At 42.3% G+C, this 69,715-nt stretch overlaps 11 protein-coding genes and 1 long non-coding RNA gene across 12 annotated transcripts in view; all 12 read left to right on the top strand.

Annotated features, from left to right (window-relative positions):
- Positions 1-3,185: 3,185 nt before the first annotated feature.
- Positions 3,186-4,579, top strand: LOC307168927 (zona pellucida sperm-binding protein 4-like; the record flags this gene model as incomplete). The annotated part of the gene is made up of 7 exons (XM_079889232.1): positions 3,186-3,192; positions 3,361-3,523; positions 3,595-3,752; positions 3,829-4,021; positions 4,091-4,238; positions 4,324-4,396; positions 4,476-4,579. The coding sequence occupies 7 exons, from the start codon at positions 3,186-3,188 to the stop codon at positions 4,550-4,552; spliced, it is 819 nt and encodes a 272-aa protein (XP_079745358.1). The 3' UTR covers positions 4,553-4,579.
- Positions 4,580-7,491: 2,912 nt separating this feature from the next.
- LOC307168928 (zona pellucida sperm-binding protein 4-like) lies at positions 7,492-8,809 on the top strand (the record flags this gene model as incomplete). Its single annotated transcript, XM_079889233.1, has 6 exons — positions 7,492-7,590; positions 7,663-7,857; positions 7,931-8,028; positions 8,100-8,257; positions 8,334-8,526; positions 8,596-8,809. 6 exons carry the CDS (start codon positions 7,492-7,494, stop codon positions 8,807-8,809), a joined length of 957 nt encoding a protein of 318 aa, XP_079745359.1.
- A 3,762-nt stretch (positions 8,810-12,571) lies between these two features.
- On the top strand, positions 12,572-13,325 carry LOC307168929 (zona pellucida sperm-binding protein 4-like; the record flags this gene model as incomplete). The annotated part of the gene is made up of 3 exons (XM_079889234.1): positions 12,572-12,773; positions 12,850-13,042; positions 13,112-13,325. Exons 1-3 carry the CDS (start codon positions 12,587-12,589, stop codon positions 13,323-13,325), a joined length of 594 nt encoding a protein of 197 aa, XP_079745360.1. The 5' UTR covers positions 12,572-12,586.
- A 3,710-nt stretch (positions 13,326-17,035) lies between these two features.
- Positions 17,036-17,789, top strand: LOC307168931 (zona pellucida sperm-binding protein 4-like; the record flags this gene model as incomplete). The annotated part of the gene is made up of 3 exons (XM_079889236.1): positions 17,036-17,237; positions 17,314-17,506; positions 17,576-17,789. The coding sequence occupies exons 1-3, from the start codon at positions 17,051-17,053 to the stop codon at positions 17,787-17,789; spliced, it is 594 nt and encodes a 197-aa protein (XP_079745362.1). The 5' UTR covers positions 17,036-17,050.
- Positions 17,790-21,540: 3,751 nt separating this feature from the next.
- LOC307168932 (zona pellucida sperm-binding protein 4-like) lies at positions 21,541-22,294 on the top strand (the record flags this gene model as incomplete). The annotated part of the gene is made up of 3 exons (XM_079889237.1): positions 21,541-21,742; positions 21,819-22,011; positions 22,081-22,294. The coding sequence occupies exons 1-3, from the start codon at positions 21,556-21,558 to the stop codon at positions 22,292-22,294; spliced, it is 594 nt and encodes a 197-aa protein (XP_079745363.1). The 5' UTR covers positions 21,541-21,555.
- Positions 22,295-26,025: 3,731 nt separating this feature from the next.
- On the top strand, positions 26,026-26,779 carry LOC307168933 (zona pellucida sperm-binding protein 4-like; the record flags this gene model as incomplete). Its single annotated transcript, XM_079889238.1, has 3 exons — positions 26,026-26,227; positions 26,304-26,496; positions 26,566-26,779. Exons 1-3 carry the CDS (start codon positions 26,041-26,043, stop codon positions 26,777-26,779), a joined length of 594 nt encoding a protein of 197 aa, XP_079745364.1. The 5' UTR covers positions 26,026-26,040.
- A 3,740-nt stretch (positions 26,780-30,519) lies between these two features.
- LOC307168934 (zona pellucida sperm-binding protein 4-like) lies at positions 30,520-31,273 on the top strand (the record flags this gene model as incomplete). The annotated part of the gene is made up of 3 exons (XM_079889239.1): positions 30,520-30,721; positions 30,798-30,990; positions 31,060-31,273. Exons 1-3 carry the CDS (start codon positions 30,535-30,537, stop codon positions 31,271-31,273), a joined length of 594 nt encoding a protein of 197 aa, XP_079745365.1. The 5' UTR covers positions 30,520-30,534.
- A 3,731-nt stretch (positions 31,274-35,004) lies between these two features.
- Positions 35,005-35,758, top strand: LOC307168935 (zona pellucida sperm-binding protein 4-like; the record flags this gene model as incomplete). The annotated part of the gene is made up of 3 exons (XM_079889240.1): positions 35,005-35,206; positions 35,283-35,475; positions 35,545-35,758. The coding sequence occupies exons 1-3, from the start codon at positions 35,020-35,022 to the stop codon at positions 35,756-35,758; spliced, it is 594 nt and encodes a 197-aa protein (XP_079745366.1). The 5' UTR covers positions 35,005-35,019.
- A 3,683-nt stretch (positions 35,759-39,441) lies between these two features.
- On the top strand, positions 39,442-40,195 carry LOC307168936 (zona pellucida sperm-binding protein 4-like; the record flags this gene model as incomplete). The annotated part of the gene is made up of 3 exons (XM_079889241.1): positions 39,442-39,643; positions 39,720-39,912; positions 39,982-40,195. The coding sequence occupies exons 1-3, from the start codon at positions 39,457-39,459 to the stop codon at positions 40,193-40,195; spliced, it is 594 nt and encodes a 197-aa protein (XP_079745367.1). The 5' UTR covers positions 39,442-39,456.
- Positions 40,196-43,941: 3,746 nt separating this feature from the next.
- Positions 43,942-44,695, top strand: LOC307168937 (zona pellucida sperm-binding protein 4-like; the record flags this gene model as incomplete). The annotated part of the gene is made up of 3 exons (XM_079889242.1): positions 43,942-44,143; positions 44,220-44,412; positions 44,482-44,695. Exons 1-3 carry the CDS (start codon positions 43,957-43,959, stop codon positions 44,693-44,695), a joined length of 594 nt encoding a protein of 197 aa, XP_079745368.1. The 5' UTR covers positions 43,942-43,956.
- Positions 44,696-56,002: 11,307 nt separating this feature from the next.
- On the top strand, positions 56,003-56,467 carry LOC307168870. The gene is made up of 3 exons (XR_013823003.1): positions 56,003-56,145; positions 56,231-56,303; positions 56,373-56,467. It is a non-coding gene; the product is annotated as an uncharacterized lncRNA (long non-coding RNA).
- Positions 56,468-63,882: 7,415 nt separating this feature from the next.
- The window catches only part of pgfa (placental growth factor a), a 12,500-nt gene continuing 6,667 nt past the window's right edge, over positions 63,883-69,715 (top strand). The window contains exon 1 of the mRNA XM_079889172.1: positions 63,883-64,202. Coding sequence (XP_079745298.1) covers positions 64,080-64,202 — 123 coding nt within the window. The 5' untranslated portion in view covers positions 63,883-64,079. The remainder of the gene's footprint in view (positions 64,203-69,715) is intronic.

Genomic DNA, 69,715 nt, shown 5'->3' on the forward strand with positions numbered 1-69,715 from the left:
TTCATCAGGCTGGAGGTCATCATCAGGCTGGAGGTCATCATCAGGCTGGAGGTCATCATCAGGCTGGAGGTCATCATCAGGCTGGAGGTCTTCATCAGGCTGGAGGTCATCATCAGGCTGCATCTCCACCACACAGGTCCTCTCCTTTCTGATGGTGGCAATGTTGTGGAGTATGCCACATGCAATAATCTCACAGGCCCTGTCAGGTTCAACCCTCAGACCCTTCAGACACTGAAATTTTCCCAGCACCTAATGGAAAAATGCAGTTTTGTTAGGCTAAAATAATAAATAAAAAAAATAAAAATAATAGAATAAATTTATGTAATACAGTGAGCTTGATATTACATTTTTCCTTACCACGTTCAAATAATGTGCATAAATGTGACTCTCTGAAAATCCTGGAGTCATGCACAGAACCAGGCCATTTTGCTTCCACATTTGTGATGTAGGAGATGGAGTCACACACCATCTAAGATATTTTTAGTCAGTCAAATGCATACTTTTTGATTACATTCTTTTTTTTAATTATTTGATATATTACTAATCTGGAATATTAAGAATCGTAACAGTAATTTACCTGCACATTTACACTGTGAAATCCCTTTCGGTTCACAAAATCCCCTTCATTGGGGCCTGGTGCGGCCTTGATGGGGACGTGTGTGCAGTCTATGGTACCAATCACGTTGGGGAAGCCTGAGGAACAAATACTGTAAGTCCTACTTTTTGTCATGGTCATGGTTGCATGATCTTCATTAACAATTATAATGTACCTGCAATAGCAAGAAAATTCTGCTTCACAACCTGTGGTCTTAAGTGGCTTGGAAATACCACAAACCCCCTAAAAACTGCTTGAGTGCCAGATAAACTTTGCGAATGGCACGACAGACGGCACTTTTCCCCAAGTTTTCCTCATCTCCAATAGTGTAAAGGAAAGAGCCACTCGCAAAAAATCTCAATGCAATACAAACAGTTTGTGCCGTTGTTAAAGCCTGAATCCGATGAGTCGAACATTTAACGTGGTTCCAACAAATTAATAATGTATATGACACCCTCACGAGAAAAATGATATCTCTCAATAAGTAGATTATCGCACTGCGCTAAAGGATCCTGTCTATCTCGCAAAACGTGATTAATTCGAAAAGCTCTGCGAATTATTCTTGCACCTTCAGCAACAGGTTCCTGTCGTAAAAACGGACAAGACATGTCTGCGAAAGACTTCTGGTATCACCTCCGCTTATAAAGCCGGGATCTAATCCTGTTAACATGAAATAAGCCTGCTCGCGAGCAGGTTTCAGCTTATGCACCTGTTGCTATGGCAGCAAGTCCAGGATGAGCGTCGAAGAACCAAACAATCCAAGATAATGCCAAATCGCCAACAATCAAATCCAGCTTAGTGAGTTAGCGACGTACGAAGAATGGACCCCTGCTTTCATTTAAGCATTAATCCTTTAACTGTTTAATCCCAGCTGTCCAAGGCCTTGTTTACACCGGGTACTAAGAAGCATTTTTGTAAATTGGATCACAAGTGGACTGAGGTAAATGACAATAAAACACATTCGACCAGATTGCTTTCATAGAGTAGATGCTCATGTGGTTGAATGTGTTTGAACAGCCGCAAAACGGTGTACTCTACTGCCTACTGACCTTGTACGTAAACATTTTAAGAAGTGCGCTAGCAGGTGTGATTTAAACTTTCTTAAAATATACAGGCCTGTTGCCATGAGAAAACTATGATGTGTTTCAAAGAAAAAAAAACAATCCAGAATAGCTAAAACATCTAATATAAAAAAGGCTGAATTCAGAATGGCAGAAATAGTACTAGCATACTATTCTGAATTCAGCTCAATGTGGTTTTATGTATGTTCAAAAGGGGAAAATTGACTTAAGAAACAATAGAATCACCTAGTTGCATAAACTCCCACTCGTGCAAGTCTGGAGAATTATGACTTAATGAAGAGGGTGGGATTATCATTAATTAGCCAAAGTCTGTAGAGTACAAAAAGGACCAAAGGGCAGCACCTCAGCAGTGTGACTAGGTGTTGAACAATGGCAGGAAGTTGGTGGGCTGTTCAGTCTCTGGCACTTTGTGTTTGGTTCTGTGCTTTCAGTCATGCTCTTCTGAAGTGGAGTGATCCGCCCCAGAATCCTCAAGCGCTGATGTTCCAGCAAACTGACAAGCGGTTTCAAAAGCCATTTCAACAGCAAGCTAGTCAACAGTTTCTTCCGTCAGGTCAACAGCAAGCTAGTCAATGGTTTACTCAGCAGGTTCAAAAGCCAGTTCAACAGCAAGCTAGTCAATGGTTTACTCAGCAGGTTCAAAAGCCAGTTCAACAGCAAGCTAGTCAACAGTTTCTTCCGTCAGGTCAACAGCAAGCTAGTCAATGGTTTACTCAGCAGGTTCAAAAGCCAGTTCAACAGCAAGCTAGTCAACGGTTTTCTCAGCAGGTTCAAAAGCCAGTTCAACAGCAAGCTAGTCAACAGTTTCCTCAGTTAGTTCAACAGCAAGCTAGTCAACAGTTTCCTCAGTTAGTTCAACAGCAAGCTAGTCAGTTTCCTCAGTCAGGTCAACAGCAAGCTAGTCAACAGTATCCTCAGTCAGTTCAACAGTTTCCTCAGTTAGTTCAACAGCAAGCTAGTCAACAGTTTCCTCAGTCAGTTCAACAGTTTCCTCAGTTAGTTCAACAGCAAGCTAGTCAACAGTTTCCTCAGTCAGTTCAACAGCAAGCTAGTCAACAGTTTCCTCAGTTAGTTCAACAGCAAGCTAGTCAACAGTTTGCTCAGTCAGGTCAACAGCAAGCTAGTCAACAGTTTCCTCAGTCAGGTCAACAGTTTCCTCAGTCAGGTCAACAGGTTTCTCAGTCAGGTCAACAGTTTCCTCAGTCAGGTCAACAGGTTTCTCAGTCAGGTCAACAGTTTCCTCAGCAGTTTCAGCCTAAGCAGCCAGTGGCACAGGCAGAGCCCCTTGACAAGTGTACTGTAGCTGATTATGAGCAGATTCAATGTGGACCACCTGGTATCAGTGGTGCGGAGTGTGCTGCTATCAACTGCTGCTTTAATGGACAGCAGTGTTACTATGGGAAGGCAGGTAAGAGTGTAGAGTCAATGTAGAGGCATTCATGTTAAACTGATCCTCAGCAATAACCTGCTCTTGTAACTCGTTCCAGTGACTGTCCAGTGTATAAGAGATGGTCAGTTTGTGGTAGTGGTGGCTAGAGATGTTACGCTGCCTCGATATAGCCTGGATTCAGTCCGTCTCCTGGATGGAAGTGATCCAGCTTGCAGTCCTGTGGGATCCACACCTTTCTTTGCTATATACCAGTTCCCTGTCACTGCGTGTGGCACAAGCATGATGGTGAGTAGCTGCTTGTGGTTTTGTTCTGCATGGCTTAGAATGGATTGGATGCCAACAATGTTACTATTTGCAGGAGGACAGTGGGTATGTGGTGTATGAAAACAGAATGACCTCCTCATATGAAGTGGGTATCGGACCACTTGGTTCCATTACAAGGGACAGCCATTTTGAGTAAGTGATGTATGCTTTATCATAAATGTGAATCATTGACAAATGCTACAAGCTCACTGTTTGTTGTCCAGGCTTCTCTTCCAGTGTAGGTACTCTGGTACCTCTGTGGAAGCTCTGGTTGTGGAGGTCAACACCGTTCCTCCACCTCCACCAGTAGCTGCTCCTGGACCCCTCAGGGTGGAGCTTAGACTGGCAAATGGTCAATGTGTCACCAAAGGCTGTGCAGAAGGTAAGTGTTTGTCCCAAGTATGCCTAAAGCCTTTCTAAAGCTCCAGTTTCTAGTTAAACACTGCATTCTTCCTCAGGGGACGAGGCGTACACGTCCTACTACAGTGACGCTGATTATCCAGTTACAAAAGTCCTGCGGGAGCCTGTGTATGTTGAGGTGCACATTTTGGAGAGGACCGACCCCAACATTGTCCTGATGCTGGGACATTGCTGGGCGACATCAACCCCCAGCCCACTCAGTCTACCCCAATGGGATCTTCTGGTTGATGGGTGAGTAAGGCCAGTCTTTTTCCATCTAGTGTGCTGTAAGGCATTTCTGAGTGCCTCTTTGCCTTTCAGATGCCCTTACCAGGATGATCGTTACCTGACCACATTGGTTCCAGTGGTTGGATCATCTGGTCTTCAGTTCCCGACCCACTACAAGCGCTTTGTTGTGAAGATGTTCACATTTGTAGATCCAGCATCACTGGCTCCTCTGCAGGAAACCGTATGCTCTACAGCCTTACCTCAACCCTTAATATTAGTGCTTTTTACAGTGAATTCTATGGCTTAACCCTTTCCCCCTCTGTTAGGTCTTCATCCACTGTAGTACAGCGGTGTGCCATCCCTCCTCTGGCTCCTGTGAGCAAAGCTGCACTAGGAAAAGTGAGTGCTTGCTGTAAGTTGACTTCAGGAACTGAGAATTTGACTGAAATGCCCCTCATGCTTCAACCACTTTTTACAGGAAGAGACACTCACGACAAGACCATCTCTAGTGGGCAAACTGTGGTGTCTAGTGGACAAGTTAACCTGGTCAAGTGAATTTTAGTGTTTTAATAAACTTCATGAAACTCAACCTGTTTCTCTTTGGTATTCATTTCTGTCTGGAGTTGGATGTTTCATGACTGTTCTCAGTTTGACTTCTGCACTACTAAGCCTTTTTCTTGTGCATTGAGATTCTTGACTTGAACTAAACAAGCCAAGTTTCTGCCTAAGCCATGTAACTTTGTAACATTCTGCCTATACAAGGCAGGATACACCACAAAATGTTTTAGACCCTCTATGAAAGCTTTGGATAGAATTGCTCACAATGTAAACAAAAAAGCAAGCTCAAATGACAAACCAAAGTGTATTAAATAGAAAGCACTGAAAATCAATGTATACAAAAATGTAATTGTGTGTTCCAGTCCAATGTTGTGTATGCGTTGAATCGGCCTCACCGGTAAGCTGTTTAAGTCTGTGCACATGATGAACAGTGCTGTCCTGTGAAGTGATCTACAAGGTGAAATAATCCAGCAAGTATATCTCCACAAAGTCTGTCAATGACAGCCAAGCTGTGTATTGCGATCAATCGCTAATCCAAAAGAGCAATAGTAAAGTTGCTCCCTTAACAGAAGTGAAGTTGATCAGCTGAAGTTAAGTGACGGCTAAGTATGATAACCCATACTTGGAATTTGATCTCCAAGTTAGTGCGCACACATTGCAAATGTGGATACACACACCCAGAGCAGCGGGCAGCCTGTGTGGTGCCAGGGGAGTGATTGGGGGTTAGGTGCCTTGCTCAAGGGCACCTCAGTCATTTCCTGCCGGTACTGGAATCAAACTAGCAACCTTTGGCTCACCAGTCCAACTCTGTAACCATTAGGCCATGACTGCCTGCGTATGACGTCACAGGGATTCCCAGGTGTAACGATCAAGACTCTTGCTCAGAAAAAAAACAGTAAGACCAACACTCGACAGGGGCAACAAAAACCCAGGGATTCTTTAATATAAGAACATCTGACATGTATAACTCTTTAATCAGTTTAATAAGCCATCTTATAAATATCCCCTTTATGTGGCCACGCTACAACTTTACTATTTGCCAAGTTCTAGTCGTTAACTTGGGCCCATGTTCACGTTTCACATATCAAATTAAAGTTTTAGCTTCTCTCTGTTTGAGGCTTTACATACGACTTTATGGCTGGACTAGCATAACTGCATATATTGACGCCCAAAACCCTCTGAGGTCACTCGTTGGCTTTTTGTAATGCTTTTTTTACAGTCACGCAAGTATAGAATCATATGTTGGGATAAAGGATTGGTTGATACTGAATTTTGGTAATTTATTTTTTTAAATTTCAGGCTAGTCCCAGTAATGTAGACTGCTTTCATTTAAGCATTAATCCCTTAACTGTTGTATCCCAACTAGGTAGCTGTCCAAGGCCTTGTTTACACCTGGTACTAAGAAGCATTTTTGTAAATCGGATCATAAGTGGACTGAGGTAAATGAAGGTGTAAAAAAGGGGCTAATTATTTTATTTTTTTTGAGCTTGTCTATTTTTGGCCACTTCCAGAGGTAGTCCAACACATTTGACCATTTTGCTTTCACAAAGTAGATGCTCATGTGGTTGAATGTGTTCGAACAGCCGCAAAACGGTGTACTCTACTGCCTACTGACCTTGTACGTAAACATTTTAAGAAGTGCGCTAGCAGGTGTGATTTAAACTTTCTTAAAATATACAGGCCTGTTGCCATGAGAAAACTATGATGTGTTTCAAAAAAAAAAAACAATCCAGAATAGCTAAAACATCTAATATAAAAAAGGCTGAATTCAGAATGGCAGAAATAGTACTAGCATACTATTCTGAATTCAGCTCAATGTGGTTTTATGTATGTTCAAAAGGGGAAAATTGACTTAAGAAACAATAGAATCACCTAGTTGCATAAACTCCCACTCGTGCAAGTCTGGAGAATTATGACTTAATGAAGAGGGAGGGATTATCATTAATTAGCCAAACGTCTGTAGAGTACAAAAAGGACCAAAGGGCAGCACCTCAGCAGTGTGACTAGGTGTTGAACAATGGCAGGAAGTTGGTGGGCTGTTCAGTCTCTGGCACTTTGTGTTTGGTTCTGTGCTTTCAGTCATGCTCTTCCGAAGTGGAGTGATCCGCCCCAGAATCCTCAAGCGCTGATGTTCCAGCAAACTGACAAGCGGTTTCAAAAGCCATTTCAACAGCAAGCTAGTCAACAGTTTCTTCCGTCAGGTCAACAGCAAGCTAGTCAATGGTTTACTCAGCAGGTTCAAAAGCCAGTTCAACAGCAAGCTAGTCAATGGTTTACTCAGCAGGTTCAAAAGCCAGTTCAACAGCAAGCTAGTCAACAGTTTCTTCCGTCAGGTCAACAGCAAGCTAGTCAATGGTTTACTCAGCAGGTTCAAAAGCCAGTTCAACAGCAAGCTAGTCAACGGTTTTCTCAGCAGGTTCAAAAGCCAGTTCAACAGCAAGCTAGTCAACAGTTTCCTCAGTTAGTTCAACAGCAAGCTAGTCAACAGTTTCCTCAGTTAGTTCAACAGCAAGCTAGTCAGTTTCCTCAGTCAGGTCAACAGCAAGCTAGTCAACAGTATCCTCAGTCAGTTCAACAGTTTCCTCAGTTAGTTCAACAGCAAGCTAGTCAACAGTTTCCTCAGTCAGTTCAACAGTTTCCTCAGTTAGTTCAACAGCAAGCTAGTCAACAGTTTCCTCAGTCAGTTCAACAGCAAGCTAGTCAACAGTTTCCTCAGTTAGTTCAACAGCAAGCTAGTCAACAGTTTGCTCAGTCAGGTCAACAGCAAGCTAGTCAACAGTTTCCTCAGTCAGGTCAACAGTTTCCTCAGTCAGGTCAACAGTTTCCTCAGTCAGGTCAACAGTTTCCTCAGTCAGGTCAACAGTTTCCTCAGCAGTTTCAGCCTAAGCAGCCAGTGGCACAGGCAGAGCCCCTTGACAAGTGTACTGTAGCTGATTATGAGCAGATTCAATGTGGACCACCTGGTATCAGTGGTGCGGAGTGTGCTGCTATCAACTGCTGCTTTAATGGACAGCAGTGTTACTATGGGAAGGCAGGTAAGAGTGTAGAGTCAATGTAGAGGCATTCATGTTAAACTGATCCTCAGCAATAACCTGCTCTTGTAACTCGTTCCAGTGACTGTCCAGTGTATAAGAGATGGTCAGTTTGTGGTAGTGGTGGCTAGAGATGTTACGCTGCCTCGATTGAGCCTGGATTCAGTCCGTCTCCTGGATGGAAGTGATCCAGCTTGCAGTCCTGTGGGATCCACACCTTTCTTTGCTATATACCAGTTCCCTGTCACTGCGTGTGGCACAAGCATGATGGTGAGTAGCTGCTTGTGGTTTTGTTCTGCATGGCTTAGAATGGATTGGATGCCAACAATGTTACTATTTGCAGGAGGACAGTGGGTATGTGGTGTATGAAAACAGAATGACCTCCTCATATGAAGTGGGTATCGGACCACTTGGTTCCATTACAAGGGACAGCCATTTTGAGTAAGTGATGTATGCTTTATCATAAATGTGAATCATTGACAAATGCTACAAGCTCACTGTTTGTTGTCCAGGCTTCTCTTCCAGTGTAGGTACTCTGGTACCTCTGTGGAAGCTCTGGTTGTGGAGGTCAACACCGTTCCTCCACCTCCACCAGTAGCTGCTCCTGGACCCCTCAGGGTGGAGCTTAGACTGGCAAATGGTCAATGTGTCACCAAAGGCTGTGCAGAAGGTAAGTGTTTGTCCCAAGTATGCCTAAAGCCTTTCTAAAGCTCCAGTTTCTAGTTAAACACTGCATTCTTCCTCAGGGGACGAGGCGTACACGTCCTACTACAGTGACGCTGATTATCCAGTTACAAAAGTCCTGCGGGAGCCTGTGTATGTTGAGGTGCACATTTTGGAGAGGACCGACCCCAACATTGTCCTGATGCTGGGACATTGCTGGGCGACATCAACCCCCAGCCCACTCAGTCTACCCCAATGGGATCTTCTGGTTGATGGGTGAGTAAGGCCAGTCTTTTTCCATCTAGTGTGCTGTAAGGCATTTCTGAGTGCCTCTTTGCCTTTCAGATGCCCTTACCAGGATGATCGTTACCTGACCACATTGGTTCCAGTGGTTGGATCATCTGGTCTTCAGTTCCCGACCCACTACAAGCGCTTTGTTGTGAAGATGTTCACATTTGTAGATCCAGCATCACTGGCTCCTCTGCAGGAAACCGTATGCTCTACAGCCTTACCTCAACCCTTAATATTAGTGCTTTTTACAGTGAATTCTATGGCTTAACCCTTTCCCCCTCTGTTAGGTCTTCATCCACTGTAGTACAGCGGTGTGCCATCCCTCCTCTGGCTCCTGTGAGCAAAGCTGCACTAGGAAAAGTGAGTGCTTGCTGTAAGTTGACTTCAGGAACTGAGAATTTGACTGAAATGCCCCTCATGCTTCAACCACTTTTTACAGGAAGAGACACTCACGACAAGACCATCTCTAGTGGGCAAACTGTGGTGTCTAGTGGACAAGTTAACCTGGTCAAGTGAATTTTAGTGTTTTAATAAACTTCATGAAACTCAACCTGTTTCTCTTTGGTATTCATTTCTGTCTGGAGTTGGATGTTTCATGACTGTTCTCAGTTTGACTTCTGCACTACTAAGCCTTTTTCTTGTGCATTGAGATTCTTGACTTGAACTAAACAAGCCAAGTTTCTGCCTAAGCCATGTAACTTTGTAACATTCTGCCTATACAAGGCAGGATACACCACAAAATGTTTTAGACCCTCTATGAAAGCTTTGGATAGAATTGCTCACAATGTAAACAAAAAAGCAAGCTCAAATGACAAACCAAAGTGTATTAAATAGAAAGCACTGAAAATCAATGTATACAAAAATGTAATTGTGTGTTCCAGTCCAATGTTGTGTATGCGTTGAATCGGCCTCACCGGTAAGCTGTTTAAGTCTGTGCACATGATGAACAGTGCTGTCCTGTGAAGTGATCTACAAGGTGAAATAATCCAGCAAGTATATCTCCACAAAGTCTGTCAATGACAGCCAAGCTGTGTATTGCGATCAATCGCTAATCCAAAAGAGCAATAGTAAAGTTGCTCCCTTAACAGAAGTGAAGTTGATCAGCTGAAGTTAAGTATGATAACCCATACTTGGAATTTGATCTCCAAGTTAGTGCGCACACATTGCAAATGTGGATACACACACCCAGAGCAGCGGGCAGCCTGTGTGGTGCCAGGGGAGTGATTGGGGGTTAGGTGCCTTGCTCAAGGGCACCTCAGTCATTTCCTGCCGGTACTGGAATCAAACTAGCAACCTTTGGCTCACCAGTCCAACTCTGTAACCATTAGGCCATGACTGCCTGCGTATGACGTCACAGGGATTCCCAGGTGTAACGATCAAGACTCTTGCTCAGAAAAAAAAACAGTAAGACCAACACTCGACAGGGGCAACAAAAACCCAGGGATTCTTTAATATAAGAACATCTGACATGTATAACTCTTTAATCAGTTTAATAAGCCATCTTATAAATATCCCCTTTATGTGGCCACGCTACAACTTTACTATTTGCCAAGTTCTAGTCGTTAACTTGGGCCCATGTTCACGTTTCACATATCAAATTAAAGTTTTAGCTTCTCTCTGTTTGAGGCTTTACATACGACTTTATGGCTGGACTAGCATAACTGCATATATTGACGCCCAAAACCCTCTGAGGTCACTCGTTGGCTTTTTGTAATGCTTTTTTTACAGTCACGCAAGTATAGAATCATATGTTGGGATAAAGGATTGGTTGATACTGAATTTTGGTAATTTATTTTTTTAAATTTCAGGCTAGTCCCAGTAATGTAGACTGCTTTCATTTAAGCATTAATCCCTTAACTGTTGTATCCCAACTAGGTAGCTGTCCAAGGCCTTGTTTACACCTGGTACTAAGAAGCATTTTTGTAAATCGGATCATAAGTGGACTGAGGTAAATGAAGGTGTAAAAAAGGGGCTAATTATTTATTTTTTTTTGAGCTTGTCTATTTTTGGCCACTTCCAGAGGTAGTCCAACACATTTGACCATTTTGCTTTCACAAAGTAGATGCTCATGTGGTTGAATGTGTTCGAACAGCCGCAAAACGGTGTACTCTACTGCCTACTGACCTTGTACGTAAACATTTTAAGAAGTGCGCTAGCAGGTGTGATTTAAACTTTCTTAAAATATACAGGCCTGTTGCCATGAGAAAACTATGATGTGTTTCAAAAAAAAAAAACAATCCAGAATAGCTAAAACATCTAATATAAAAAAGGCTGAATTCAGAATGGCAGAAATAGTACTAGCATACTATTCTGAATTCAGCTCAATGTGGTTTTATGTATGTTCAAAAGGGGAAAATTGACTTAAGAAACAATAGAATCACCTAGTTGCATAAACTCCCACTCGTGCAAGTCTGGAGAATTATGACTTAATGAAGAGGGTGGGATTATCATTAATTAGCCAAACGTCTGTAGAGTACAAAAAGGACCAAAGGGCAGCACCTCAGCAGTGTGACTAGGTGTTGAACAATGGCAGGAAGTTGGTGGGCTGTTCAGTCTCTGGCACTTTGTGTTTGGTTCTGTGCTTTCAGTCATGCTCTTCCGAAGTGGAGTGATCCGCCCCAGAATCCTCAAGCGCTGATGTTCCAGCAAACTGACAAGCGGTTTCAAAAGCCATTTCAACAGCAAGCTAGTCAACAGTTTCTTCCGTCAGGTCAACAGCAAGCTAGTCAATGGTTTACTCAGCAGGTTCAAAAGCCAGTTCAACAGCAAGCTAGTCAATGGTTTACTCAGCAGGTTCAAAAGCCAGTTCAACAGCAAGCTAGTCAACAGTTTCTTCCGTCAGGTCAACAGCAAGCTAGTCAATGGTTTACTCAGCAGGTTCAAAAGCCAGTTCAACAGCAAGCTAGTCAACGGTTTTCTCAGCAGGTTCAAAAGCCAGTTCAACAGCAAGCTAGTCAACAGTTTCCTCAGTTAGTTCAACAGCAAGCTAGTCAACAGTTTCCTCAGTTAGTTCAACAGCAAGCTAGTCAGTTTCCTCAGTCAGGTCAACAGCAAGCTAGTCAACAGTATCCTCAGTCAGTTCAACAGTTTCCTCAGTTAGTTCAACAGCAAGCTAGTCAACAGTTTCCTCAGTCAGTTCAACAGTTTCCTCAGTTAGTTCAACAGCAAGCTAGTCAACAGTTTCCTCAGTCAGTTCAACAGCAAGCTAGTCAACAGTTTCCTCAGTTAGTTCAACAGCAAGCTAGTCAACAGTTTGCTCAGTCAGGTCAACAGCAAGCTAGTCAACAGTTTCCTCAGTCAGGTCAACAGTTTCCTCAGTCAGGTCAACAGTTTCCTCAGTCAGGTCAACAGTTTCCTCAGTCAGGTCAACAGTTTCCTCAGTCAGGTCAACAGTTTCCTCAGCAGTTTCAGCCTAAGCAGCCAGTGGCACAGGCAGAGCCCCTTGACAAGTGTACTGTAGCTGATTATGAGCAGATTCAATGTGGACCACCTGGTATCAGTGGTGCGGAGTGTGCTGCTATCAACTGCTGCTTTAATGGACAGCAGTGTTACTATGGGAAGGCAGGTAAGAGTGTAGAGTCAATGTAGAGGCATTCATGTTAAACTGATCCTCAGCAATAACCTGCTCTTGTAACTCGTTCCAGTGACTGTCCAGTGTATAAGAGATGGTCAGTTTGTGGTAGTGGTGGCTAGAGATGTTACGCTGCCTCGATTGAGCCTGGATTCAGTCCGTCTCCTGGATGGAAGTGATCCAGCTTGCAGTCCTGTGGGATCCACACCTTTCTTTGCTATATACCAGTTCCCTGTCACTGCGTGTGGCACAAGCATGATGGTGAGTAGCTGCTTGTGGTTTTGTTCTGCATGGCTTAGAATGGATTGGATGCCAACAATGTTACTATTTGCAGGAGGACAGTGGGTATGTGGTGTATGAAAACAGAATGACCTCCTCATATGAAGTGGGTATCGGACCACTTGGTTCCATTACAAGGGACAGCCATTTTGAGTAAGTGATGTATGCTTTATCATAAATGTGAATCATTGACAAATGCTACAAGCTCACTGTTTGTTGTCCAGGCTTCTCTTCCAGTGTAGGTACTCTGGTACCTCTGTGGAAGCTCTGGTTGTGGAGGTCAACACCGTTCCTCCACCTCCACCAGTAGCTGCTCCTGGACCCCTCAGGGTGGAGCTTAGACTGGCAAATGGTCAATGTGTCACCAAAGGCTGTGCAGAAGGTAAGTGTTTGTCCCAAGTATGCCTAAAGCCTTTCTAAAGCTCCAGTTTCTAGTTAAACACTGCATTCTTCCTCAGGGGACGAGGCGTACACGTCCTACTACAGTGACGCTGATTATCCAGTTACAAAAGTCCTGCGGGAGCCTGTGTATGTTGAGGTGCACATTTTGGAGAGGACCGACCCCAACATTGTCCTGATGCTGGGACATTGCTGGGCGACATCAACCCCCAGCCCACTCAGTCTACCCCAATGGGATCTTCTGGTTGATGGGTGAGTAAGGCCAGTCTTTTTCCATCTAGTGTGCTGTAAGGCATTTCTGAGTGCCTCTTTGCCTTTCAGATGCCCTTACCAGGATGATCGTTACCTGACCACATTGGTTCCAGTGGTTGGATCATCTGGTCTTCAGTTCCCGACCCACTACAAGCGCTTTGTTGTGAAGATGTTCACATTTGTAGATCCAGCATCACTGGCTCCTCTGCAGGAAACCGTATGCTCTACAGCCTTACCTCAACCCTTAATATTAGTGCTTTTTACAGTGAATTCTATGGCTTAACCCTTTCCCCCTCTGTTAGGTCTTCATCCACTGTAGTACAGCGGTGTGCCATCCCTCCTCTGGCTCCTGTGAGCAAAGCTGCACTAGGAAAAGTGAGTGCTTGCTGTAAGTTGACTTCAGGAACTGAGAATTTGACTGAAATGCCCCTCATGCTTCAACCACTTTTTACAGGAAGAGACACTCACGACAAGACCATCTCTAGTGGGCAAACTGTGGTGTCTAGTGGACAAGTTAACCTGGTCAAGTGAATTTTAGTGTTTTAATAAACTTCATGAAACTCAACCTGTTTCTCTTTGGTATTCATTTCTGTCTGGAGTTGGATGTTTCATGACTGTTCTCAGTTTGACTTCTGCACTACTAAGCCTTTTTCTTGTGCATTGAGATTCTTGACTTGAACTAAACAAGCCAAGTTTCTGCCTAAGCCATGTAACTTTGTAACATTCTGCCTATACAAGGCAGGATACACCACAAAATGTTTTAGACCCTCTATGAAAGCTTTGGATAGAATTGCTCACAATGTAAACAAAAAAGCAAGCTCAAATGACAAACCAAAGTGTATTAAATAGAAAGCACTGAAAATCAATGTATACAAAAATGTAATTGTGTGTTCCAGTCCAATGTTGTGTATGCGTTGAATCGGCCTCACCGGTAAGCTGTTTAAGTCTGTGCACATGATGAACAGTGCTGTCCTGTGAAGTGATCTACAAGGTGAAATAATCCAGCAAGTATATCTCCACAAAGTCTGTCAATGACAGCCAAGCTGTGTATTGCGATCAATCGCTAATCCAAAAGAGCAATAGTAAAGTTGCTCCCTTAACAGAAGTGAAGTTGATCAGCTGAAGTTAAGTGACGGCTAAGTATGATAACCCATACTTGGAATTTGATCTCCAAGTTAGTGCGCACACATTGCAAATGTGGATACACACACCCAGAGCAGCGGGCAGCCTGTGTGGTGCCAGGGGAGTGATTGGGGGTTAGGTGCCTTGCTCAAGGGCACCTCAGTCATTTCCTGCCGGTACTGGAATCAAACTAGCAACCTTTGGCTCACCAGTCCAACTCTGTAACCATTAGGCCATGACTGCCTGCGTATGACGTCACAGGGATTCCCAGGTGTAACGATCAAGACTCTTGCTCAGAAAAAAAAACAGTAAGACCAACACTCGACAGGGGCAACAAAAACCCAGGGATTCTTTAATATAAGAACATCTGACATGTATAACTCTTTAATCAGTTTAATAAGCCATCTTATAAATATCCCCTTTATGTGGCCACGCTACAACTTTACTATTTGCCAAGTTCTAGTCGTTAACTTGGGCCCATGTTCACGTTTCACATATCAAATTAAAGTTTTAGCTTCTCTCTGTTTGAGGCTTTACATACGACTTTATGGCTGGACTAGCATAACTGCATATATTGACGCCCAAAACCCTCTGAGGTCACTCGTTGGCTTTTTGTAATGCTTTTTTTACAGTCACGCAAGTATAGAATCATATGTTGGGATAAAGGATTGGTTGATACTGAATTTTGGTAATTTATTTTTTTAAATTTCAGGCTAGTCCCAGTAATGTAGACTGCTTTCATTTAAGCATTAATCCCTTAACTGTTGTATCCCAACTAGGTAGCTGTCCAAGGCCTTGTTTACACCTGGTACTAAGAAGCATTTTTGTAAATCGGATCATAAGTGGACTGAGGTAAATGAAGGTGTAAAAAAGGGGCTAATTATTTTATTTTTTTTGAGCTTGTCTATTTTTGGCCACTTCCAGAGGTAGTCCAACACATTTGACCATTTTGCTTTCACAAAGTAGATGCTCATGTGGTTGAATGTGTTCGAACAGCCGCAAAACGGTGTACTCTACTGCCTACTGACCTTGTACGTAAACATTTTAAGAAGTGCGCTAGCAGGTGTGATTTAAACTTTCTTAAAATATACAGGCCTGTTGCCATGAGAAAACTATGATGTGTTTCAAAAAAAAAAAACAATCCAGAATAGCTAAAACATCTAATATAAAAAAGGCTGAATTCAGAATGGCAGAAATAGTACTAGCATACTATTCTGAATTCAGCTCAATGTGGTTTTATGTATGTTCAAAAGGGGAAAATTGACTTAAGAAACAATAGAATCACCTAGTTGCATAAACTCCCACTCGTGCAAGTCTGGAGAATTATGACTTAATGAAGAGGGTGGGATTATCATTAATTAGCCAAACGTCTGTAGAGTACAAAAAGGACCAAAGGGCAGCACCTCAGCAGTGTGACTAGGTGTTGAACAATGGCAGGAAGTTGGTGGGCTGTTCAGTCTCTGGCACTTTGTGTTTGGTTCTGTGCTTTCAGTCATGCTCTTCCGAAGTGGAGTGATCCGCCCCAGAATCCTCAAGCGCTGATGTTCCAGCAAACTGACAAGCGGTTTCAAAAGCCATTTCAACAGCAAGCTAGTCAACAGTTTCTTCCGTCAGGTCAACAGCAAGCTAGTCAATGGTTTACTCAGCAGGTTCAAAAGCCAGTTCAACAGCAAGCTAGTCAATGGTTTACTCAGCAGGTTCAAAAGCCAGTTCAACAGCAAGCTAGTCAACAGTTTCTTCCGTCAGGTCAACAGCAAGCTAGTCAATGGTTTACTCAGCAGGTTCAAAAGCCAGTTCAACAGCAAGCTAGTCAACGGTTTTCTCAGCAGGTTCAAAAGCCAGTTCAACAGCAAGCTAGTCAACAGTTTCCTCAGTTAGTTCAACAGCAAGCTAGTCAACAGTTTCCTCAGTTAGTTCAACAGCAAGCTAGTCAGTTTCCTCAGTCAGGTCAACAGCAAGCTAGTCAACAGTATCCTCAGTCAGTTCAACAGTTTCCTCAGTTAGTTCAACAGCAAGCTAGTCAACAGTTTCCTCAGTCAGTTCAACAGTTTCCTCAGTTAGTTCAACAGCAAGCTAGTCAACAGTTTCCTCAGTCAGTTCAACAGCAAGCTAGTCAACAGTTTCCTCAGTTAGTTCAACAGCAAGCTAGTCAACAGTTTGCTCAGTCAGGTCAACAGCAAGCTAGTCAACAGTTTCCTCAGTCAGGTCAACAGTTTCCTCAGTCAGGTCAACAGTTTCCTCAGCAGTTTCAGCCTAAGCAGCCAGTGGCACAGGCAGAGCCCCTTGACAAGTGTACTGTAGCTGATTATGAGCAGATTCAATGTGGACCACCTGGTATCAGTGGTGCGGAGTGTGCTGCTATCAACTGCTGCTTTAATGGACAGCAGTGTTACTATGGGAAGGCAGGTAAGAGTGTAGAGTCAATGTAGAGGCATTCATGTTAAACTGATCCTCAGCAATAACCTGCTCTTGTAACTCGTTCCAGTGACTGTCCAGTGTATAAGAGATGGTCAGTTTGTGGTAGTGGTGGCTAGAGATGTTACGCTGCCTCGATTGAGCCTGGATTCAGTCCGTCTCCTGGATGGAAGTGATCCAGCTTGCAGTCCTGTGGGATCCACACCTTTCTTTGCTATATACCAGTTCCCTGTCACTGCGTGTGGCACAAGCATGATGGTGAGTAGCTGCTTGTGGTTTTGTTCTGCATGGCTTAGAATGGATTGGATGCCAACAATGTTACTATTTGCAGGAGGACAGTGGGTATGTGGTGTATGAAAACAGAATGACCTCCTCATATGAAGTGGGTATCGGACCACTTGGTTCCATTACAAGGGACAGCCATTTTGAGTAAGTGATGTATGCTTTATCATAAATGTGAATCATTGACAAATGCTACAAGCTCACTGTTTGTTGTCCAGGCTTCTCTTCCAGTGTAGGTACTCTGGTACCTCTGTGGAAGCTCTGGTTGTGGAGGTCAACACCGTTCCTCCACCTCCACCAGTAGCTGCTCCTGGACCCCTCAGGGTGGAGCTTAGACTGGCAAATGGTCAATGTGTCACCAAAGGCTGTGCAGAAGGTAAGTGTTTGTCCCAAGTATGCCTAAAGCCTTTCTAAAGCTCCAGTTTCTAGTTAAACACTGCATTCTTCCTCAGGGGACGAGGCGTACACGTCCTACTACAGTGACGCTGATTATCCAGTTACAAAAGTCCTGCGGGAGCCTGTGTATGTTGAGGTGCACATTTTGGAGAGGACCGACCCCAACATTGTCCTGATGCTGGGACATTGCTGGGCGACATCAACCCCCAGCCCACTCAGTCTACCCCAATGGGATCTTCTGGTTGATGGGTGAGTAAGGCCAGTCTTTTTCCATCTAGTGTGCTGTAAGGCATTTCTGAGTGCCTCTTTGCCTTTCAGATGCCCTTACCAGGATGATCGTTACCTGACCACATTGGTTCCAGTGGTTGGATCATCTGGTCTTCAGTTCCCGACCCACTACAAGCGCTTTGTTGTGAAGATGTTCACATTTGTAGATCCAGCATCACTGGCTCCTCTGCAGGAAACCGTATGCTCTACAGCCTTACCTCAACCCTTAATATTAGTGCTTTTTACAGTGAATTCTATGGCTTAACCCTTTCCCCCTCTGTTAGGTCTTCATCCACTGTAGTACAGCGGTGTGCCATCCCTCCTCTGGCTCCTGTGAGCAAAGCTGCACTAGGAAAAGTGAGTGCTTGCTGTAAGTTGACTTCAGGAACTGAGAATTTGACTGAAATGCCCCTCATGCTTCAACCACTTTTTACAGGAAGAGACACTCACGACAAGACCATCTCTAGTGGGCAAACTGTGGTGTCTAGTGGACAAGTTAACCTGGTCAAGTGAATTTTAGTGTTTTAATAAACTTCATGAAACTCAACCTGTTTCTCTTTGGTATTCATTTCTGTCTGGAGTTGGATGTTTCATGACTGTTCTCAGTTTGACTTCTGCACTACTAAGCCTTTTTCTTGTGCATTGAGATTCTTGACTTGAACTAAACAAGCCAAGTTTCTGCCTAAGCCATGTAACTTTGTAACATTCTGCCTATACAAGGCAGGATACACCACAAAATGTTTTAGACCCTCTATGAAAGCTTTGGATAGAATTGCTCACAATGTAAACAAAAAAGCAAGCTCAAATGACAAACCAAAGTGTATTAAATAGAAAGCACTGAAAATCAATGTATACAAAAATGTAATTGTGTGTTCCAGTCCAATGTTGTGTATGCGTTGAATCGGCCTCACCGGTAAGCTGTTTAAGTCTGTGCACATGATGAACAGTGCTGTCCTGTGAAGTGATCTACAAGGTGAAATAATCCAGCAAGTATATCTCCACAAAGTCTGTCAATGACAGCCAAGCTGTGTATTGCGATCAATCGCTAATCCAAAAGAGCAATAGTAAAGTTGCTCCCTTAACAGAAGTGAAGTTGATCAGCTGAAGTTAAGTGACGGCTAAGTATGATAACCCATACTTGGAATTTGATCTCCAAGTTAGTGCGCACACATTGCAAATGTGGATACACACACCCAGAGCAGCGGGCAGCCTGTGTGGTGCCAGGGGAGTGATTGGGGGTTAGGTGCCTTGCTCAAGGGCACCTCAGTCATTTCCTGCCGGTACTGGAATCAAACTAGCAACCTTTGGCTCACCAGTCCAACTCTGTAACCATTAGGCCATGACTGCCTGCGTATGACGTCACAGGGATTCCCAGGTGTAACGATCAAGACTCTTGCTCAGAAAAAAAACAGTAAGACCAACACTCGACAGGGGCAACAAAAACCCAGGGATTCTTTAATATAAGAACATCTGACATGTATAACTCTTTAATCAGTTTAATAAGCCATCTTATAAATATCCCCTTTATGTGGCCACGCTACAACTTTACTATTTGCCAAGTTCTAGTCGTTAACTTGGGCCCATGTTCACGTTTCACATATCAAATTAAAGTTTTAGCTTCTCTCTGTTTGAGGCTTTACATACGACTTTATGGCTGGACTAGCATAACTGCATATATTGACGCCCAAAACCCTCTGAGGTCACTCGTTGGCTTTTTGTAATGCTTTTTTTACAGTCACGCAAGTATAGAATCATATGTTGGGATAAAGGATTGGTTGATACTGAATTTTGGTAATTTATTTTTTTAAATTTCAGGCTAGTCCCAGTAATGTAGACTGCTTTCATTTAAGCATTAATCCCTTAACTGTTGTATCCCAACTAGGTAGCTGTCCAAGGCCTTGTTTACACCTGGTACTAAGAAGCATTTTTGTAAATCGGATCATAAGTGGACTGAGGTAAATGAAGGTGTAAAAAAGGGGCTAATTATTTTATTTTTTTTGAGCTTGTCTATTTTTGGCCACTTCCAGAGGTAGTCCAACACATTTGACCATTTTGCTTTCACAAAGTAGATGCTCATGTGGTTGAATGTGTTCGAACAGCCGCAAAACGGTGTACTCTACTGCCTACTGACCTTGTACGTAAACATTTTAAGAAGTGCGCTAGCAGGTGTGATTTAAACTTTCTTAAAATATACAGGCCTGTTGCCATGAGAAAACTATGATGTGTTTCAAAAAAAAAAAACAATCCAGAATAGCTAAAACATCTAATATAAAAAAGGCTGAATTCAGAATGGCAGAAATAGTACTAGCATACTATTCTGAATTCAGCTCAATGTGGTTTTATGTATGTTCAAAAGGGGAAAATTGACTTAAGAAACAATAGAATCACCTAGTTGCATAAACTCCCACTCGTGCAAGTCTGGAGAATTATGACTTAATGAAGAGGGTGGGATTATCATTAATTAGCCAAACGTCTGTAGAGTACAAAAAGGACCAAAGGGCAGCACCTCAGCAGTGTGACTAGGTGTTGAACAATGGCAGGAAGTTGGTGGGCTGTTCAGTCTCTGGCACTTTGTGTTTGGTTCTGTGCTTTCAGTCATGCTCTTCCGAAGTGGAGTGATCCGCCCCAGAATCCTCAAGCGCTGATGTTCCAGCAAACTGACAAGCGGTTTCAAAAGCCATTTCAACAGCAAGCTAGTCAACAGTTTCTTCCGTCAGGTCAACAGCAAGCTAGTCAATGGTTTACTCAGCAGGTTCAAAAGCCAGTTCAACAGCAAGCTAGTCAATGGTTTACTCAGCAGGTTCAAAAGCCAGTTCAACAGCAAGCTAGTCAACAGTTTCTTCCGTCAGGTCAACAGCAAGCTAGTCAATGGTTTACTCAGCAGGTTCAAAAGCCAGTTCAACAGCAAGCTAGTCAACGGTTTTCTCAGCAGGTTCAAAAGCCAGTTCAACAGCAAGCTAGTCAACAGTTTCCTCAGTTAGTTCAACAGCAAGCTAGTCAACAGTTTCCTCAGTTAGTTCAACAGCAAGCTAGTCAGTTTCCTCAGTCAGGTCAACAGCAAGCTAGTCAACAGTATCCTCAGTCAGTTCAACAGTTTCCTCAGTTAGTTCAACAGCAAGCTAGTCAACAGTTTCCTCAGTCAGTTCAACAGTTTCCTCAGTTAGTTCAACAGCAAGCTAGTCAACAGTTTCCTCAGTCAGTTCAACAGCAAGCTAGTCAACAGTTTCCTCAGTTAGTTCAACAGCAAGCTAGTCAACAGTTTGCTCAGTCAGGTCAACAGCAAGCTAGTCAACAGTTTCCTCAGTCAGGTCAACAGTTTCCTCAGTCAGGTCAACAGTTTCCTCAGTCAGGTCAACAGTTTCCTCAGTCAGGTCAACAGTTTCCTCAGCAGTTTCAGCCTAAGCAGCCAGTGGCACAGGCAGAGCCCCTTGACAAGTGTACTGTAGCTGATTATGAGCAGATTCAATGTGGACCACCTGGTATCAGTGGTGCGGAGTGTGCTGCTATCAACTGCTGCTTTAATGGACAGCAGTGTTACTATGGGAAGGCAGGTAAGAGTGTAGAGTCAATGTAGAGGCATTCATGTTAAACTGATCCTCAGCAATAACCTGCTCTTGTAACTCGTTCCAGTGACTGTCCAGTGTATAAGAGATGGTCAGTTTGTGGTAGTGGTGGCTAGAGATGTTACGCTGCCTCGATTGAGCCTGGATTCAGTCCGTCTCCTGGATGGAAGTGATCCAGCTTGCAGTCCTGTGGGATCCACACCTTTCTTTGCTATATACCAGTTCCCTGTCACTGCGTGTGGCACAAGCATGATGGTGAGTAGCTGCTTGTGGTTTTGTTCTGCATGGCTTAGAATGGATTGGATGCCAACAATGTTACTATTTGCAGGAGGACAGTGGGTATGTGGTGTATGAAAACAGAATGACCTCCTCATATGAAGTGGGTATCGGACCACTTGGTTCCATTACAAGGGACAGCCATTTTGAGTAAGTGATGTATGCTTTATCATAAATGTGAATCATTGACAAATGCTACAAGCTCACTGTTTGTTGTCCAGGCTTCTCTTCCAGTGTAGGTACTCTGGTACCTCTGTGGAAGCTCTGGTTGTGGAGGTCAACACCGTTCCTCCACCTCCACCAGTAGCTGCTCCTGGACCCCTCAGGGTGGAGCTTAGACTGGCAAATGGTCAATGTGTCACCAAAGGCTGTGCAGAAGGTAAGTGTTTGTCCCAAGTATGCCTAAAGCCTTTCTAAAGCTCCAGTTTCTAGTTAAACACTGCATTCTTCCTCAGGGGACGAGGCGTACACGTCCTACTACAGTGACGCTGATTATCCAGTTACAAAAGTCCTGCGGGAGCCTGTGTATGTTGAGGTGCACATTTTGGAGAGGACCGACCCCAACATTGTCCTGATGCTGGGACATTGCTGGGCGACATCAACCCCCAGCCCACTCAGTCTACCCCAATGGGATCTTCTGGTTGATGGGTGAGTAAGGCCAGTCTTTTTCCATCTAGTGTGCTGTAAGGCATTTCTGAGTGCCTCTTTGCCTTTCAGATGCCCTTACCAGGATGATCGTTACCTGACCACATTGGTTCCAGTGGTTGGATCATCTGGTCTTCAGTTCCCGACCCACTACAAGCGCTTTGTTGTGAAGATGTTCACATTTGTAGATCCAGCATCACTGGCTCCTCTGCAGGAAACCGTATGCTCTACAGCCTTACCTCAACCCTTAATATTAGTGCTTTTTACAGTGAATTCTATGGCTTAACCCTTTCCCCCTCTGTTAGGTCTTCATCCACTGTAGTACAGCGGTGTGCCATCCCTCCTCTGGCTCCTGTGAGCAAAGCTGCACTAGGAAAAGTGAGTGCTTGCTGTAAGTTGACTTCAGGAACTGAGAATTTGACTGAAATGCCCCTCATGCTTCAACCACTTTTTACAGGAAGAGACACTCACGACAAGACCATCTCTAGTGGGCAAACTGTGGTGTCTAGTGGACAAGTTAACCTGGTCAAGTGAATTTTAGTGTTTTAATAAACTTCATGAAACTCAACCTGTTTCTCTTTGGTATTCATTTCTGTCTGGAGTTGGATGTTTCATGACTGTTCTCAGTTTGACTTCTGCACTACTAAGCCTTTTTCTTGTGCATTGAGATTCTTGACTTGAACTAAACAAGCCAAGTTTCTGCCTAAGCCATGTAACTTTGTAACATTCTGCCTATACAAGGCAGGATACACCACAAAATGTTTTAGACCCTCTATGAAAGCTTTGGATAGAATTGCTCACAATGTAAACAAAAAAGCAAGCTCAAATGACAAACCAAAGTGTATTAAATAGAAAGCACTGAAAATCAATGTATACAAAAATGTAATTGTGTGTTCCAGTCCAATGTTGTGTATGCGTTGAATCGGCCTCACCGGTAAGCTGTTTAAGTCTGTGCACATGATGAACAGTGCTGTCCTGTGAAGTGATCTACAAGGTGAAATAATCCAGCAAGTATATCTCCACAAAGTCTGTCAATGACAGCCAAGCTGTGTATTGCGATCAATCGCTAATCCAAAAGAGCAATAGTAAAGTTGCTCCCTTAACAGAAGTGAAGTTGATCAGCTGAAGTTAAGTGACGGCTAAGTATGATAACCCATACTTGGAATTTGATCTCCAAGTTAGTGCGCACACATTGCAAATGTGGATACACACACCCAGAGCAGCGGGCAGCCTGTGTGGTGCCAGGGGAGTGATTGGGGGTTAGGTGCCTTGCTCAAGGGCACCTCAGTCATTTCCTGCCGGTACTGGAATCAAACTAGCAACCTTTGGCTCACCAGTCCAACTCTGTAACCATTAGGCCATGACTGCCTGCGTATGACGTCACAGGGATTCCCAGGTGTAACGATCAAGACTCTTGCTCAGAAAAAAAAACAGTAAGACCAACACTCGACAGGGGCAACAAAAACCCAGGGATTCTTTAATATAAGAACATCTGACATGTATAACTCTTTAATCAGTTTAATAAGCCATCTTATAAATATCCCCTTTATGTGGCCACGCTACAACTTTACTATTTGCCAAGTTCTAGTCGTTAACTTGGGCCCATGTTCACGTTTCACATATCAAATTAAAGTTTTAGCTTCTCTCTGTTTGAGGCTTTACATACGACTTTATGGCTGGACTAGCATAACTGCATATATTGACGCCCAAAACCCTCTGAGGTCACTCGTTGGCTTTTTGTAATGCTTTTTTTACAGTCACGCAAGTATAGAATCATATGTTGGGATAAAGGATTGGTTGATACTGAATTTTGGTAATTTATTTTTTTAAATTTCAGGCTAGTCCCAGTAATGTAGACTGCTTTCATTTAAGCATTAATCCCTTAACTGTTGTATCCCAACTAGGTAGCTGTCCAAGGCCTTGTTTACACCTGGTACTAAGAAGCATTTTTGTAAATCGGATCATAAGTGGACTGAGGTAAATGAAGGTGTAAAAAAGGGGCTAATTATTTTATTTTTTTTGAGCTTGTCTATTTTTGGCCACTTCCAGAGGTAGTCCAACACATTTGACCATTTTGCTTTCACAAAGTAGATGCTCATGTGGTTGAATGTGTTCGAACAGCCGCAAAACGGTGTACTCTACTGCCTACTGACCTTGTACGTAAACATTTTAAGAAGTGCGCTAGCAGGTGTGATTTAAACTTTCTTAAAATATACAGGCCTGTTGCCATGAGAAAACTATGATGTGTTTCAAAAAAAAAAAACAATCCAGAATAGCTAAAACATCTAATATAAAAAAGGCTGAATTCAGAATGGCAGAAATAGTACTAGCATACTATTCTGAATTCAGCTCAATGTGGTTTTATGTATGTTCAAAAGGGGAAAATTGACTTAAGAAACAATAGAATCACCTAGTTGCATAAACTCCCACTCGTGCAAGTCTGGAGAATTATGACTTAATGAAGAGGGTGGGATTATCATTAATTAGCCAAACGTCTGTAGAGTACAAAAAGGACCAAAGGGCAGCACCTCAGCAGTGTGACTAGGTGTTGAACAATGGCAGGAAGTTGGTGGGCTGTTCAGTCTCTGGCACTTTGTGTTTGGTTCTGTGCTTTCAGTCATGCTCTTCCGAAGTGGAGTGATCCGCCCCAGAATCCTCAAGCGCTGATGTTCCAGCAAACTGACAAGCGGTTTCAAAAGCCATTTCAACAGCAAGCTAGTCAACAGTTTCTTCCGTCAGGTCAACAGCAAGCTAGTCAATGGTTTACTCAGCAGGTTCAAAAGCCAGTTCAACAGCAAGCTAGTCAATGGTTTACTCAGCAGGTTCAAAAGCCAGTTCAACAGCAAGCTAGTCAACAGTTTCTTCCGTCAGGTCAACAGCAAGCTAGTCAATGGTTTACTCAGCAGGTTCAAAAGCCAGTTCAACAGCAAGCTAGTCAACGGTTTTCTCAGCAGGTTCAAAAGCCAGTTCAACAGCAAGCTAGTCAACAGTTTCCTCAGTTAGTTCAACAGCAAGCTAGTCAACAGTTTCCTCAGTTAGTTCAACAGCAAGCTAGTCAGTTTCCTCAGTCAGGTCAACAGCAAGCTAGTCAACAGTATCCTCAGTCAGTTCAACAGTTTCCTCAGTTAGTTCAACAGCAAGCTAGTCAACAGTTTCCTCAGTCAGTTCAACAGTTTCCTCAGTTAGTTCAACAGCAAGCTAGTCAACAGTTTCCTCAGTCAGTTCAACAGCAAGCTAGTCAACAGTTTCCTCAGTTAGTTCAACAGCAAGCTAGTCAACAGTTTGCTCAGTCAGGTCAACAGCAAGCTAGTCAACAGTTTCCTCAGTCAGGTCAACAGTTTCCTCAGTCAGGTCAACAGTTTCCTCAGTCAGGTCAACAGTTTCCTCAGCAGTTTCAGCCTAAGCAGCCAGTGGCACAGGCAGAGCCCCTTGACAAGTGTACTGTAGCTGATTATGAGCAGATTCAATGTGGACCACCTGGTATCAGTGGTGCGGAGTGTGCTGCTATCAACTGCTGCTTTAATGGACAGCAGTGTTACTATGGGAAGGCAGGTAAGAGTGTAGAGTCAATGTAGAGGCATTCATGTTAAACTGATCCTCAGCAATAACCTGCTCTTGTAACTCGTTCCAGTGACTGTCCAGTGTATAAGAGATGGTCAGTTTGTGGTAGTGGTGGCTAGAGATGTTACGCTGCCTCGATTGAGCCTGGATTCAGTCCGTCTCCTGGATGGAAGTGATCCAGCTTGCAGTCCTGTGGGATCCACACCTTTCTTTGCTATATACCAGTTCCCTGTCACTGCGTGTGGCACAAGCATGATGGTGAGTAGCTGCTTGTGGTTTTGTTCTGCATGGCTTAGAATGGATTGGATGCCAACAATGTTACTATTTGCAGGAGGACAGTGGGTATGTGGTGTATGAAAACAGAATGACCTCCTCATATGAAGTGGGTATCGGACCACTTGGTTCCATTACAAGGGACAGCCATTTTGAGTAAGTGATGTATGCTTTATCATAAATGTGAATCATTGACAAATGCTACAAGCTCACTGTTTGTTGTCCAGGCTTCTCTTCCAGTGTAGGTACTCTGGTACCTCTGTGGAAGCTCTGGTTGTGGAGGTCAACACCGTTCCTCCACCTCCACCAGTAGCTGCTCCTGGACCCCTCAGGGTGGAGCTTAGACTGGCAAATGGTCAATGTGTCACCAAAGGCTGTGCAGAAGGTAAGTGTTTGTCCCAAGTATGCCTAAAGCCTTTCTAAAGCTCCAGTTTCTAGTTAAACACTGCATTCTTCCTCAGGGGACGAGGCGTACACGTCCTACTACAGTGACGCTGATTATCCAGTTACAAAAGTCCTGCGGGAGCCTGTGTATGTTGAGGTGCACATTTTGGAGAGGACCGACCCCAACATTGTCCTGATGCTGGGACATTGCTGGGCGACATCAACCCCCAGCCCACTCAGTCTACCCCAATGGGATCTTCTGGTTGATGGGTGAGTAAGGCCAGTCTTTTTCCATCTAGTGTGCTGTAAGGCATTTCTGAGTGCCTCTTTGCCTTTCAGATGCCCTTACCAGGATGATCGTTACCTGACCACATTGGTTCCAGTGGTTGGATCATCTGGTCTTCAGTTCCCGACCCACTACAAGCGCTTTGTTGTGAAGATGTTCACATTTGTAGATCCAGCATCACTGGCTCCTCTGCAGGAAACCGTATGCTCTACAGCCTTACCTCAACCCTTAATATTAGTGCTTTTTACAGTGAATTCTATGGCTTAACCCTTTCCCCCTCTGTTAGGTCTTCATCCACTGTAGTACAGCGGTGTGCCATCCCTCCTCTGGCTCCTGTGAGCAAAGCTGCACTAGGAAAAGTGAGTGCTTGCTGTAAGTTGACTTCAGGAACTGAGAATTTGACTGAAATGCCCCTCATGCTTCAACCACTTTTTACAGGAAGAGACACTCACGACAAGACCATCTCTAGTGGGCAAACTGTGGTGTCTAGTGGACAAGTTAACCTGGTCAAGTGAATTTTAGTGTTTTAATAAACTTCATGAAACTCAACCTGTTTCTCTTTGGTATTCATTTCTGTCTGGAGTTGGATGTTTCATGACTGTTCTCAGTTTGACTTCTGCACTACTAAGCCTTTTTCTTGTGCATTGAGATTCTTGACTTGAACTAAACAAGCCAAGTTTCTGCCTAAGCCATGTAACTTTGTAACATTCTGCCTATACAAGGCAGGATACACCACAAAATGTTTTAGACCCTCTATGAAAGCTTTGGATAGAATTGCTCACAATGTAAACAAAAAAGCAAGCTCAAATGACAAACCAAAGTGTATTAAATAGAAAGCACTGAAAATCAATGTATACAAAAATGTAATTGTGTGTTCCAGTCCAATGTTGTGTATGCGTTGAATCGGCCTCACCGGTAAGCTGTTTAAGTCTGTGCACATGATGAACAGTGCTGTCCTGTGAAGTGATCTACAAGGTGAAATAATCCAGCAAGTATATCTCCACAAAGTCTGTCAATGACAGCCAAGCTGTGTATTGCGATCAATCGCTAATCCAAAAGAGCAATAGTAAAGTTGCTCCCTTAACAGAAGTGAAGTTGATCAGCTGAAGTTAAGTATGATAACCCATACTTGGAATTTGATCTCCAAGTTAGTGCGCACACATTGCAAATGTGGATACACACACCCAGAGCAGCGGGCAGCCTGTGTGGTGCCAGGGGAGTGATTGGGGGTTAGGTGCCTTGCTCAAGGGCACCTCAGTCATTTCCTGCCGGTACTGGAATCAAACTAGCAACCTTTGGCTCACCAGTCCAACTCTGTAACCATTAGGCCATGACTGCCTGCGTATGACGTCACAGGGATTCCCAGGTGTAACGATCAAGACTCTTGCTCAGAAAAAAAACAGTAAGACCAACACTCGACAGGGGCAACAAAAACCCAGGGATTCTTTAATATAAGAACATCTGACATGTATAACTCTTTAATCAGTTTAATAAGCCATCTTATAAATATCCCCTTTATGTGGCCACGCTACAACTTTACTATTTGCCAAGTTCTAGTCGTTAACTTGGGCCCATGTTCACGTTTCACATATCAAATTAAAGTTTTAGCTTCTCTCTGTTTGAGGCTTTACATACGACTTTATGGCTGGACTAGCATAACTGCATATATTGACGCCCAAAACCCTCTGAGGTCACTCGTTGGCTTTTTGTAATGCTTTTTTTACAGTCACGCAAGTATAGAATCATATGTTGGGATAAAGGATTGGTTGATACTGAATTTTGGTAATTTATTTTTTTAAATTTCAGGCTAGTCCCAGTAATGTAGACTGCTTTCATTTAAGCATTAATCCCTTAACTGTTGTATCCCAACTAGGTAGCTGTCCAAGGCCTTGTTTACACCTGGTACTAAGAAGCATTTTTGTAAATCGGATCATAAGTGGACTGAGGTAAATGAAGGTGTAAAAAAGGGGCTAATTATTTTTTTTTTTTTGAGCTTGTCTATTTTTGGCCACTTCCAGAGGTAGTCCAACACATTTGACCATTTTGCTTTCACAAAGTAGATGCTCATGTGGTTGAATGTGTTCGAACAGCCGCAAAACGGTGTACTCTACTGCCTACTGACCTTGTACGTAAACATTTTAAGAAGTGCGCTAGCAGGTGTGATTTAAACTTTCTTAAAATATACAGGCCTGTTGCCATGAGAAAACTATGATGTGTTTCAAAAAAAAAAAACAATCCAGAATAGCTAAAACATCTAATATAAAAAAGGCTGAATTCAGAATGGCAGAAATAGTACTAGCATACTATTCTGAATTCAGCTCAATGTGGTTTTATGTATGTTCAAAAGGGGAAAATTGACTTAAGAAACAATAGAATCACCTAGTTGCATAAACTCCCACTCGTGCAAGTCTGGAGAATTATGACTTAATGAAGAGGGTGGGATTATCATTAATTAGCCAAACGTCTGTAGAGTACAAAAAGGACCAAAGGGCAGCACCTCAGCAGTGTGACTAGGTGTTGAACAATGGCAGGAAGTTGGTGGGCTGTTCAGTCTCTGGCACTTTGTGTTTGGTTCTGTGCTTTCAGTCATGCTCTTCCGAAGTGGAGTGATCCGCCCCAGAATCCTCAAGCGCTGATGTTCCAGCAAACTGACAAGCGGTTTCAAAAGCCATTTCAACAGCAAGCTAGTCAACAGTTTCTTCCGTCAGGTCAACAGCAAGCTAGTCAATGGTTTACTCAGCAGGTTCAAAAGCCAGTTCAACAGCAAGCTAGTCAATGGTTTACTCAGCAGGTTCAAAAGCCAGTTCAACAGCAAGCTAGTCAACAGTTTCTTCCGTCAGGTCAACAGCAAGCTAGTCAATGGTTTACTCAGCAGGTTCAAAAGCCAGTTCAACAGCAAGCTAGTCAACGGTTTTCTCAGCAGGTTCAAAAGCCAGTTCAACAGCAAGCTAGTCAACAGTTTCCTCAGTTAGTTCAACAGCAAGCTAGTCAACAGTTTCCTCAGTTAGTTCAACAGCAAGCTAGTCAGTTTCCTCAGTCAGGTCAACAGCAAGCTAGTCAACAGTATCCTCAGTCAGTTCAACAGTTTCCTCAGTTAGTTCAACAGCAAGCTAGTCAACAGTTTCCTCAGTCAGTTCAACAGTTTCCTCAGTTAGTTCAACAGCAAGCTAGTCAACAGTTTCCTCAGTCAGTTCAACAGCAAGCTAGTCAACAGTTTCCTCAGTTAGTTCAACAGCAAGCTAGTCAACAGTTTGCTCAGTCAGGTCAACAGCAAGCTAGTCAACAGTTTCCTCAGTCAGGTCAACAGTTTCCTCAGTCAGGTCAACAGTTTCCTCAGTCAGGTCAACAGTTTCCTCAGTCAGGTCAACAGTTTCCTCAGCAGTTTCAGCCTAAGCAGCCAGTGGCACAGGCAGAGCCCCTTGACAAGTGTACTGTAGCTGATTATGAGCAGATTCAATGTGGACCACCTGGTATCAGTGGTGCGGAGTGTGCTGCTATCAACTGCTGCTTTAATGGACAGCAGTGTTACTATGGGAAGGCAGGTAAGAGTGTAGAGTCAATGTAGAGGCATTCATGTTAAACTGATCCTCAGCAATAACCTGCTCTTGTAACTCGTTCCAGTGACTGTCCAGTGTATAAGAGATGGTCAGTTTGTGGTAGTGGTGGCTAGAGATGTTACGCTGCCTCGATTGAGCCTGGATTCAGTCCGTCTCCTGGATGGAAGTGATCCAGCTTGCAGTCCTGTGGGATCCACACCTTTCTTTGCTATATACCAGTTCCCTGTCACTGCGTGTGGCACAAGCATGATGGTGAGTAGCTGCTTGTGGTTTTGTTCTGCATGGCTTAGAATGGATTGGATGCCAACAATGTTACTATTTGCAGGAGGACAGTGGGTATGTGGTGTATGAAAACAGAATGACCTCCTCATATGAAGTGGGTATCGGACCACTTGGTTCCATTACAAGGGACAGCCATTTTGAGTAAGTGATGTATGCTTTATCATAAATGTGAATCATTGACAAATGCTACAAGCTCACTGTTTGTTGTCCAGGCTTCTCTTCCAGTGTAGGTACTCTGGTACCTCTGTGGAAGCTCTGGTTGTGGAGGTCAACACCGTTCCTCCACCTCCACCAGTAGCTGCTCCTGGACCCCTCAGGGTGGAGCTTAGACTGGCAAATGGTCAATGTGTCACCAAAGGCTGTGCAGAAGGTAAGTGTTTGTCCCAAGTATGCCTAAAGCCTTTCTAAAGCTCCAGTTTCTAGTTAAACACTGCATTCTTCCTCAGGGGACGAGGCGTACACGTCCTACTACAGTGACGCTGATTATCCAGTTACAAAAGTCCTGCGGGAGCCTGTGTATGTTGAGGTGCACATTTTGGAGAGGACCGACCCCAACATTGTCCTGATGCTGGGACATTGCTGGGCGACATCAACCCCCAGCCCACTCAGTCTACCCCAATGGGATCTTCTGGTTGATGGGTGAGTAAGGCCAGTCTTTTTCCATCTAGTGTGCTGTAAGGCATTTCTGAGTGCCTCTTTGCCTTTCAGATGCCCTTACCAGGATGATCGTTACCTGACCACATTGGTTCCAGTGGTTGGATCATCTGGTCTTCAGTTCCCGACCCACTACAAGCGCTTTGTTGTGAAGATGTTCACATTTGTAGATCCAGCATCACTGGCTCCTCTGCAGGAAACCGTATGCTCTACAGCCTTACCTCAACCCTTAATATTAGTGCTTTTTACAGTGAATTCTATGGCTTAACCCTTTCCCCCTCTGTTAGGTCTTCATCCACTGTAGTACAGCGGTGTGCCATCCCTCCTCTGGCTCCTGTGAGCAAAGCTGCACTAGGAAAAGTGAGTGCTTGCTGTAAGTTGACTTCAGGAACTGAGAATTTGACTGAAATGCCCCTCATGCTTCAACCACTTTTTACAGGAAGAGACACTCACGACAAGACCATCTCTAGTGGGCAAACTGTGGTGTCTAGTGGACAAGTTAACCTGGTCAAGTGAATTTTAGTGTTTTAATAAACTTCATGAAACTCAACCTGTTTCTCTTTGGTATTCATTTCTGTCTGGAGTTGGATGTTTCATGACTGTTCTCAGTTTGACTTCTGCACTACTAAGCCTTTTTCTTGTGCATTGAGATTCTTGACTTGAACTAAACAAGCCAAGTTTCTGCCTAAGCCATGTAACTTTGTAACATTCTGCCTATACAAGGCAGGATACACCACAAAATGTTTTAGACCCTCTATGAAAGCTTTGGATAGAATTGCTCACAATGTAAACAAAAAAGCAAGCTCAAATGACAAACCAAAGTGTATTAAATAGAAAGCACTGAAAATCAATGTATACAAAAATGTAATTGTGTGTTCCAGTCCAATGTTGTGTATGCGTTGAATCGGCCTCACCGGTAAGCTGTTTAAGTCTGTGCACATGATGAACAGTGCTGTCCTGTGAAGTGATCTACAAGGTGAAATAATCCAGCAAGTATATCTCCACAAAGTCTGTCAATGACAGCCAAGCTGTGTATTGCGATCAATCGCTAATCCAAAAGAGCAATAGTAAAGTTGCTCCCTTAACAGAAGTGAAGTTGATCAGCTGAAGTTAAGTGACGGCTAAGTATGATAACCCATACTTGGAATTTGATCTCCAAGTTAGTGCGCACACATTGCAAATGTGGATACACACACCCAGAGCAGCGGGCAGCCTGTGTGGTGCCAGGGGAGTGATTGGGGGTTAGGTGCCTTGCTCAAGGGCACCTCAGTCATTTCCTGCCGGTACTGGAATCAAACTAGCAACCTTTGGCTCACCAGTCCAACTCTGTAACCATTAGGCCATGACTGCCTGCGTATGACGTCACAGGGATTCCCAGGTGTAACGATCAAGACTCTTGCTCAGAAAAAAAAACAGTAAGACCAACACTCGACAGGGGCAACAAAAACCCAGGGATTCTTTAATATAAGAACATCTGACATGTATAACTCTTTAATCAGTTTAATAAGCCATCTTATAAATATCCCCTTTATGTGGCCACGCTACAACTTTACTATTTGCCAAGTTCTAGTCGTTAACTTGGGCCCATGTTCACGTTTCACATATCAAATTAAAGTTTTAGCTTCTCTCTGTTTGAGGCTTTACATACGACTTTATGGCTGGACTAGCATAACTGCATATATTGACGCCCAAAACCCTCTGAGGTCACTCGTTGGCTTTTTGTAATGCTTTTTTTACAGTCACGCAAGTATAGAATCATATGTTGGGATAAAGGATTGGTTGATACTGAATTTTGGTAATTTATTTTTTTAAATTTCAGGCTAGTCCCAGTAATGTAGACTGCTTTCATTTAAGCATTAATCCCTTAACTGTTGTATCCCAACTAGGTAGCTGTCCAAGGCCTTGTTTACACCTGGTACTAAGAAGCATTTTTGTAAATCGGATCATAAGTGGACTGAGGTAAATGAAGGTGTAAAAAAGGGGCTAATTATTTTATTTTTTTTGAGCTTGTCTATTTTTGGCCACTTCCAGAGGTAGTCCAACACATTTGACCATTTTGCTTTCACAAAGTAGATGCTCATGTGGTTGAATGTGTTCGAACAGCCGCAAAACGGTGTACTCTACTGCCTACTGACCTTGTACGTAAACATTTTAAGAAGTGCGCTAGCAGGTGTGATTTAAACTTTCTTAAAATATACAGGCCTGTTGCCATGAGAAAACTATGATGTGTTTCAAAAAAAAAAAACAATCCAGAATAGCTAAAACATCTAATATAAAAAAGGCTGAATTCAGAATGGCAGAAATAGTACTAGCATACTATTCTGAATTCAGCTCAATGTGGTTTTATGTATGTTCAAAAGGGGAAAATTGACTTAAGAAACAATAGAATCACCTAGTTGCATAAACTCCCACTCGTGCAAGTCTGGAGAATTATGACTTAATGAAGAGGGTGGGATTATCATTAATTAGCCAAACGTCTGTAGAGTACAAAAAGGACCAAAGGGCAGCACCTCAGCAGTGTGACTAGGTGTTGAACAATGGCAGGAAGTTGGTGGGCTGTTCAGTCTCTGGCACTTTGTGTTTGGTTCTGTGCTTTCAGTCATGCTCTTCCGAAGTGGAGTGATCCGCCCCAGAATCCTCAAGCGCTGATGTTCCAGCAAACTGACAAGCGGTTTCAAAAGCCATTTCAACAGCAAGCTAGTCAACAGTTTCTTCCGTCAGGTCAACAGCAAGCTAGTCAATGGTTTACTCAGCAGGTTCAAAAGCCAGTTCAACAGCAAGCTAGTCAATGGTTTACTCAGCAGGTTCAAAAGCCAGTTCAACAGCAAGCTAGTCAACAGTTTCTTCCGTCAGGTCAACAGCAAGCTAGTCAATGGTTTACTCAGCAGGTTCAAAAGCCAGTTCAACAGCAAGCTAGTCAACGGTTTTCTCAGCAGGTTCAAAAGCCAGTTCAACAGCAAGCTAGTCAACAGTTTCCTCAGTTAGTTCAACAGCAAGCTAGTCAACAGTTTCCTCAGTTAGTTCAACAGCAAGCTAGTCAGTTTCCTCAGTCAGGTCAACAGCAAGCTAGTCAACAGTATCCTCAGTCAGTTCAACAGTTTCCTCAGTTAGTTCAACAGCAAGCTAGTCAACAGTTTCCTCAGTCAGTTCAACAGTTTCCTCAGTTAGTTCAACAGCAAGCTAGTCAACAGTTTCCTCAGTCAGTTCAACAGCAAGCTAGTCAACAGTTTCCTCAGTTAGTTCAACAGCAAGCTAGTCAACAGTTTGCTCAGTCAGGTCAACAGCAAGCTAGTCAACAGTTTCCTCAGTCAGGTCAACAGTTTCCTCAGTCAGGTCAACAGTTTCCTCAGTCAGGTCAACAGTTTCCTCAGCAGTTTCAGCCTAAGCAGCCAGTGGCACAGGCAGAGCCCCTTGACAAGTGTACTGTAGCTGATTATGAGCAGATTCAATGTGGACCACCTGGTATCAGTGGTGCGGAGTGTGCTGCTATCAACTGCTGCTTTAATGGACAGCAGTGTTACTATGGGAAGGCAGGTAAGAGTGTAGAGTCAATGTAGAGGCATTCATGTTAAACTGATCCTCAGCAATAACCTGCTCTTGTAACTCGTTCCAGTGACTGTCCAGTGTATAAGAGATGGTCAGTTTGTGGTAGTGGTGGCTAGAGATGTTACGCTGCCTCGATTGAGCCTGGATTCAGTCCGTCTCCTGGATGGAAGTGATCCAGCTTGCAGTCCTGTGGGATCCACACCTTTCTTTGCTATATACCAGTTCCCTGTCACTGCGTGTGGCACAAGCATGATGGTGAGTAGCTGCTTGTGGTTTTGTTCTGCATGGCTTAGAATGGATTGGATGCCAACAATGTTACTATTTGCAGGAGGACAGTGGGTATGTGGTGTATGAAAACAGAATGACCTCCTCATATGAAGTGGGTATCGGACCACTTGGTTCCATTACAAGGGACAGCCATTTTGAGTAAGTGATGTATGCTTTATCATAAATGTGAATCATTGACAAATGCTACAAGCTCACTGTTTGTTGTCCAGGCTTCTCTTCCAGTGTAGGTACTCTGGTACCTCTGTGGAAGCTCTGGTTGTGGAGGTCAACACCGTTCCTCCACCTCCACCAGTAGCTGCTCCTGGACCCCTCAGGGTGGAGCTTAGACTGGCAAATGGTCAATGTGTCACCAAAGGCTGTGCAGAAGGTAAGTGTTTGTCCCAAGTATGCCTAAAGCCTTTCTAAAGCTCCAGTTTCTAGTTAAACACTGCATTCTTCCTCAGGGGACGAGGCGTACACGTCCTACTACAGTGACGCTGATTATCCAGTTACAAAAGTCCTGCGGGAGCCGGTGTATGTTGAGGTGCACATTTTGGAGAGGACCGACCCCAACATTGTCCTGATGCTGGGACATTGCTGGGCGACATCAACCCCCAGCCCACTCAGTCTACCCCAATGGGATCTTCTGGTTGATGGGTGAGTAAGGCCAGTCTTTTTCCATCTAGTGTGCTGTAAGGCATTTCTGAGTGCCTCTTTGCCTTTCAGATGCCCTTACCAGGATGATCGTTACCTGACCACATTGGTTCCAGTGGTTGGATCATCTGGTCTTCAGTTCCCGACCCACTACAAGCGCTTTGTTGTGAAGATGTTCACATTTGTAGATCCAGCATCACTGGCTCCTCTGCAGGAAACCGTATGCTCTACAGCCTTACCTCAACCCTTAATATTAGTGCTTTTTACAGTGAATTCTATGGCTTAACCCTTTCCCCCTCTGTTAGGTCTTCATCCACTGTAGTACAGCGGTGTGCCATCCCTCCTCTGGCTCCTGTGAGCAAAGCTGCACTAGGAAAAGTGAGTGCTTGCTGTAAGTTGACTTCAGGAACTGAGAATTTGACTGAAATGCCCCTCATGCTTCAACCACTTTTTACAGGAAGAGACACTCACGACAAGACCATCTCTAGTGGGCAAACTGTGGTGTCTAGTGGACAAGTTAACCTGGTCAAGTGAATTTTAGTGTTTTAATAAACTTCATGAAACTCAACCTGTTTCTCTTTGGTATTCATTTCTGTCTGGAGTTGGATGTTTCATGACTGTTCTCAGTTTGACTTCTGCACTACTAAGCCTTTTTCTTGTGCATTGAGATTCTTGACTTGAACTAAACAAGCCAAGTTTCTGCCTAAGCCATGTAACTTTGTAACATTCTGCCTATACAAGGCAGGATACACCACAAAATGTTTTAGACCCTCTATGAAAGCTTTGGATAGAATTGCTCACAATGTAAACAAAAAAGCAAGCTCAAATGACAAACCAAAGTGTATTAAATAGAAAGCACTGAAAATCAATGTATACAAAAATGTAATTGTGTGTTCCAGTCCAATGTTGTGTATGCGTTGAATCGGCCTCACCGGTAAGCTGTTTAAGTCTGTGCACATGATGAACAGTGCTGTCCTGTGAAGTGATCTACAAGGTGAAATAATCCAGCAAGTATATCTCCACAAAGTCTGTCAATGACAGCCAAGCTGTGTATTGCGATCAATCGCTAATCCAAAAGAGCAATAGTAAAGTTGCTCCCTTAACAGAAGTGAAGTTGATCAGCTGAAGTTAAGTATGATAACCCATACTTGGAATTTGATCTCCAAGTTAGTGCGCACACATTGCAAATGTGGATACACACACCCAGAGCAGCGGGCAGCCTGTGTGGTGCCAGGGGAGTGATTGGGGGTTAGGTGCCTTGCTCAAGGGCACCTCAGTCATTTCCTGCCGGTACTGGAATCAAACTAGCAACCTTTGGCTCACCAGTCCAACTCTGTAACCATTAGGCCATGACTGCCTGCGTATGACGTCACAGGGATTCCCAGGTGTAACGATCAAGACTCTTGCTCAGAAAAAAAACAGTAAGACCAACACTCGACAGGGGCAACAAAAACCCAGGGATTCTTTAATATAAGAACATCTGACATGTATAACTCTTTAATCAGTTTAATAAGCCATCTTATAAATATCCCCTTTATGTGGCCACGCTACAACTTTACTATTTGCCAAGTTCTAGTCGTTAACTTGGGCCCATGTTCACGTTTCACATATCAAATTAAAGTTTTAGCTTCTCTCTGTTTGAGGCTTTACATACGACTTTATGGCTGGACTAGCATAACTGCATATATTGACGCCCAAAACCCTCTGAGGTCACTCGTTGGCTTTTTGTAATGCTTTTTTTACAGTCACGCAAGTATAGAATCATATGTTGGGATAAAGGATTGGTTGATACTGAATTTTGGTAATTTATTTTTTTAAATTTCAGGCTAGTCCCAGTAATGTAGACTGCTTTCATTTAAGCATTAATCCCTTAACTGTTGTATCCCAACTAGGTAGCTGTCCAAGGCCTTGTTTACACCTGGTACTAAGAAGCATTTTTGTAAATCGGATCATAAGTGGACTGAGGTAAATGAAGGTGTAAAAAAGGGGCTAATTATTTTATTTTTTTTGAGCTTGTCTATTTTTGGCCACTTCCAGAGGTAGTCCAACACATTTGACCATTTTGCTTTCACAAAGTAGATGCTCATGTGGTTGAATGTGTTCGAACAGCCGCAAAACGGTGTACTCTACTGCCTACTGACCTTGTACGTAAACATTTTAAGAAGTGCGCTAGCAGGTGTGATTTAAACTTTCTTAAAATATACAGGCCTGTTGCCATGAGAAAACTATGATGTGTTTCAAAAAAAAAAAACAATCCAGAATAGCTAAAACATCTAATATAAAAAAGGCTGAATTCAGAATGGCAGAAATAGTACTAGCATACTATTCTGAATTCAGCTCAATGTGGTTTTATGTATGTTCAAAAGGGGAAAATTGACTTAAGAAACAATAGAATCACCTAGTTGCATAAACTCCCACTCGTGCAAGTCTGGAGAATTATGACTTAATGAAGAGGGTGGGATTATCATTAATTAGCCAAACGTCTGTAGAGTACAAAAAGGACCAAAGGGCAGCACCTCAGCAGTGTGACTAGGTGTTGAACAATGGCAGGAAGTTGGTGGGCTGTTCAGTCTCTGGCACTTTGTGTTTGGTTCTGTGCTTTCAGTCATGCTCTTCCGAAGTGGAGTGATCCGCCCCAGAATCCTCAAGCGCTGATGTTCCAGCAAACTGACAAGCGGTTTCAAAAGCCATTTCAACAGCAAGCTAGTCAACAGTTTCTTCCGTCAGGTCAACAGCAAGCTAGTCAATGGTTTACTCAGCAGGTTCAAAAGCCAGTTCAACAGCAAGCTAGTCAATGGTTTACTCAGCAGGTTCAAAAGCCAGTTCAACAGCAAGCTAGTCAACAGTTTCTTCCGTCAGGTCAACAGCAAGCTAGTCAATGGTTTACTCAGCAGGTTCAAAAGCCAGTTCAACAGCAAGCTAGTCAACGGTTTTCTCAGCAGGTTCAAAAGCCAGTTCAACAGCAAGCTAGTCAACAGTTTCCTCAGTTAGTTCAACAGCAAGCTAGTCAGTTTCCTCAGTCAGGTCAACAGCAAGCTAGTCAACAGTATCCTCAGTCAGTTCAACAGTTTCCTCAGTTAGTTCAACAGCAAGCTAGTCAACAGTTTCCTCAGTCAGTTCAACAGTTTCCTCAGTTAGTTCAACAGCAAGCTAGTCAACAGTTTCCTCAGTCAGTTCAACAGCAAGCTAGTCAACAGTTTCCTCAGTTAGTTCAACAGCAAGCTAGTCAACAGTTTGCTCAGTCAGGTCAACAGCAAGCTAGTCAACAGTTTCCTCAGTCAGGTCAACAGTTTCCTCAGTCAGGTCAACAGTTTCCTCAGTCAGGTCAACAGTTTCCTCAGCAGTTTCAGCCTAAGCAGCCAGTGGCACAGGCAGAGCCCCTTGACAAGTGTACTGTAGCTGATTATGAGCAGATTCAATGTGGACCACCTGGTATCAGTGGTGCGGAGTGTGCTGCTATCAACTGCTGCTTTAATGGACAGCAGTGTTACTATGGGAAGGCAGGTAAGAGTGTAGAGTCAATGTAGAGGCATTCATGTTAAACTGATCCTCAGCAATAACCTGCTCTTGTAACTCGTTCCAGTGACTGTCCAGTGTATAAGAGATGGTCAGTTTGTGGTAGTGGTGGCTAGAGATGTTACGCTGCCTCGATTGAGCCTGGATTCAGTCCGTCTCCTGGATGGAAGTGATCCAGCTTGCAGTCCTGTGGGATCCACACCTTTCTTTGCTATATACCAGTTCCCTGTCACTGCGTGTGGCACAAGCATGATGGTGAGTAGCTGCTTGTGGTTTTGTTCTGCATGGCTTAGAATGGATTGGATGCCAACAATGTTACTATTTGCAGGAGGACAGTGGGTATGTGGTGTATGAAAACAGAATGACCTCCTCATATGAAGTGGGTATCGGACCACTTGGTTCCATTACAAGGGACAGCCATTTTGAGTAAGTGATGTATGCTTTATCATAAATGTGAATCATTGACAAATGCTACAAGCTCACTGTTTGTTGTCCAGGCTTCTCTTCCAGTGTAGGTACTCTGGTACCTCTGTGGAAGCTCTGGTTGTGGAGGTCAACACCGTTCCTCCACCTCCACCAGTAGCTGCTCCTGGACCCCTCAGGGTGGAGCTTAGACTGGCAAATGGTCAATGTGTCACCAAAGGCTGTGCAGAAGGTAAGTGTTTGTCCCAAGTATGCCTAAAGCCTTTCTAAAGCTCCAGTTTCTAGTTAAACACTGCATTCTTCCTCAGGGGACGAGGCGTACACGTCCTACTACAGTGACGCTGATTATCCAGTTACAAAAGTCCTGCGGGAGCCGGTGTATGTTGAGGTGCACATTTTGGAGAGGACCGACCCCAACATTGTCCTGATGCTGGGACATTGCTGGGCGACATCAACCCCCAGCCCACTCAGTCTACCCCAATGGGATCTTCTGGTTGATGGGTGAGTAAGGCCAGTCTTTTTCCATCTAGTGTGCTGTAAGGCATTTCTGAGTGCCTCTTTGCCTTTCAGATGCCCTTACCAGGATGATCGTTACCTGACCACATTGGTTCCAGTGGTTGGATCATCTGGTCTTCAGTTCCCGACCCACTACAAGCGCTTTGTTGTGAAGATGTTCACATTTGTAGATCCAGCATCACTGGCTCCTCTGCAGGAAACCGTATGCTCTACAGCCTTACCTCAACCCTTAATATTAGTGCTTTTTACAGTGAATTCTATGGCTTAACCCTTTCCCCCTCTGTTAGGTCTTCATCCACTGTAGTACAGCGGTGTGCCATCCCTCCTCTGGCTCCTGTGAGCAAAGCTGCACTAGGAAAAGTGAGTGCTTGCTGTAAGTTGACTTCAGGAACTGAGAATTTGACTGAAATGCCCCTCATGCTTCAACCACTTTTTACAGGAAGAGACACTCACGACAAGACCATCTCTAGTGGGCAAACTGTGGTGTCTAGTGGACAAGTTAACCTGGTCAAGTGAATTTTAGTGTTTTAATAAACTTCATGAAACTCAACCTGTTTCTCTTTGGTATTCATTTCTGTCTGGAGTTGGATGTTTCATGACTGTTCTCAGTTTGACTTCTGCACTACTAAGCCTTTTTCTTGTGCATTGAGATTCTTGACTTGAACTAAACAAGCCAAGTTTCTGCCTAAGCCATGTAACTTTGTAACATTCTGCCTATACAAGGCAGGATACACCACAAAATGTTTTAGACCCTCTATGAAAGCTTTGGATAGAATTGCTCACAATGTAAACAAAAAAGCAAGCTCAAATGACAAACCAAAGTGTATTAAATAGAAAGCACTGAAAATCAATGTATACAAAAATGTAATTGTGTGTTCCAGTCCAATGTTGTGTATGCGTTGAATCGGCCTCACCGGTAAGCTGTTTAAGTCTGTGCACATGATGAACAGTGCTGTCCTGTGAAGTGATCTACAAGGTGAAATAATCCAGCAAGTATATCTCCACAAAGTCTGTCAATGACAGCCAAGCTGTGTATTGCGATCAATCGCTAATCCAAAAGAGCAATAGTAAAGTTGCTCCCTTAACAGAAGTGAAGTTGATCAGCTGAAGTTAAGTATGATAACCCATACTTGGAATTTGATCTCCAAGTTAGTGCGCACACATTGCAAATGTGGATACACACACCCAGAGCAGCGGGCAGCCTGTGTGGTGCCAGGGGAGTGATTGGGGGTTAGGTGCCTTGCTCAAGGGCACCTCAGTCATTTCCTGCCGGTACTGGAATCAAACTAGCAACCTTTGGCTCACCAGTCCAACTCTGTAACCATTAGGCCATGACTGCCTGCGTATGACGTCACAGGGATTCCCAGGTGTAACGATCAAGACTCTTGCTCAGAAAAAAAACAGTAAGACCAACACTCGACAGGGGCAACAAAAACCCAGGGATTCTTTAATATAAGAACATCTGACATGTATAACTCTTTAATCAGTTTAATAAGCCATCTTATAAATATCCCCTTTATGTGGCCACGCTACAACTTTACTATTTGCCAAGTTCTAGTCGTTAACTTGGGCCCATGTTCACGTTTCACATATCAAATTAAAGTTTTAGCTTCTCTCTGTTTGAGGCTTTACATACGACTTTATGGCTGGACTAGCATAACTGCATATATTGACGCCCAAAACCCTCTGAGGTCACTCGTTGGCTTTTTGTAATGCTTTTTTTACAGTCACGCAAGTATAGAATCATATGTTGGGATAAAGGATTGGTTGATACTGAATTTTGGTAATTTATTTTTTTAAATTTCAGGCTAGTCCCAGTAATGTAGACTGCTTTCATTTAAGCATTAATCCCTTAACTGTTGTATCCCAACTAGGTAGCTGTCCAAGGCCTTGTTTACACCTGGTACTAAGAAGCATTTTTGTAAATCGGATCATAAGTGGACTGAGGTAAATGAAGGTGTAAAAAAGGGGCTAATTATTTTATTTTTTTTGAGCTTGTCTATTTTTGGCCACTTCCAGAGGTAGTCCAACACATTTGACCATTTTGCTTTCACAAAGTAGATGCTCATGTGGTTGAATGTGTTCGAACAGCCGCAAAACGGTGTACTCTACTGCCTACTGACCTTGTACGTAAACATTTTAAGAAGTGCGCTAGCAGGTGTGATTTAAACTTTCTTAAAATATACAGGCCTGTTGCCATGAGAAAACTATGATGTGTTTAAAAAAAACAAAACAATCCAGAATAGCTAAAACATCTAATATAAAAAAGGCTGAATTCAGAATGGCAGAAATAGTACTAGCATACTATTCTGAATTCAGCTCAATGTGGTTTTATGTATGTTCAAAAGGGGAAAATTGACTTAAGAAACAATAGAATCACCTAGTTGCATAAACTCCCACTCGTGCAAGTCTGGAGAATTATGACTTAATGAAGAGGGTGGGATTATCATTAATTAGCCAAACGTCTGTAGAGTACAAAAAGGACCAAAGGGCAGCACCTCAGCAGTGTGACTAGGTGTTGAACAATGGCAGGAAGTTGGTGGGCTGTTCAGTCTCTGGCACTTTGTGTTTGGTTCTGTGCTTTCAGTCATGCTCTTCCGAAGTGGAGTGATCCGCCCCAGAATCCTCAAGCGCTGATGTTCCAGCAAACTGACAAGCGGTTTCAAAAGCCATTTCAACAGCAAGCTAGTCAACAGTTTCTTCCGTCAGGTCAACAGCAAGCTAGTCAATGGTTTACTCAGCAGGTTCAAAAGCCAGTTCAACAGCAAGCTAGTCAATGGTTTACTCAGCAGGTTCAAAAGCCAGTTCAACAGCAAGCTAGTCAACAGTTTCTTCCGTCAGGTCAACAGCAAGCTAGTCAATGGTTTACTCAGCAGGTTCAAAAGCCAGTTCAACAGCAAGCTAGTCAACGGTTTTCTCAGCAGGTTCAAAAGCCAGTTCAACAGCAAGCTAGTCAACAGTTTCCTCAGTTAGTTCAACAGCAAGCTAGTCAGTTTCCTCAGTCAGGTCAACAGCAAGCTAGTCAACAGTATCCTCAGTCAGTTCAACAGTTTCCTCAGTTAGTTCAACAGCAAGCTAGTCAACAGTTTCCTCAGTCAGTTCAACAGTTTCCTCAGTTAGTTCAACAGCAAGCTAGTCAACAGTTTCCTCAGTCAGTTCAACAGCAAGCTAGTCAACAGTTTCCTCAGTTAGTTCAACAGCAAGCTAGTCAACAGTTTGCTCAGTCAGGTCAACAGCAAGCTAGTCAACAGTTTCCTCAGTCAGGTCAACAGTTTCCTCAGTCAGGTCAACAGTTTCCTCAGTCAGGTCAACAGTTTCCTCAGTCAGGTCAACAGTTTCCTCAGTCAGGTCAACAGTTTCCTCAGTCAGGTCAACAGTTTCCTCAGCAGTTTCAGCCTAAGCAGCCAGTGGCACAGGCAGAGCCCCTTGACAAGTGTACTGTAGCTGATTATGAGCAGATTCAATGTGGACCACCTGGTATCAGTGGTGCTGAGTGTGCTGCTATCAACTGCTGCTTTAATGGACAGCAGTGTTACTATGGGAAGGCAGGTAAGAGTGTAGAGTCAATGTAGAGGCATTCATGTTAAACTGATCCTCAGCAATAACCTGCTCTTGTAACTCGTTCCAGTGACTGTCCAGTGTATAAGAGATGGTCAGTTTGTGGTAGTGGTGGCTAGAGATGTTACGCTGCCTCGATTGAGCCTGGATTCAGTCCGTCTCCTGGATGGAAGTGATCCAGCTTGCAGTCCTGTGGGATCCACACCTTTCTTTGCTATATACCAGTTCCCTGTCACTGCGTGTGGCACGAGCATGATGGTGAGTAGCTGCTTGTGGTTTTGTTCTGCATGGCTTAGAATGGATTGGATGCCAACAATGTTACTATTTGCAGGAGGACAGTGGGTATGTGGTGTATGAAAACAGAATGACCTCCTCATATGAAGTGGGTATCGGACCACTTGGTTCCATTACAAGGGACAGCCATTTTGAGTAAGTGATGAATGCTTTATCATAAATGTGAATCATTGACAAATGCTACAAGCTCACTGTTTGTTGTCCAGGCTTCTCTTCCAGTGTAGGTACTCTGGTACCTCTGTGGAAGCTCTGGTTGTGGAGGTCAACACCGTTCCTCCACCTCCACCAGTAGCTGCTCCTGGACCCCTCAGGGTGGAGCTTAGACTGGCAAATGGTCAATGTGTCACCAAAGGCTGTGCAGAAGGTAAGTGTTTGTCCCAAGTATGCCTAAAGCCTTTCTAAAGCTCCAGTTTCTAGTTAAACACTGCATTCTTCCTCAGGGGACGAGGCGTACACGTCCTACTACAGTGACGCTGATTATCCAGTTACAAAAGTCCTGCGGGAGCCGGTGTATGTTGAGGTGCACATTTTGGAGAGGACCGACCCCAACATTGTCCTGATGCTGGGACATTGCTGGGCGACATCAACCCCCAGCCCACTCAGTCTACCCCAATGGGATCTTCTGGTTGATGGGTGAGTAAGGCCAGTCTTTTTCCATCTAGTGTGCTGTAAGGCATTTCTGAGTGCCTCTTTGCCTTTCAGATGCCCTTACCAGGATGATCGTTACCTGACCACATTGGTTCCAGTGGTTGGATCATCTGGTCTTCAGTTCCCGACCCACTACAAGCGCTTTGTTGTGAAGATGTTCACATTTGTAGATCCAGCATCACTGGCTCCTCTGCAGGAAACCGTATGCTCTACAGCCTTACCTCAACCCTTAATATTAGTGCTTTTTACAGTGAATTCTATGGCTTAACCCTTTCCCCCTCTGTTAGGTCTTCATCCACTGTAGTACAGCGGTGTGCCATCCCTCCTCTGGCTCCTGTGAGCAAAGCTGCACTAGGAAAAGTGAGTGCTTGCTGTAAGTTGACTTCAGGAACTGAGAATTTTACTGAAATGCCCCTCATGCTTCAACCACTTTTTACAGGAAGAGACACTCACGACAAGACCATCTCTAGTGGGCAAACTGTGGTGTCTAGTGGACAAGTTAACCTGGTCAAGTGAATTTTAGTGTTTTAATAAACTTCATGAAACTCAACCTGTTTCTCTTTGGTATTCATTTCTGTCTGGAATTGGATGTTTCATGACTGTTCTCAGTTTGACTTCTGCACTACTAAGCCTTTTTCTTGTGCATTGAGATTCTTGACTTGAACTAAACAAGCCAAGTTTCTGCCTAAGCCATCTAACTTTGTAACGTTCTCCCTATACAAGGCAGGATACACCACAAAATGTTTTAGACCCTCTATGAAAGCGTTGGATAGAATTGCTCACAATGTAAACAAAAGCAAGCTCAAATGACAAACCAAAGTGTATTAAATAGAAAGCACTGAAAATCAATGTATACAAATGTAATTGTGTGTTCCAGTCCAATGTTGTGTATGTGTCACGGGTGACAGAATGCTTGGAAAAGCGGAACCCTTTTTCCATGTTCCCCGAGGGGATTATTTTGGTGTAACGCCTCACTCCGGTTCCGGGTGTAGCAGGGGCATTGTCTAACCTAATTACCGCTGATGCACGGCAGGTGTGAGAGGAGCGGCGTTTGCACAGGCTTTTTGCTTCACAAGAGGAGGATAAAGGAGCCGTTCAGGGGAGAAGAAGGGAGTCGGTCGAGACAGTGGCTGGTGGTGCAGTTGCTGGTCGATGTTCAATTGATCAGTTGTTCGGCTGGGTCTCTGTCATCGTGTCTTGGGGTAGAAGATCTCCTGTTAGGGTGCTTACATTGGACGCTGTAATCCTGGAAATTCGTGTAAGTGAAGAACTGCCATTGGAGTCTGTCGTTTGGAGCTGTTTGTGGAATACTACTGGATTGAACTGCTGCTTGGATCTGTGCTGGAAGAGGAAGAGAGAAAGATAAGTGAATTAATTACATCATTGAATCAAATGTAAAGCTTGAAGAAAAGATTGTGAATGTGAAATTTACTATTGAGGAGGACATCTGTTTCAGATATACTGGAGAAGAACAGAGTTGAATATTCCTAATGAAATGCTTGGATGAAGTGAGGCTTTTGATCAGCCCTACTGTGTGAGTGATTTGCAGTTGTTTGCCTTACCTGATGCACGCCGAATTAATGCTGTGGATTTGTGGTGAACACGAGTGCTGTGTGCTATGCTGAGAAAAGTCTCCCAACGCCTGCTTTCATTTTTGTGAAGTGATCTACTTGTCCCCATCTCAATTCCAGAACGATACAACTGAACTGGTGAAGTAATGCTTTGTATTATCCTCTCTTCCACTGAGTATTGTTGTGAAGTAATTCCTCATTGAAGGCTCCTGTTGACCCTCTCTTTCTCTGAAATTACAAGTCTCGGGAAAAACCGTATGGCGGTGAAAAGTCCGAACCATTATACTTACTGACTGGGCTCTGAAGAAGTACAACATCGCTGGTAAAGCTGCCTATTGAGTCTCTCGCGAATGTCTGAGGAAAGTGTTTGATGCTGAGAGAAGAAACATTACCTGTTACTTACCGTCTGGGTCCTGCAGATGTGCAGCAACGCTGTGAAGTGAGTTTTAAGGTCACAATATCCCTTTCATGTCTTGCTAAGAGAATCTGCTGTTGAGAGAAGAAACATACCCTGTTACTTACCGTTTGAGTCCTGCAGATGTGCAGCAACGCTGTGAACCTGCAGATGTGCAGCAACGCTGTGGAATAAGGCCCTCCCCCCAGCCACTATCGCACCCTTGTGTTCCGAAGACAGTGAAGAATCGATCCAGCGGCTACTCCGGTCAAATAGCCCTAGAAGAAAAGAGTTGCTTATTCTTTCCTCAAGTTGATTGTTATTCAATAAAGATTGTTACTTTTGAACTCAATTACTTGCCTCCTCCTTTGTCCATCTGTTGCGTGCCTGTGGTGTCGGCTCCTCACGGTGGTGTCTGGAGTCAGGGGCGGCTGGTCATCCGAGTCCGCCCCGGCCTGCACCGGTGACATATGCGTTGAATCGGCCTCACCGGTAAGCTGTTTAAGTCTGTGCACATGATGAGGAACAGTGCTGTCCTGTGAAGTGAAATAATCCAGCAAGTATATCTCCACAAAGTCTCAGTCAATGACAGCCAAGCTGTGTATTGCGATCAATCGTTAATCCAAAAGAGCAATAGTAAAGTTGCTCCCTTAACAGAAGTGAAGTTGATCAGCTGAAGTTGAGTGACGGCTAAGTATGATAACCCATACTTGGAATTTGACCAAGTTAGTGCGCACACATTAGGAGCAGAGTAGTGAACACACACTGCAAATGTGGATACACACACCCAGAGCAGCGGGCAGCCTGTGTGGTGCCAGGGGAGTGATTGGGGGTTAGGTGCCTTGCTCAAGGGCACCTCAGACATTTCCTGCCGGTACTGGAATCAAACTAGCAACCTTTGGCTCACCAGTCCAACTCTGTAACCATTAGGCCATGACTGCCTGCGTATGACGTCACGGGGATTCCCAGGTGTAACGATCAAGACTCTCGCTCAGAAAAAAAACAGTAAGACCAACACTCGACAGGGGCAACAAAAACCCAGGGATTCTTTAATATAAGAACATCTGACATGTATAACTCTTTAATCAGTTTAATAAGCCATCTTATAAATATCCCCTTTATGTGGCCACGCTACAACTTTACTATTTGCCAAGTTCTAGTCGTTAACTTGGGCCCATGTTCACCTTTCACATATCAAATTAAGGTTTTAGCTTCTCTCTGTTTGAGGCTTTACATATGACTTTATGGCTGGACTAGCATAACTGCATATATTGACGCCCAAACCCCTCTGTCACTCGTTGGCTTTTTGTAATGCTTTTTTTTACAGTCACACAAGTATAGAATCATGTCTTGGGATAAAGGATTGGTTGATACTGAATTTTGTTAATTTATTTTTTATAAATAAGCATTAATCCCTTAACTGTTGTATCCCAACTAGGTAGCTGTCCAAGGCCTTGTTTACAACTGGTACTAAGAAGCATTTTTGTAAATCGGATCACAAGTGGACTGAGGTAAATGAAGGTGTAAAAAAGGGGCTAATTATTATTATTATTTTTTAGCTTGTCTATTTGTGGCCACTTCCAGAGGTAGTCCAACACATTCGACCAGATTGCTTTCATAGAGTAGATGCTCATGTGGTTGAATGTGTTCGAACAGCCGCAAAACGGTGTACTCTACTGCCTACTGACCTTGTACGTAAACATTTTAAGAAGTGCGCTAGCAGGTGTGATTTAAACTTTCTTAAAATATACAGGCCTGTTGCCATGAGGAAACTATGATGTGTTTCAAAGAAAAAAAAAAAAACAATCCAGAATAGCTAAAACATCTAATATAAAAAAGGCTGAATTCAGAATGGCAGAAATAGTACTAGCATACTATTCTGAATTCAGCTCAATGTGGTTTTATGTATGTTCAAAAGGGGAAAATTGGACTTCCTGTGACGTCATGGTTGTGGCGGCAGCCTGATTTTTAAGCTCCCTGAGGAGAATTTGTAAAAACTAGCCAAACCTTAATTATAAACCTTATTTTTTGCAAAAAACACTCACAATAATCAATCGAAATGGCCTGCAATCGAAAAGATACGGATAAGAAGGGTAAAGCGTCGAAAAAAGATGAACAACCGAACCAAAAGGACGAGGGAGGAGAAGAGCACATGGCGGCAGTGCTAGCCGAGCTGCGAATACTAAGAAAGGAGCACGCTGAAGCCTCTAAAGACACTAAAGACTCCTTAGCAAGAGTAGAAGCCGCACTGGCCGAAGTAGACGAAAGGATGACGAAATTAGAACAGCGTGTGACTGAATACGAACAGAGGCTGAGTGATGAAGAAGATAAATCGCAAAGAAACGAGCGAGCCCTTCATTACTTGCTACAAAGAGATGCCAGCTTGTCTGCAAAATGTGAAGACCTTGAGTCCAGAGCAAGACGGAATAACGTCCGCATATACGGCGTGAAAGAAGACGAGGAAACCAACAAAGATATGCTGAGTTTCGTAAATGATCTCATCCGAACCTCACTGACATTACCAGAAGAGCTCAACTTAAATGTAGAGAGAGCACACCGCTCACTGACTATGAAACCGAAAGACGCAGCGAGCCCCCCGAGATCCATTATCGTTAGATTTCTGGACTACAGAATCAAAGAAACGGTAATCCAAGAAGCATGGAAACACCGCGGAGGAGTGCCATATAACGGACAGAGGATTTTCTTTGACCAGGACTACACGTCAGACATCCAGAAGAAACGCAAGCAAGTAAGAGACGTGATGAAATTGCTTAAGGAGAAGAACATCAAAGCTCAATCGCCATTTCCTGCCAAGCTGAAAATTCACCTGAAATCTGGAACGAAGACCTTCACGACCCTCGCAGACGCGGCCGCAACGCTCGGAGAGTTGGGTATCCAGGTTCAATTGAACGAACGTGAGACACTACAGGCGGAACTTTTGAAAAACAAATGGACCGAGACTTCAACGTCAAACAGAGCGAATTCAATGACCACCGCGGACTTGAAGAGCATTCTCCATGGTGGCCATCGATGAACAAATGAAACATTACTGAACTGTGAGTAAGTGATTTAAAAAAAAAAAAAAAAAAACGATTTACCCTGTAACACATGTTTGGCTAGTTTTATTATTTAAAGATAGCTAGCTAGAAAGGAAGGGTTCTCCTCAGTTGAGCGGTTTTTATTTATTTTTTCTCTCTCTTCTATTCTTTATTTTACTTTTTTATTTTTTCCGTCGGAGTTTACATTAGGCCATATTACAGGCAACTTATCGTGTAAGCTATACGTTAGTTGCAACAGCACTGTGTGCACATCCCCAGAGAGACCGGTCACAACTCTCTGTCCTTGTTGAGACTGTGTTTATGCTTGTTAGAACAGTCGGGTTTTTGGAAGTTTTTTTTTTCTTTCTTCTTGTTGTATTTGTGAGTTCTTGTTCTCCACAATGGTGGAAGTTATATGTTATTTTTACAATTAAGCAGTCACATAAGATGCTTTGTAAACACGGGTATGGGTCTACATTTGGAAATTTAATGTCTACTATAAAGGTAAAAATCATGGGATACTGTTATCCACATGGATAAACTGATTGTAGTAAGCTATAATGTCCATGGATTAAACCATCCTATCAAAAGGAAGAAAATATTCAATCAGCTCAAAAAAATTCAATGCTCAATTGCATTATTACAAGAAACCCACTTATCAGAGAGTGAGCATATAAAATTAAGAAGAGAATGGGTTAATTTAGTATATAGTGCCTCAAATGGGAAAAAAAGAGGGGTGGCTATTTTAATCAACAGAAACTTGGCCTTTAATGCAGAGAAGGTGATACAGGATAAATCAGGTCGTTATGTCATGGTGGTTGGGACTGCTGGAGGAAACGAGGTATCCATACTAAATGTATATGCCCCGAACGAGTATGATCCAATGTTCTTTAGAGAGATCGCTAACATCATTGCAGGCAATGCAAAAGGGGTATTAATAATAGGAGGGGACTTCAATGCAGTGCAGGATGGGAAACTGGATAGGATGCCCACTGAGAAGGGATCTCAGTGCTCCAAAACAAAAAACTTAAATAACTTTATGTCTGAATTGGGTCTTACCGACCCATGGAGAGCTAAAAACCCAAAAGGGAAAGATTTCAGTTTCTTCTCTAATGTCCACAATAGTTACTCAAGGATTGATTTTTTCTGTCTCCCCCAACAATACATGCATAAAGTAACAGACTGTTTCATTGAACCTATAACTCTGAGTGATCATGCACCTATTGTGCTGAAAGTAGATCTAGGCATGCACTCTTTTTTCAGATATTGGAGGTTAAACGTATCACTGCTGAATAAGTCTGAAATAGTAGAAGAGTTAAGCAAAACCATAAAAGAATATTTTGAGATCAATGATAATGGTGAAGTTAATCCTTCAATTCTGTGGGAGGGAGCAAAAGCAGTTATGAGAGGAAAAATAATACAGATATCATCAAAAATAAAAAGACAGCGACTTAAGGAACAACTAAATTTGGAAAATAAAATAAAGCTTTTAGAGATACAACACAAAACCACAAGATTGAGCAACATTGCTACAGAACTTAAGGAGACAAGAAAAGCCTTAGACAAACTCCTGTCATATAAAGCGGAAGGGGCTTTAAGATTTTCTAAACAGAGATATTACGAGATGGGGAATAAAGCTAGCCGCCTTCTAGCATTTCAACTCCGTAAAGCTCAAGCTAATCGTACTGTATGCAAGGTTTGTCATCCTACACTGAGTAGAACGGTATCTCAACCCAAAGAGGTAGCAGATGCCTTTGCATCATTCTACCAAAACTTATACAAAGAACCAAGATTACAAACATCAGGAAAGGATACTGATACTTTCCTCACTGGTTTAAATCTCCCCACATTATCAGAAGAAACATCTAAACAGATGATAACACCAATTACAGAAACAGAAATAAGAGAGGCTATAAAAAGATTGAAAAGCAACAAATCTCCAGGAGTCGATGGGCTTCCTGGAGAATTTTACAAATGCTTCATAAATGACCTTGCGCCCATACTAACCAAGGTGTTTAGATACTCCCTCTCTAAGAACAACCCTCCGGAGACATGGTCACAGGCTATTATATCTGTGATTCATAAAGAAGGGAAAGACCCAACACTCTGTGAAGGATATAGACCCATAAGCCTGATATGCAATGATCAGAAAATACTGACAAGTATTTTAGCACATAGAGTTCAAAAACATATTACTACTCTGATTAAGCCAGATCAAACAGGATTTATTCCTAACAGACAGGGTGCCAACAATATAAGAAGAACCCTAAACATAATTACTTGTGCTAAAAGAGACAAACAAACATCAATGTTAATAAGCTTTGATGCACAGAAAGCATTCGACACTGTAAATTGGGACTTTTTATACAAAACGCTATCAGTAATGGGATTCCACCCAAAATTTGTTGATTGGGTCAGAGTTATTTACAGAAATCCAAAATCTCGTGTCAGGGTAAACGGATGCTGTTCTGAGTTCTTTGATCTACAGAGGGGGGTGAGGCAAGGGGACTGTCTTAGCCCTCTGCTCTTTGCTATAAATATTGAACCCTTGGCAGCATCTATAAGACAGAATGAGGAAATAAAAGGCATAAAAGACATGGGAAATAAGGAGCACAAGGTATCTCTTTATGCAGACGATATCCTGACCTATATAAGGGATCCAGTGCTTTCTGTCCCTGCACTGCTAGACACCTTAAAAAAATATGGAGAACTCTCTGGTTATCAAATCAACCAATCGAAGTCTGAGGCAATGATGCTAGTTGGACATTGGCCAACCCAATTATCAGAAAGGCTTGATTTCCACTGGTCGCAAGGATTTAGATATTTGGGAATTATCATAACGACAGACCTATCAAAACTGTTTAAAGCCAATTACGGTAAATTGTTGGGCAACATAAAAGCGGACCTTACTAGATGGGAAATTCTTCCACTCTCCCTGATAGGAAGAATAGAAACTATAAGAATGAACATTTTACCAAGGTTGCTCTTTCTCTTCCAATCACTACCTATATATGTTCCTGCCTCCACCTTTACTACATTAGATAAATGGCTATCCAAATTTATTTGGCAAGGAAAGCGACCCAGACTTAAATTTAAAAGACTATTTTGCCCAAAGGAAAATGGAGGCCTGGACTTGACTAGCTTTAAAACATACTATTGGGCAGCCCAACTGAGATCAATGGTTGCGTGGATGTCCCAAGACACTGACACTATATGGGTTGGAATGGAGCAGAGTGAATGCCCAAATTTCCCATTAGATTCAATCCCATTCCTAAACCAAGACGTATGGGGGAAAAATAAGATTACTAATGTATGGAGTAAAAACACCTTAAAAATATGGTCAATTGTGAGGAAAAAACTACAACTTCCCATGACTATTTCCAGAGCTATAAGGATAGCAAACAATTGTGAGTTCTCCCCAGCTAGGCTGGACAAGGGTTTCCTGAAATGGACAGAAAGGGGTCTAGTGGTTTTGGACCAACTGTTTGACGGAGCAGCCTTGAAATCATTTGAACAGCTCAAAGAGAAATATGATTTACCAAAACAAGATTTTTTTAGGTATTTACAAATTAGACATTACCTCCAAAATCATCAAGAACAGGAAAGGCTCTGCTCTCTACCAACAAAAATAGAGTGCTTCTTCATATCAATAACAGAAGGAATAGTGAAGTCAAAATTCATTTCACATATTTACAAAATATTGCAGGAAGAATTTAAAGGAAATAATTTAGATATTAAAGAAAAATGGGAATTAGAAATGAACACAATAATTACAGATAAGCAGTGGGAAACTTCATGCAGTCAAGGACACAGGGTAACCAGTAGTCCTAACTGGAAGGAATTTGGATGGAAAATTAAAATGAGATATTTTAGAACTCCATTCATAACATCAAAATGGAGTAACAATTCAGACGACTGTTGGAGGGGTTGTGGCTTGGTGGGAGATCACACTCATATATTTTGGGACTGCCCAAAGATAACAGAATATTGGCAAAATGTACAAAAAGAAATAAAAAAATGTCTTTGTTTTGATCTACCTCTTGAACCATCATACTTTGTGCTGGGGATACTGCCAGCTGACCTTGAAGAGAATAACCAAACATGTTTGCTGAGAATCCTTCTTTTAATAGCGAATAAGGTAATCACAGCCTCCTGGCTGAAGCCACACCCTCCAACGGTTGCACAATGGAGGGAAAGAATCCAAGATGTTTATAACATGGAGCATACAACAGCATACTTACAACTGAAAGCAGATGTATTCCTAAATAAATGGTCCTCCATTGCCCAACATTTTCATTTGATATGACTATTATGCAGACTATATTTTTCTTACTTTTATTTTACTTATTTATCATTTATTTACCAATTGTCATTTGTATTGTAAAAAAAATCTGTACTATCTTCCAAATGTATATGTGGTATTGCACTTGCAGAGATAAGGATCTTTTCCCCTCACATGTACTTTTGTTAGGATGGAAGACATCTATGGACTGCTATTCTATTTGTAGACTTGCCCTTGACACTTTACTGCACCATCAATATTGTACCATCAAAATGTTAATTCGTGACATACTGTATGACTGCACTTGATAATAGGAAATAAAAGAAAAGTTCAAAAAAAAAAAAAAAAGGGGAAAATTGACTTAAGAAACAATAGAATCACCTAGTTGCATAAACTCCCACTCGTGCAAGTCTGGAGAATTATGACTTAATGAAGAGGGTGGGATTATCATTAATTAGCCAAACGTCTGTAGAGTACAAAAAGGACCAAAGGGCAGCACCTCAGCAGTGTGACTAGGTGTTGAACAATGGCAGGAAGTTGGTGGGCTGTTCAGTCTCTGGCACTTTGTGTTTGGTTCTGTGCTTTCAGTCATGCTCTTCCGAAGTGGAGTGATCCGCCCCAGAATCCTCAAGCGCTGATGTTCCAGCAAACTGACAAGCGGTTTCAAAAGCCATTTCAACAGCAAGCTAGTCAACAGTTTCTTCCATCAGGTCAACAGCAAGCTAGTCAATGGTTTACTCAGCAGGTTCAAAAGCCAGTTCAACAGCAAGCTAGTCAATGGTTTACTCAGCAGGTTCAAAAGCCAGTTCAACAGCAAGCTAGTCAATGGTTTACTCAGCAGGTTCAAAAGCCAGTTCAACAGCAAGCTAGTCAACAGTTTCCTCAGTTAGTTCAACAGCAAGCTAGTCAGTTTCCTCAGTCAGGTCAACAGCAAGCTAGTCAACAGTATCCTCAGTCAGTTCAACAGTTTCCTCAGTTAGTTCAACAGCAAGCTAGTCAACAGTTTCCTCAGTCAGGTCAACAGTTTCCTCAGTCAGGTCAACAGTTTCCTCAGTCAGGTCAACAGTTTCCTCAGTCAGGTCAACAGTTTCCTCAGTCAGGTCAACAGTTTCCTCAGCAGTTTCAGCCTAAGCAGCCAGTGGCACAGGCAGAGCCCCTTGACAAGTGTACTGTAGCTGATTATGAGCAGATTCAATGTGGACCACCTGGTATCAGTGGTGCTGAGTGTGCTGCTATCAACTGCTGCTTTAATGGACAGCAGTGTTACTATGGGAAGGCAGGTAAGAGTGTAGAGTCAATGTAGAGGCATTCATGTTAAACTGATCCTCAGCAATAACCTGCTCTTGTAACTCGTTCCAGTGACTGTCCAGTGTATAAGAGATGGTCAGTTTGTGGTAGTGGTGGCTAGAGATGTTACGCTGCCTCGATTGAGCCTGGATTCAGTCCGTCTCCTGGATGGAAGTGATCCAGCTTGCAGTCCTGTGGGATCCACACCTTTCTTTGCTATATACCAGTTCCCTGTCACTGCGTGTGGCACAAGCATGATGGTGAGTAGCTGCTTGTGGTTTTGTTCTGCATGGCTTAGAATGGATTGGATGCCAACAATGTTACTATTTGCAGGAGGACAGTGGGTATGTGGTGTATGAAAACAGAATGACCTCCTCATATGAAGTGGGTATCGGACCACTTGGTTCCATTACAAGGGACAGCCATTTTGAGTAAGTGATGTATGCTTTATCATAAATGTGAATCATTGACAAATGCTACAAGCTCACTGTTTGTTGTCCAGGCTTCTCTTCCAGTGTAGGTACTCTGGTACCTCTGTGGAAGCTCTGGTTGTGGAGGTCAACACCGTTCCTCCACCTCCACCAGTAGCTGCTCCTGGACCCCTCAGGGTGGAGCTTAGACTGGCAAATGGTCAATGTGTCACCAAAGGCTGTGCAGAAGGTAAGTGTTTGTCCCAAGTATGCCTAAAGCCTTTCTAAAGCTCCAGTTTCTAGTTAAACACTGCATTCTTCCTAAGGGGACGAGGCGTACACGTCCTACTACAGTGACGCTGATTATCCAGTTACAAAAGTCCTGCGGGAGCCTGTGTATGTTGAGGTGCACATTTTGGAGAGGACCGACCCCAACATTGTCCTGATGCTGGGACATTGCTGGGCGACATCAACCCCCAGCCCACTCAGTCTACCCCAATGGGATCTTCTGGTTGATGGGTGAGTAAGGCCAGTCTTTTTCCATCTAGTGTGCTGTAAGGCATTTCTGAGTGCCTCTTTGCCTTTCAGATGCCCTTACCAGGATGATCGTTACCTGACCACATTGGTTCCAGTGGTTGGATCATCTGGTCTTCAGTTCCCGACCCACTACAAGCGCTTTGTTGTGAAGATGTTCACATTTGTAGATCCAGCATCACTGGCTCCTCTGCAGGAAACCGTATGCTCTACAGCCTTACCTCAACCCTTAATATTAGTGCTTTTTACAGTGAATTCTATGGCTTAACCCTTTCCCCCTCTGTTAGGTCTTCATCCACTGTAGTACAGCAGTGTGCCATCCCTCCTCTGGCTCCTGTGAGCAAAGTTGCTCTAGGAAAAGTGAGTGCTTGCTGTAAGTTGACTTCAGGAACTGAGAATTTATATAAATGCTTCTACCACTTTTTACAGGAAGAGACACGCACGTCAAGACCATCTCTAGTGGGCAAACTGTGGTGTCAAGTGGACAAGTTAACCTTGTCAAGTGAATTTTAGTGTTTTAATAAACTTCATGAATTTCAACATGTTTCTCTTTGGTATTCATTTCTGTCTGGAGTTAGATGTTTCACGACTGTTCTCAGTTTGAGTTCTAGGGCTGCACTAAACCATAGTTGCGTTTTTGCTATAGCATTCCTAATTCTGAATAGGGTGCTTGACTTGAACTAAACAAGCCAAGCTTCTGCCCAAGCCATTTAACTGAACTTCTTGCCAAGCTCCATTTGCTAACTTGGTCACCTATGCTTCTGTACAGGTCACTATTTTGTTGCAGGGTACAGACTTTCTTGCAATTCTGTGTTTTTCCAACCATTTTAATTTAGCCAAGGAGTAACATGTATAAAGGTAGTTGACTTTCACAACTCTTTTCTTGCAATTGCCAGTTTCTGGCAATTCTGAGTTTACATTTCACAATTATGATTTACATAATTGAGTCAATCAACTTATCTGGCAAATAAACCCTGCATATGAGTGGACTTTCTCTTGGTCAAATGAAAGTGCTATAATTCTGAACTAAATTTCAAATGATAATAATGATTATCAGTTTAACCATTATGTTGGAGCCCTACTCTCTTTTATGTGAAGGACTTTTAAATCCTTTATGCATTGATAATCCAGGTTCACTTACATGAAACTAATGAGCTCAGTTGGCCCATGAGGAGCTGGAATGGAGAGCTTGAGCTGGCTGTCGGTCACAGAGGGCTTCGCTCTAACACTGCTCTCATGATAGATGTTCGTGTGCATCTCCAGACCACAGTGAACACAGTCGGGGAAGTGAGTCACAATCTCAGTCACAAACTCAATGCCAGCAGACAGGGTCAAAGCAAATTCCCTCTGTAGTATAGTCATTAATTCATATAAGTATACTACCAGTCAAAAGTTTGGATTAAGATTGTTGTAGCATTTATTTGATTAAAAAAAAAAATTCTAATTTTTCTTTTTCTTATTCCTAACGAATGGGAGTCTATGGCAGCCCTATAAACGGAACACAGGAAAATTATGAAATTTGGCACACTTGTAGGGATGGTAAAGAATAGTAATAGGGGTTATGCGGAACGCCCAACGTTCGAACTGGAAAACGGGTATAAGCATTTCCGGTTTGCACTTCCGTACGCATCTGCAGCGGTAGGTGATCTCTGAGGTAACTTATTTTTCGCTTTTTTAGAATACAATTCTTATTTCTGTTTTAATTAATGTCACGAATGCTTAAGTATCAGAAAAAAAATTGTTATAAAAAAAATAAAATGCAGTCTTCATTTGATTGTTTTAATAGTCTGCAAGCAAATATAAAAGGTTAAACTACTGATAGCATACAAGTCTAAACTCTACATCGGGTGCCATTAGCAAAAGCTACATATACTAACTTACATACCTTCATAATCATGAATAAATGAGGAGGCGTAAAACTTAAATCCTTTATCTAACGGAGTACTCGGGGCTCTGGAAGTCCGTTTGGCAATACGATGTACATCTGAAATGGATAGAATGGGTAGCTCCTGTAAACACCGGCTATAAAAGGTCGTTATTCCTACGCTGTGTTTACCTCAGTAGCTGACGACCGGAAGTAGTTATATCTGTTTTGTAGAACCCGGAAGTATGTTGCGCATAACCCCTATTGGACCAATTTTGGAGTCTCTAGGACCAACTCTATAGCGCCACCACCAGTTCAAAATTCCATTTTGAAATGGTTATAACTTTTGAACCTTTTGTTCTAGAAAAATTAAACTTATTACACCTGATTTCTCTCACTATGCAGATCACATTTAATATATTACATTAAGACTCTGCCCAGTACAGTAGTGGCCATTTTAAAAAGTACAGTATTCTGGTTTTTTCACTACTAAATTTTGCTCATTTTTGATGATCTTTGGACTGAGCCGCACAGAAATAACTGAACAGATTAATTTTTTTTAATTCATCTTTGTTCAAAAGTTATGATGTCAGAAACTTAACGAGGTCGACCCAAAATTGGTTCTGAGGCTTTATCTTGGCTAAACTTTGATCAATCGAAACGAAAATTGGTACGCTTTATCAGAACCATGATCTGAGAGACCATTCCAAATTTGGGAACAGCACCACCTACAGGTCATGAGATCTGAAAAATTATTTTAAAAACTATTTTTTTTTACTCATAATTTTTGAACAGTTTGTCAGAAAATCATAATCTTTGGTGTCTATGGATTCCTTGTGTCATGACAGGATTGGATGAACCACGTGTCCACCATTTTGAACAGTCCACCATCTTTTAAACAATTTGACATCTTCACTTAATTTGGTAGGGATCATCAAGGCTATGTCCTGAAGGTACTCAAGAAGTTTGAACACAGTGCCACCTTGTGTTCCAGAGATATAACGACGCCCAGTTCCAGGAATGCACTAATATTTTGTTGGTAGTACCAGTTTGCAACAATTATTAGTTAACACTAAGTTGTTAACACTTCGGAAAAAATAATAATTCGTCGTTACACTACATCCTTATGCATCGCTTTCTGCCAGGACTTTTACGTGCTTTTCCCAAATCACGGAAATGATGTCGACGTCCGGGTTAGCGGTAGCATGAGCTGTCAGGCAAGTGTTATTTAAATAAACTCCTGATGTACTTACAAACTTTCCAATGCCTCGTTTTATGAGTACAGAAACTATTTGTAGTACTGTAGAAGTTTGGTGCCATTCTGGGCATTATTAGTGGGGTAATTTACCAGATACAGCCTTGGATCCATTAGCGCCTGCACTGAGCCATCCGGCTGATATCTCTAAATAAGCTCTAACTTTAATAATGTTCAACCAAGGGAAAAAGGCTTCTGGAGGGGGGTTTGGCTCGATGTCATGGTGCAAAGGACCCTAGGTTGATTTTACTCCGAACCATTCCTTTAATTAGCGTCTCTTTAATGGTGTGTTCAGCGTCTATTTTGTTCCACAGCGTGGATAAACTACAACGGGTAAACATGTCAGCTGTGTGGATGCTAGTGCTGGATTAACAATGTCGATTTCTCATTTTTAATCAATACATTTTTAATGAGTGTGTGTGGAGGCGGGGACTAATTTGCATATTCATAATTTCATACTAAATGATGCAAGGGTGTTGAGTTACATTGAAGCTATTTTTAAGGCATTAAGAAATTATTTTCACAGGAATTTTTTTTTTTTTTTGTCATTGTGATTATCAAAGATGAGTTTTAAAGGATAAAATAATTGACCACTTTAAATCTCAAGATCAATCTTTTGGTCAATGCTTTTCTCTGTTGATGCATGAAGAAAACTTTACTACATATTTTTTGTAGCACCTCCCATCCAATAATCAAAATAATCTTTGTGCATTTCTAAACATACTTTTGTTTAGAAACAAAGTCTCAGCTTTCAAATTCTGATATGATAACTGCCTTGTTTGCATTACTAATTCTGATGACAGAATCCATGTGATGACAGGTGTGGTTGGTAAAGCTGTACTCACGTCAGTGGGGATCATCTTAAGGAGATTGTGAATCATCTTGCCATCTTTTGTATCAAGATACCCAAGTTCAGCACCCAGAAGCTTGAGGTACACCATTGCTTCAGGAGCATCCTGGGCCTTTAAGTCCTCGATAAGCTTGTTGACACTATGACTGATTTCATTGACTATGTTTTGAGTAGCACACAGAAGAGATTGAGATTGGAATACAGCTGTAAAGAAATACATCCATTTGCAACTTTCGCTACATTTAATACCTGTCGCTTCTTCCTATCGTTTCCCATGAACGGCAGCATGTTGTCTAAGACCTCATTGAGTTCGGCGGGCATCTTGTCGGTGGCATATAAGGTGGTCTTCATGATAGTATCTGGGAAGAATCCATCGTCACCAAAGAGAGCCTCCACAATGGGCTCAAAGCCCTTTCCCTCTATGCCAATCTGAAAGCAAGAATCAAAGACATTAGGGCTGCTTGATTATGGCAAACAGAATTTGGCAAAAATCAAACAGATTTCATTGGGCCATAATCAAGTAAATGTTGGACTTTTATTGACCTCTGTACCTCAAACAAGTCCATATCAAACCCAAAAGCATTCAAGGTCATCTCCAGCATGACCTCTCTTGGAAGTTCATTAGGAGATTCAAAGATCATGTTTCCCTCTAAAGATCCAAGACTGTAGTACCGAGAGAGTTCGTTTGGTTCCATTAGCATTTCAATTTCATTGCCTTGAAAGGCCTCTCGAATCTTCTGTCTCAAGCTAGGGAGTAAACAAAACAAGATTACCTTTTCTTCTGAAAATTAGATTAGGTTCTTCCCATTACATTTATTACTTACTCCAGGGTCTCTGGTGCTGTAGAGCTCAAGATGTTGCTGATATGAGAGATGATAAAGCTCTTGACCTGAGGATTTTCCTCAACAAGGAGAGCCGCTGTCAGTTGAGCGAGTTCAGCAGGCGTGGGGTTCTTCATCAAGATGAGATACGCCGCTACACGCTTCTGTACGGATGCGGCTCTGTCCAGAATAGCATGCATGAGCACCTCTCGGCCCTGTAAGAGCCATGAAATGACCTTTAGACTAGTGCTGTGATATATATCGAAATAAAATATTAATAACGCGCATGCTGTGATTTTATTAAGTAAATACATGCACAAACTGGTTTCAGATTGAAGTGCATTTACACACGTTTATTACATGATACAGTTCAGAGTCTCATTAGCTGTTTCTACCCATCTATTTTGGGATATTACTGAATGGAAACGCCAAGATGCAGATCGATTCTAAAAATGTGTTTTAAAAACGTATGTACTTATTGAAGTGGATCATTTTTTATCCAATAAGAAGACATGCGCATAAACATTTACAGAATAAATTCCTCTATGCACAACGAAAACCTCGACTTGGCTCAACAGAGGATGTGATTGGATAACTGTACTCAGAGGTTGGTTTGACCCGAAATGCTTGAGCCAAAATCTGTTGTAAGAATGATTTGGTTTAATTCCCTAGAAGCTTCTCACATGATTGAGTTCACAAACAAAAGGAATCCGAACGCAAGATAACATGATGGCAATTTGAAATGTAACATGTAAAATGGCAATGTATTTCTGTATTTGAATTTACATTTTCCATACGATATGTGTAACATCTGGAGCAAAATCAATAATTTAATAATTTGCATTACTACACTAGCTTTAACATATATATATGTTAACATTTTATAAGTTTTTAAAAATTACAATCAAAATTTATTACAGAAATTAGATGTTTAACATTTTCTAGCAAATATTGTAGCAAAATGATAATTTAAGTTATTTTTCCTAGTTGCATTTACACTCAAAGTTAAGGCACTTGATGCAGTGATTGACAGGGCGGGGCGGGGACGTGATTGGCTCGGAATGCATTTTCAAATCCACATGGAATTTTGCTACGTTCATTGCGGGTATTTAATAAAAATGCAATTGTAAGTGTCTTAGTTGTGAGTGTAAATGCAATTAAGATAAATATCATTTAAATTATTATTTTGCTACAATTTTAGCTTGAACATGTTAAAGGGTTAGTTCACCCAAAAATGAAAACTCTTTCATTAATTATTCACCCTCATGTCGTTCCAAACCCGTAAGACTTTCGTTCATCTTAGGAACACAAATGAAGATCTTAATAATGAAATCTGAGAGCTTTCTGACCCCCCATAGACAGCTCAGCAACTACCACTTTAACGCTTTAAAAAGTTCATAAAGTGATTGTAAAACTAATCCCATATGAATTTAATGGTTTAGTCTAAATTTTGTGAAGACATGATCGCTTCCTTTATGATGAACAGGTTGAATTTAGGCTTTTATTCACATAATCATTCATCAATTCACACATCAGTTTCGGTAAACGGAAGCTCAAGCATGTTCGCTTGACATGCGAGAACAAATGAGGTTCATTATGCTACCATACTTTATGAATGTCAGAGTTTTATGTTAATAAACTTTCAATTAAGTGACAGAAATCTTTCAGATTTCATTTAAAGTGCAGTTTTACTGAGCTTTATCAAGATTGACATCACTCTGTCATTATGGCAAACAAACTCTTAGGACTAAAAATTATAATAACTCATCAGAAAAAAGAATATCATGATATTAAGAAACTCGAATAACTCATTCTACTGATACTTACCTCACAGCTGAGGATGCAGGAAGACTTTCAGACCAGCACTGGCAGTTTACCCCATCATCTTCATGATCTAAAAATCAAAGACACATTTGCTGAGTTTCAACAAAGTTCTCTGATAAAATGAATGGCCTGTATATGACTTAGGGCAGAATCAGGTCATCGAAATCATTTAAACACAGAGAACGAGTGATCGACTGTTTTATCTTTGCACTGTTCGCTGGCGTTCAGTCACGTAGTTCAACTGCATACAGTATTGTGGACAAATGTAAAGTACATGGCACCTCTGGGTGGTTGGTATGGTGTTGCTAGGTGGTTGCTAGGGTATCCTGGGTGGTTGCTAGGTGGTTGCTAAGGTGTTCTGGGCGGTTGCTAGGCAATTGCTAGGGTGTTCTGTATGGTGTTGCTAGGCGATTGCTAGGATTTTTTGGGTGGTTGCTAGGGATTTCTGGGTGGTTGCTATGGTGTTGCTAGGTGGTTGCTAAGGTGTTCTGGGTGGTTTCTAAGCAGTTGCTAAGGTATTCTGGGTGGTTGCTAGGGCATTGCTAGGGTGTTCTGGGTGGTTGCTAATGTATTTTAGGTGGTTTCTAGGCAGTTGCTAAGGTGTTCTGGGTGGTTACTAGGCGGTTGCTAGGGTGTTCTGGATGGTTGCTGTGGTGTTTCTAGGCTGTTGCTAGGGTATTCTGGGTGGTTGCTAGGCAGTTGCTAAGGTGTTCTGGGTGGTTGCTAGGGTATTTTGGGTGGTTACTAGAGCGTTTCTAGATGGTTGCTAGGTTGTTCAGGTCGGTTTCTAAGGTATTTTTGGTGGTTGCTATGGTGTTACTAGGTGGTTGGTAGTTGTCACAGATGGTTACCATGGAGTTTTTATAGAGTTCTTAAAATCTTTAGTAACGAGTGCCTTTAGTAGGCTACAGTACTCGTCCTGCGGCCTCGTGCCTATGGCCGAATCACAGCCGTGCTGATATACAGCAATAGAGCACGGCTACGAGTATCCATATTTGTACTTTTTTCTGAGAGTGTAGTAAAAACCATGGTTAATTTTGTAGTTACTATGGTTTTACTACAAAAACCATGGTTATTGGAGTAAAACCATGGTTCATTAGTAGTTACTATGGTTTTACTACAAAAACCATAGTTAAACCATAGTCACTACAAAAAAAAAAACATGGTTAATTTTCTTAAGGGCTACCCAAGGGATTTACAGTGCATATGCACGGAGAAAAACAGTTTGGGCGTATAAATGGCACGAGAACTAGAATTCGTGGTATAGACACGCACTTGAGATCGTGTTGTATGAGTGAAACAGCGTTCACACGCCAGCCTGTGATGACCCAGTTCTGCGGCATTAGGCTACTCACGCAGAGAGTGCATGAACACCCCAAACAAAGACCGGGAACGGTGAAACTTTTGGCAAAAGGAAAACGCCGTTTGGGATTTTTAAGCACCTGTAGATTATTTTAAGGAGTTGCTGAGATTATTTGTGCGGTATGTAATTAAACGATTGTCCAGTGTATGATCCAGTAAGATGCGGTGTGGCTCGGGTGCGGCTGGCGTGTGGCTCCGGCTCATTCTCCGCGCGCTCGACATGAAGAGATGCATCGGTGTGTCGCAGCTCTCCGCGTTCCTGCTCTACATCCCTCTTCTTCAGGTAACTGCGATGGCCCTTACTAAACTTAACTACAGTTATTCAAGTCAACTGACTTACATTAATGTGACACTGGACCACAAAACCAGTCACAAGGGTCAATCTTTTGAAACTGAGATGTAGACGGTCTGAAGAAAAGCTTTCCAGTGATGTGTGGTTTGTTAGGATAGGACAATATTTGGCTGAGACACAACTATTGAAGATCTGGAATCTGAGGGTGCAAAAATAAATCTAAACATTGAGAAAATCACCTTTAAAGTTGTCCATTTATGTAAATTTACAAATTTACAAAATATCTTCATGGAACATGATCTTTACTTTATAATGATTCAGGGTCACATGATCCTTTAAACAGTTTAAGATGCTTCAAGTGTGTTTAATGCTTAATGTCTGCAAATAAATGTCACTGCTTTGGTTATGTTTGTCAGTGATGGCTAATATCAAGTTATCATAATTTAAAGTAACTGCTATTCAGGAGATGATACATTTATGATAAACTTTATTGTAAGGAATAATTCTGCTTCATGAGTTTATGTAAGTGAACCTGCCAAATAGCAATAACAGAAGGAGATCTCAGTGTTAAACTGGATGCTTCAAATCTGAAAGCTTTAGCAGTGATCCTCATCAGTGTTGCTGGACTGCATAATAGTTCTAATCGGTCAACGTTGCATTTCCAAAAGGGATCATTTGACTTAACTAAAACAAACTGAGGAAACCTATTGCCTTAAAATTATTAAGTAAATAAACTTCATGCTTAATTGAAAAAATTAAGTAATGTGGAATTGTCATGTTAATTATTAAAAAACTAGATTTCTTATTGTCTATTAAGCATTGCGTTTATTTACTTTATAATTTTAAGGCAACGGGTTTACAAAAAGAACATGTAAGTGAGTTAACTAAACACATTATCTTGAAGCACTGGATTCTCTGGCAGTGCTGTCCATTAAACTATACACAACAATAAAATAAAAAAATAAAGATTAGCCTATTTATTGGCATTGATGGTTCTATGAAGAACCATCCCGTCGCTCGTTACGGTGAAAAAAGGTTCTTTAGATTATTAAAATGTTCTTTACACTAAGACAAGCACGAACCGATCACTGAAAGGTTCTTAAAGTGGTTCTTTTGTGGCATCGCTGTGGATTAAATAAATAAATAAAAAAACCTTTTAGAACGATACCCAGATAGCACACATACATCACAGAGACGTCTATTTGATGTGCGTGTTTACGTCTGGAAGACGCACTTTTAAGTGTTTGCTCATCTGGAATACGTCTATAGGATGTTTCCTGTCAGATGTCAAATAGACGTTTAGAAGATGTCTTTAAGATGTAATGATTTAGAATGTATGTTAAACTGACATCTTAAAGATGTCTATCAGATGTTAGTAAACAGCAGATGCTTTCCAGATGAAGTGATCTTTAACAGACATCTTGCAGACGTAGTGTTATCTGGGTATAGTCTTTATATTAGAGGCCTGTCATTTATAAGAAGAGGATCTGACGGATCTAGACTCTTCAGACCAGCTTGGATCCAGACGGTCCGCTAATGTGCATCTGTAGTTTCTGTGTTTGGGGTTTGTAGTCCATAATCTGCAGATGGAAATCATCATGTCATCATTTATGTTGCATCAAAAAACATGATGTTCTTCCTCAGTGTTTCTGTCTCGTTTTCCAGCACAAATATCTAAACATTCTTAAATCAAGATGCATTTACTAGAGAAGCACAATGAAGATATTAAGTGTTTCCTGAGAAATGAAGTGAGTTTTGAGTTTAAAACAAGAACAAATATCTGCCAATGTGGTCAGAAAAATAAACTTGTTTTCACTGTGAATTAAATAATGTTTTTCACCCCATTGGAAAGTATTTTTCTTGTTTAAGCATTTTGATGATTTATTTCAGAAAACAATGGGTAAATGTATCTAAATTTGAGTATTTTTAGATATCTTTAATGCAAACCGAGACAAAAATACTAATCACATGCAGGAAACTTTTGTGTTTGTGTGCATGACTTAAAGAAGCCCTGACGTTTGTCTTCTGACATCGCATGAGGAACAGACTCACATTAAGTCTTTATTCCTTTCCGTTTGGATGAAGATATGAAATACAACTTCCATTAATGTTTGGTAAAGGTTATGTTAATGTTAAGATAAACAGTTCTTCAAAACAACATCAATAGAATATTCTTATAACGTATGTGTATTAGATATGCGTTCTCGTGATGTTGAGAGAAACGTCTTTAGGGGCCGTTCGCTCATTGTTCTTCAATGTAGACGCACTAGACGGACGTCTTTAGCCACTGAGCTCGCGTCTCGTGACACGCCATTATAAACACGCGCCGCTCGAGTTAAAACTAGTTCAAGTAAAATACGTTTTTCCTCTCGACCGGCTCTGCAATCCTGCGTCTCGTGTGTCAGCAGTGCTTCTGTGTGAAGCGGCCCTTTCCATGTTTTCACTTGAGAGGAAACGTTCTGAAAACAAACATCCTTATGATGTTATCTCTACTTGATGAATGTTAACTGAGTTGATGACGAGAAACGTTGAAGAATGTTCATTAGTTAGCCAGGCTTCTGGTTGCATCAATGTGACACTAATTTGAATAAGTGTTGTCACCGTGAATGATAGGCCTCCTTTCCTTCACATTATCAAAATGATTCCGGTTCGCATGGATCCACGGAAAACGGCTAGAAATAGTTTTTTATGCAGGCCGGACAAGTTTGGCGATGTCATTTTGTCAAGAAAGACACACGCCTGCACACACATACTGTATATTAAAACGTGCATAGACTAAACACGTGATACGCATGTGCACGCCGTCAGCGCTTTCAGATCCACGTTTTTGAAGTTTACACAGAGATGATCACGTGTTTCAACATTTTCCAGAACTTGCACCTTGGATCCTGTTTCAGAGTGTGTGTTCTCGGGCTCCAGTGTGTGTGTTCTCGAGCTCCAGAGTGTGTGTTCTCGAGCTCCAGAGTGTGTGTTCTCGGGCTCCAGTGTGTTCTCGGGCTCCAGTGTGTTCTCGGGCTCCAGTGTGTTCTCGAGCTCCAGAGTGTGTGTTCTCGAGCTCCAGAGTGTGTGTTCTCGAGCTCCAGAGTGTGTGTTCTCGAGCTCCGAACACTGTTGTGTGAATGAACGGCCAGAACACATTAAAAGTTTCTGTTTCCTGTGAGAGCGGTGTGTGTTAGCGGCCCCTAAGTTAATAACTAATGATCTTTACAACGTAAGTGAATCAATCAAACTAACTTTATCTGGACAATAACTTTATTCTAGATCTGCTGTAAAGCCTAAACACTCTCTGTTACTGTAATCTCCTGTTATCACTGTAAAGCTGCTGTGAAACTCTATATTGTTAAAGCGCTGTATAAATGAAGGAGACTCGACGTGCTGCATGGAAAAGAGCTGCGTGAAGATTATCGATGATTGTTTAATGGTGTGGGACAGCGTGAGTGAGCGATGAAAGCTTCATTACTGCACGTCTCCTGGCTAAAGTTAGTTTGCGCCCCTCTCGTCCCTCTCTCGCCGAGATCTGAGACCCGTGTTCCCTAATTACGGTCCAGCTCGCCCTGACGCACATCCAGGGCCCGTCCGCCAGGTGCGGTCCAGCGCACAAACACAACGGGACGGTCTCATCTGCGGCTCCTGCGGGACGTGCCTTTCCCGGAGCACACAAACATAAAAATAACCCCTCTGTGCGGAGACAGACCCAGTTCTACGCCCGAGTCAGAAACTGGTGAGAGAAGAATAAAGCAGAGAGGTCACATGTCTTGGGAACAACAAACACTTACAAACACTAGCTTTTCTTTTTCATTTAATGCCACGCTTTATTTCTTGTTGTGAATGATGACTGTTTTGTTTTATCTTTTATTTTTTTATTATAAAACCTTTTGAGCAGAATTTTTTGTATGAAATGTGCTAGTTTATAATAAGGCTTCATTTGTAAGTCACATTAGTTAACATGAACAAACAGTGAATAATACTTTTACAATATTTTTAAATATTAGTCAATGATCATTTTTAGGGCTGGGTATCGTTTGAATTTTAACGATTCCGATTTCAATTCTGATTATCGATTCCGATTCTTATTGATTCCTAATTTCGATTCCAATAAAGTAAAAAAAAACTTATTGGGCCCTATTTTAACGATCTGAAACGCAAGTAACTTTGTGGGCGGGTCTCGGGCGCTGTTGCTCTTATACCGGCAGGATAAATGACTCTTGCGCCCGACGCAAATCTGAAATGTGTTGGTCTGAAGTCGCTTCATTACTCATAGGTGTGGTTTGGGCGTAACGTTAAATAAACCAATCAGAGCGTCATCTCACATTCCCTTTAAGAGCAGGCGCGCTTGTTCCATGGCGGATCGCTATTATAACGGCGGATTTGCCAGGAGCGGTTCACAGCCGAGGAGACCGACGTTCTCGTCAGGGCCGTAAAACACAGAGAAGTGACATTGGGGATGGAGAAACACCCAGATTAGCTTCGGTTAAACAGGCGTATGATAATTTGGGTAAATGTGTAAGCTAGATGTATGCCTATTTTTCACATCTTCATGGACACAACAATGATTTCCCTCGTGTGTTAATATTTTTCCTTGTAATAATGTATGGTTTTCTAAAAATGAAAACTGCTGCTTCTGTGTAGATGAGAGAATCAAAGTGTGTGTGTGTTGTGCTCACGCTACATTATGGCCAAGCATGCGCCCTTAAAATAGCATCTGAACGCGGCACTGACTTTAGACGAGGTTTCTCCTGGTCAGTGGCGGAATTGTTTTCTGAAACTGCAAAATAGCACCAGGGAACGTTTGTGCTGGATCACGCCTCCTCTTTTCCCTGAACCGCCCCCGGGAGCGCAAGTTCATTCCCTAGTTTACAGACATGTGTCATGTACAAAGTCAATTGCGCTGGGTGCAAGATAGGGCCCTTAGTCTTATTGCAAAACCTTTAATTGTGTCTGAATATTATGAGCAGAAATCAACAGGTTAAAGAACACTTACACAAGTTTGCCTGTGGTTTAAAAACACCATAGAAGAACAACTATATAAACTTCAAGCATTATTAAAGACAATAAACACTCCGTAATTAAAAAAGAACAATTAAAAAATTAGCAATTGCAACAAATAAATACAACTGAACAAATATAAGATTGAAATAAACAGTGTTTTAAGATTTTCAGGTACAGAAACTGTTATCAAATGTAAAATAACACTGCACTTTAGAAATAAAATACATTACAAATAGTTACAACAGTTATTAAGTGTGCAGGGCAACCACCCAGTAGAGCATTGCAATAATTTGAGGTCATGAACGCATGAACTAATTGTTCCGCATTTGTCAATGAGAGCATATGACGTAGAATGGAAAGATGGAAAAATGCGGTTTTACAGATACTAGACACGTGACTTTCAAATGAAAGATCGGTATCAAAGAGCACACACACACACACCCCGTGTTTCCCCAGCTCAAATGTGCAAAGTAATTCAAGCATGAAAAAGAAAAAGAAAAATAGGAGTATTACAA

Source organism: Squalius cephalus, assembly GCF_949319135.1.
Source record: "Squalius cephalus genome assembly, chromosome: 12".
NCBI lineage: Eukaryota > Metazoa > Chordata > Actinopteri > Cypriniformes > Leuciscidae > Squalius > Squalius cephalus.